Source organism: Pinus tabuliformis, chromosome 4_1 (assembly GCF_031772625.1).
Source record: "Pinus tabuliformis cultivar Carrire ecotype Pingquan chromosome 4_1, CPIR1, whole genome shotgun sequence".
Taxonomy (NCBI): domain Eukaryota; kingdom Viridiplantae; phylum Streptophyta; class Pinopsida; order Pinales; family Pinaceae; genus Pinus; species Pinus tabuliformis.
In genome coordinates, this window is record NC_142303.1 from 440,989,677 (window position 1) to 441,061,765 (window position 72,089).

General features: G+C 34.9%; 1 protein-coding gene and 1 long non-coding RNA gene across 2 annotated transcripts; one reads left to right on the forward strand and one right to left on the reverse strand.

Moving 5' to 3' along the window:
- Positions 1-34,580: 34,580 nt before the first annotated feature.
- On the forward strand, positions 34,581-35,075 carry LOC149176224 (ethylene-responsive transcription factor ERF018-like). Its single transcript, XM_089421385.1, has one exon. It carries the CDS (start codon positions 34,581-34,583, stop codon positions 35,073-35,075), a length of 495 nt encoding a protein of 164 aa, XP_089277511.1.
- Positions 35,076-47,451: 12,376 nt separating this feature from the next.
- LOC149176225 (uncharacterized) lies at positions 47,452-48,390 on the reverse strand. Its single transcript, XR_016258630.1, has 4 exons — positions 48,248-48,390; positions 48,064-48,137; positions 47,712-47,952; positions 47,452-47,605 (listed from the first exon to the last, which is right to left on the reverse strand). It is a non-coding gene; the product is annotated as an uncharacterized LOC149176225 (long non-coding RNA).
- Positions 48,391-72,089: the final 23,699 nt, after the last annotated feature.

The following is a 72,089-nucleotide window of genomic DNA, read 5'->3' on the forward strand; positions in this document are numbered from 1 at the left end:
TCATATAATATAACTATATAATAACATTGGAGTTGTCTGTACTGAGATTTTTTGGACTTTCCCAAGTCGGAATCTCACAGAAAAATTTGAGGTGAAATCTTGATTTGTGTTATTTAAATTGGTTTTTTCACTATATATATGGATTAAGCACCATGAAAAACCCTAGAGCACTTTGATTGTGCATGGATTACCTACAAAGCCTGTAATTTCAATAAATTCCTAGTAAATTTTAGAGAAATTAGACCAAAAAAAAAAAAAAACCACCAAATTTTTTTTGAAAAATCTAAATAAAAAAAACTCTAATAACATTTTCGATGTTAAAATATAAAACATCTATACAATAAATTTAATTAAAAAAAAAATATGGGAAAAAAAATTGGAAACATCTATACAACGTTTCTCTGTGAACTGCGCTCTTTTTATCTAGAAGAAAGCAACACAGTGTGGATGTTCATCGTTGTCTATCTTTAATGAAACGTGCTATATTGTCAGCTCCATATTTTCTGTCATTAAGTTTTATTTTGGTTAATTATTTTAATAATTGTTTTATTTATAGTTTGATTAGGCTTAACGGTTAAGAGCATGTTTTTTTTCTTAAAAGGTTATTTGTTCAAAACTAGAGAGATAGAGTACTACATAAAAACAGATCTTTTGTCCTACAAACAAAAAAGCCTCATACACCAATTTAATGTCACAAGTGACTGTTTTTTTTAAATGCCCAATAACATAACCAAAATTTCACACAAAAAAAACTACCCAGTTTATTCCAAATTGGCATGTACAGTTAATATGTATCCCATATGCATTAATTTTGCAAAAACTCTCTTTCCAAGTAATTTATTTCCTGTAGATAAAATGTTTTTACACAGTTTTCACTCTAAAAATTATGTAAGTTTGTGAATTCCAAAGGAATGCCCAGCATATTTATCTTTATCTTCATTCACAGCATGTTAATGAAGGTGACTGGGAAGGCTCCCGCAGAAACATTTAAATAATACAATCAGAGTTTTATAATTTTTAAATTTATATTTATTTTAAAATATATTGAAACCATTTTAATATAATTACATGTAAATCATTAAAGTTATCTATATTTAACCATAATTTATACTCATTAATTATAATAAGTTATAATTTAATTTCCTCCGCCATATTTAATAATGATTAAATATGGTGAACAATCATTAAATAGAGTAAAACTTGTCCAGCATATTAAATACTAGCAATTGTCCCAAAAGGTTGAAAGAGAGGCCGATAGATTTATGAAGTTGGAATTGTTGAATTTTTATAAAAGGTCGGGCCACCTTCTCAACTGCTATTGATATTGTACAGTTTATTAAATATGAAATAGAGTAAAAGATATAGGAGACAGAACAGACTGGGAATGTAAGTTCTTTATATTGGAAGTGAAAAAGAGAACAAAGCAGCATGTGAAAGCAGAAATACTTAAAGAAAACCACAAGACTTTCTATTCATTCACATGTATTTAAAAATGCTAACATGACTGAAACAAAAAAGAAGAGAATTTGAAAATTTCATGTAAATGTATTCTAATTTAAAAACAAACAACTAACCACTCTATAAATGTCATTGCAGAAGCCCATCTAAGGTATACATATTCTTATATAACATATTTGAAAACAAAAACAAAGACAACTTAATGTGAGTAGCATAACATATGGCATTCCATGAACAATAGAAACCACACTCAAAAGGCCAAATCTATGTAAACTGAGTTTTTATTTAAATTGTAGGTACAGAAACACTTATGACACTCCATAACTATGCATCATGTCTGGTGGAACATACTAGACTTATTACAATTGAATACTTCTAAATATTTTACTTGGTATTGTGTGTTTATCACAAGCAATTATACAGGAGATAGTTACATGCTTTGCAATGTATTTTTTAAAATTTTACATATGGTCTACACATAGAGACATGTTTGGTAGGTAATAACTAAACATATATACAATGAAAGTATTCTTTGGCTTCTAAACATATGTAAAATAAGAGCATTCTATTACATATAGATGTAATTGACAATGAGCAGTTATATATGCATGATGGGGCATGGCATCGACAACAGAGTTGTTCCTGCAATTGACGCTGCATTTTCCTGTGTGTGTCACTTTCATGGATGTGAATTATTATCTTGAGTATTTTTTTTACCTTCTTTAACAATTCAATGGTTGGACGCAAATGGTAAAGAGGCAATGTTTGTTGGGGCAGTATGATGAATTTCTTGGCAATACTCATACAACAATCATAGTTAGCCTGTATTCGTACTTGTTTCCATCCAAAAAGAAAACATTGTAAGTGACAATGGATGTGTTTGACGAAAGCATGTTTTTTAAAGCGCTGAAGTAAAATAAATAAATTTTTAAAGAAATTTCTAAATTGCAGTGAAGGCTAGACCTTGTTGTTCTTGGCGAGAAATATTTTGTTTGAATATTTGAAATAAAATAAATGATTTCAAACTAACATAAAGTCATATTGCCTTCACCACTATTTTTTCACACTTTAAAACCCTTTCGCCAAAACCCCCACGCAAAATCATCATACAAGGAACAACTCGGACAGGAAAAGCCCATTTGATTAAATGTCTGCACCATGCATTTGTGGAAAACTCACCAGCAAACAAAAACCCTTTGTTGTTACTTGCACCAACAGGCGTTGCAGCTTTCAACATAAATGCCCTCACAATTCATTCCGCCCTTCGTATCCCTATCCAAACAATGCATCCTTGGGTGGTGAGGGCAATATGAACTGATGCACTTTGAATGGCTCCGAGAATTGCAGGGGACATAGTATCTCCTGTGTGAAGTTTCTCATGAGAATTTGTAAGGTGATGGTAGATGAAGCTCAGTGCTGGCCAAAAACAGCAACAACAACTGTGAAGGAAAAAGCAGTGAAAATATCTTCCACAATGAAAATATCTTCGACAGTGAAAATATCTTCAAGAGACAAAAGAATTGGAAAAAGCAGTAATGCAACTCAAAGGGCCAGGTTCAATGCACAACAGAACTGGAGGTGAAAAGAAGGCAACTCATATATTTGGAAAAAGCAGTGAACTTCAAATCAACAGTTGAAACTGTCAAACTTGATCAAACTGTTCAGGTTAAAAGTGTTGACCATTGTTAATGCACAGGAAGACCTATCAACCTAAATATAATAAATAAATATTTTATTTTATTATTTATTTATTTTAAAGAATAAAGCCTAAAGGATGTCTTTAATAAAATTTTCAAAAAAGACGTACTAAAAATAATTTGAAAAAAAAAAATTCTACATCTAAATTCTAATAAATATTCTAAGCCTAAATTCAGATAAATGTATCTCAATTAATTATAAATATTTTCTAAACCCAACCTTGCTTGAGCAATACATTTTATATTGACCAATGAAAATGATATTGCAGATGCCATCGATAAGGTAATTATCCCCAAAAAAATTCTCAGAATTAAGTAAATATATATTAATAGATTATAAATATTTCCTATGCCCATCAGTTTGAGCAATACCTTTTCCATGGACCAATGAAAATTGTATTGCCTATGTCATCGCATACGGTAATTATCATCTCCATGAGATTAGGGTCACATGGATTTTGTAATGGAAGATTTGTTGTACGTGACTCGGGGCGATACATATTTAAGGTTATAGGCTATTAGTGCCGTTGGGTTGTATAGGTTCATCATTAAATTTAAACAAATATATAATCCAAAGTATATATCGCCATACCACATTAATGAGCCTAAAATATTTTAGAAAGTGTCACAGTCGAAGCTCACATGCAGCAAATAGATTTAAAACGTCACATGTGTTTTTTACTCTTTCATCATGACCTCAACCTTTGAAGGCAAAGAAAGTAAAACGTTACACACATTTACTAGAAAGTAAAACGCGACGCGTCGATTAAAATGTTTAATGTGATTTTTTTGAAAAATTCTTTATATAATTACTACATGTGAAAATGGTGGCTTGGAAAAAACAAAGCGCACAAATAAACCGATATTTTAAAAATAAATGAACTTATTTTTAATATGGCTTTATCAAATAACTAAAACAAAGCAGAGGTGTAAAATCCTTGAGGATATTTCTGTTCACTGTAAGGGGTGCAATAAAACACGCGATAAATTTCGCACCGCTTCCTGACGTGGAAATTGTGATCTGATAAAGTCTTTCCTCAACGATTGTTTGAAAAATTGACACCTCTGCCGTCGAGATGAGGAAGTGTCTAACCAGCTATACATAGGGTATTCAATGCGTCGGGAGATGTACGGGACATAGTCCGTTAACACGCGAATTCGGAAACTCGCCACTAAATAAAAAAGGACAATTCGCGTGTTGGTGGACTATATCTTGTGCATCTCCCGGCGCATTGAATACCCTATATATGGCTGGTTAGACGCTGCCGTCGAGATGACAAATAAAGAATGGCAGATGGCAGATCCGACCGATGCCCGCCAGATGCAATGTATTCTAGAAGTCGCCAGACTGTTTTTTATTGTTGTTAACTTTCGCTAAACCCGACCGATGCCCGTCGCATGCTATGTATTCTGGAACTCGCCAGGCTTTCTTTTAACGTTAGCCAAATCCTGCAGACTTTTCGTACAGATACAAGGCATTCTTGTCTAGCCCTGCTTTGACCAGAAAAAGTTGAGAAGCGCTCTATGCCTATTTATTTCTAAGTAAATTTTTGCTATCGTCTCCACTCCGATACCCATATCAGGCAATCGTAGCAGGCAGGAAGGAAAAGCTATTCTTCGCTGCAGCCTAATCATCATCCTCCTCTTGTCTCTGCATCACAGTTGTGGTCCGTGTTCGAATCCCCGGGCCACCTCTCAATCATGTCTGACACTCAGAAAACGCAGCTATGAGCTCGAGGCTCTGGTGGACTCCGACGGCGTACGGGAGCCGAAACGCTTCGAAGGTGAAGAAACAGGCCGATTTCTTGATCTACTGCAACTAGACCAAACATTAGCAGAGGAAGCAGAGGACTCCGCTCCCAGTGAAGAGCTCGTAAGCGAAATCATGAGAAGCGTGGAGGAAGAGATTGTTGCCACGTGTTCCACCGCTTATCTCGCCTCCAACATTGCGGATACTTCGGCGGCCTTGATGTAATCTGATAATGAGGGTTTTAGCATTGATGTAACATTATCGGGTGGTGAGGGCAATATGAACTGATGCACTTTGAATGGCTCCGAGGATCGCACGGGACAGAGTATTGACGATGAATGGCTCCGAGGATCGCACGGGACAGAGTATTGACGATGGTAGGGGACAGAGTATCTCGTGTGTGAAGTTTCTCATGAGAATTTATAAGGTGATGATAGATGAAGCTCAGTGCTGGTCAAAAACAGCAACAACAATTGTTAAGGAAAAAGCAGTGAAAATATCTTCCACAGTGAAAATATCTTCAAGAGACAATAAAATTGGAAAAAGCAGTAATGCAACTCAAAGGGTCAGGTTCAATGCACAGTAGAACTGGAGGTGAAAAGAAGGCAACTCATATATTTGGAAAAAGCAGTGAACTTCAAATCAACGATTGAAACTGTCAAACTTAATCAAAGGGTTCAGGTTAAAAGTGTTGACAATTGTTGATGCATAAGAAGGCCTATCGGCCTAAATATTTAATTACAATCAAATAGAACCACATTTAACTATACTTATATCTTAATAGAATTATTAAATCAGAGTAAAAGCATTTATAATAATTATCTGCCCATGGTTAATATTAATATGATGTTAATTGCATCGAGAGGCATATTCGGAAAATGCATGTTTCCATTCATTTTACACATGGACTTACATATGTCTCTTCTTAAAATAACTATATTTTTATATATAAAATTATTTTTTATTTTAATATTTTTATTGTTTAATTCTAAATTGACATATGGTGCATCATCTATATATATATTATGTGGGTTAGAATTATTATATTTTGATATTTATATTAAATAACAAAATTTTACGGCAACTTTACGTGAAGAGACCAAGTAATCGAAAACCATAAAAAAAAAAAACTATTTAATAATTGTGTTATTTTTAAAATATTTAAGTGTGAAGTTTTAATAGGATATTTGAATCTCCATATCACTAATGTATTCCAATTTCATACATACATGGAAAGAGAATATTATATATATATATATATATATGAATGAATGTTTTTTTAAATAAAATAATTTAAAAATAATTTTATATTAATGTGATAAATAGTTAAAGAAAAGATAATTGAAATAAAAAAAAAAAAAAAAAAAAAAAATTAATTACTTTTTAAAAATGTAATTTATTGAATTTTTAATATGAAATTATAATATAATATTTAAAAAAGATTAGTGACAAAAATAATTTAATTGTGTGCCATAAATAAAATATTTCAATATCCGTGTTGAATAAAATATTTTAATGTCAATTACTTATATTAGTTACAGCAATTGAAAATCAAATATTCCAATACATATGTTCTGTTAAATATTTCAACATCAACTAAGTATATTGAAAATAAGAAATAAAATAAAAAATAAAAAAAAGTATTATGGTCAAAACATTTTCAGTGATATTTTTGGTCAATTTCATCTAAAACCTTGCAGAGGTTTGGAATTGCAACTTTAAATTATGTTGTTAAAAAATGGAAGAAAACAAATATATTCTGAAACTTATCAGCTCTCAAGTGAGGAAGTTGTGCACCTATGGACTGCCTCACCCAGAATTCTCTACTCATTAATCATTAACATCAAGAATATGTAAGTTTGCATAAGAATAGGAGAGTTACAACTAACTCCTAGAAAAGTCTGCCTAGAGTCCCTCCAAACTTCCAGACCCAAACAATAGTGTAATTCTCTGAGGTCTTTCATTTCCAACACTTGCGACATCTGCACTTTGATTTCTATAATCAATTCATCAACATTTACTGTGATAATTAAATCATCTACCTATAAATAAATCAAAACAATTTCCCCTTTTCATCAAACACAATATACAGATTTGGGTGTTTTTGCTCCTCTTCAAACTATTCTACAAGAAAAATGAGTCAAAATTCTCATACCATGACTTGGGTGCCTGTTTCAAACCATATAATTCCTTTTTTAATTTCCATACTAAATGCTTCTGCGATTGTTTGATAAACCCTTCAAATTGTTTTAAATAAACCTCTTCTTTCAATTCTCCATTTAAAATGAAAACTTGATATCTAGTTGGTGTAGACTCCAATGATACTTTGTAGCTAAAGCTATCAACATTCTAAAAGTGTTCAACTTAGCCACTGGAGCAAAGGTTTCCTCGTAATAAATTCCTTCTCTTTGTGAGTAACCTTTAGCTACCAACCTAGCTTTGTATTTTTCTACACTACCATCTGATTTAAATTTAGGTTTATATAACCACTTGCAACCTATATGTTCTTTCCCTTCTGAAAATTCAACTAAATCCAAGGTTGTGTTTTTAAGTATTGATTCGTATTCTTCTTCCATGGATGCCCTCCATTCATCATATTGAATTGCTTCTTTATAATTTTAGGGCTCAACAACATTTAACATACTAGTTATAATATCCTGATCTCTATATATTGTTGGTAATTGAGTCTACCTACCTGATCTCCTTAGTGGTGGACTTGCCTCGAATCTATCTTGCTCATTCCTTGATGGGCTTGGCTTGCTGACTATACCTATGTCACTTGATTCTTCTTTTTGTAGCTGTTGCACATGGTTGTCTTTGATTTCCTCACTGTTATCCTCCATCAACAAAGCAATGTGCCACTCCTCATTGTCTTTCTCTTTATTTCCTTCATCAACCTGCTCATGAGATATCACATCTCTACTTGAAAACACCTTGTGAGTAGATGGATTAAATAGCTTGTATGTTGTAAACTCAGAACAATACCCTACAAATATTCATTTGATGGCCTTAGAATCCAATTTCTTCCTATCCTCCTTTGGAACATGAGAAAAAGCTTTTGAACCAAATACTCTTAGATGACTAACTACATGCTTAAAACCATATAATGCCTCGAATGGAGTTCAAGATCAAGACACTTCATTTTGACTCCTATTCTTTAAATAAGCTACAGTGTTTATAACCTCTGCCCAAAATCCATTAGAAAGGTTCTTAACTTTCAACATGTGCGTACACACTCCACTAAAGTGTTGTTCTTAATCTCTACCACCCCGTTCTGCTATGGAGTGCGGGATACTGTAAACTGTTGAATTATTCTATGGCTCCTGCAATATTTGACGATGTTTCCCATCTTGTATTCTCCCCCTTGATCTGAGTAGAGAATTTTGATGCCTTTCCCTTTTTGTTTTTCAATCATACTTCGAAAATCTTTAAAATATTCAAATGTATGACTTTTCTTTCTGAGAAAATATACCCATGTATATATTGTGCAATCATCAACAAATAATAAAATATAATATGCTCCTCCTAATGATCTTGTCTACATTGGTCCACATATAGCAGGGTGCACAAATTCTAGGATATCTCTCTTTCTTATCTTTAAACTTGAGGGAAATTCATCCCTGTGCATCTTCCCAAGTGCACATCCTTTACAGTCAATATGTGCGTTTTTTAAAACAAGGAGTCCATTCACCATACCTTGCTTTTGTAGAAGCACTAAATCAGGAAGATTGATGTGTCCAAATATTTGGTGTCAAATATTCTCTACTATCATTGTTGTTGAAGTCCAAGTGTGGTGTTGTATGCTTGTGACATTCAACTTGTACAGGCCTGCAACTGGAATTCGAGATGCAAGCAGTTTTTGTTTATCCAACAAATTCTTAAAGACACAATAGGTTTTAAAAAACTACACCTTCAAGTTTTGATCTACAATCATTGAAACAAATATTAAATTCTATTTAATTCTTGGTACATACATCACATTCTGGATTTTCCTGATCTTTCCATGAGGAAAAATCACAGGAATCTCTCCATGTCCTTTGATCTAGTAGGCTCTTTCATCACCAAGGTAGATATTAGCACCACCGTTGGTTTCTTTAAAACTTTTGATCTAGTTCTTGTTACCTATACTGTGAGTGAAAGCTCCTCAATTCACAAACCAAGTTTCTACTTCATCATTTTCAGCAAAGAAAAAAGAATCAGAAACAAACAATCTGAGGTCCCAATTTCGATCTTCATCAGCGAAGTGTTGTTCATGCTTCTCTTGTCTATGTCAAGTTTCATCAAGCTTCTTCTTATGACAATTCCTAGGAATATGACCATCTTTACTGCAATAAAAACAATTGGTTCTTGAATAATTTATGGTCGAAGACATACCTTGAGGTGGCTTTCTCTATGGCGTATCTCTACCTTTCTGTCCTACACTTGTTGTCCCTATGAAAGGATTTTTCTTCGCCATTAATGCAAGATCTAAAGTCCGGGGTTTCAGAGCCATCCGCCTCGCTTCCTCTTATATCAAGATCCCTGTCAATTCTTCGAAATTGGGGGCTTTCTCCCTTGCATTTAGTCCTGTAATAAACATATGATAATCATCATTCATACAATTCATGGCAACCATGACGAGATCAATGTTTGATATTGTCTCGGCTATATCGGCTATCTTATTTCTCAGCTCCTTGATCCGCGAGATAAATGCAATGAGTGATTCACTCTCCTCCATTTTGATCGAGAGAACCTCGCTCTTCAGGAATAATAAGCGATTTGTATTCTTTATCTCATACAAATCCTTGAGAGTTGTCCAAATACCATTTGTTGATTTACACTCTCTCATGTGAGGGATAATGCAATTTTTCATTGATAATTTCAATAGCACTTCCGCTTTGTTCTCCCTCTTCTCCCAATTCTAAATTGTTGTATTTGTTATGTCTCCTACTAGAGTTGGCTTCAATTCATCCCCATTTATGATCGCCCATGCACTTTGCCCCTCAAGAATAGTCTACAATTTAAATTTCCAGTTTGAATAATTGGACCCATCGAGCTTATTGCTCTCATTCAAGTATGCCTGTGCCATCTGATTATTCACTGTGATAGGTCGATCTATAGACCTGTCTAAAAAAAACTTCAACCTCCAGCAATTGATTTTTTCAAATGAAAAAAAAACGGGTGATATTTCAACGATCTTGGGCAAAAAAGCATCAAGACATCATCAAGAGCGATTCTACCAGGCATGCAAGAATACTTATAGATAAAATTTCAAATAATGTTGTTTTCTTCAATATCAAAAAACTCTTAATCATGTAGCATATCAAAAAATGCAGCAACGGCAGTGACTACTTATGTAGCACCAAAACTTAATAAATCTCCAAAAGAAACCTGACCACCCACTGAGATGGGCTTCAGATACACCATGTCAGAGGACGCAGAAGCACTAGAAAAACAAACCTTCAAACTTACATTCTCAGCATCACATGATTTACAATTATTCATGACATGGTTCTAATACGTATACCACAATCTCCACAGCGACATGCACGATTTCCACGATCTCCACGTTGGTGAGCCACAACTAGCAACCGGCATGCTAGTCCACCATAGCCTGCTACGCACACTGATCTAATGCTAGAGTCTACACGTTGATGTGTGCAGGTTGGACCCTAGCTCAAATGAGCATACTACAGGATGCTCCGCACGCCGAGGAGAAGACTCCTACTACCAACTCCACAATGGGCAGACTCACCACCAACAGTCATCGCACACACCACAGTCGATCCCATGATTCCAATAAGGTTGGCGTGCCTCTCCTTTGCTCCTACCAAGCGGGTAACCAAGTTTCAGATGGCACACAATCTAAGATACCTTTCCACGATCCAAAATCCAATAGCTTGCCACGATTTCAGACTCCTACCAAAAATCATGCCGGCCTCCTCCACGATCTTCCTCCGGCCCTCGCTCAACTCATCTCCACCGCGGAAGTAATGATGTCTTCAGATAGTAATCTGCCAACTATTTCACGCATGTCACTGCCACGATCTCAAATACCTACTAGGCGTTCGCCAAATCACCACTGCAACAAGAAATCAGAACGTAGATCGCCAACTCACCACTGCAGCATGCAATTAGCCACAATTGGTGTAAGGAAAGGCCGAACAGTGTGTAAACTAGGTTGCGATATGTGTTATACCTCAGATTAATCTCAGTTGAGCAATGCGTAAAAAATAGATCAGATGCACATAGCTCCATCTTCACCTTAGAGAAAAAATCATTTTTCATGCTTTTCCTCAACACGTCGCCTCCTCGCCAGGCCTCCTTCGTACGAGCTACCAGGGGCCATAATTCTACCACCTAGGCACTCACACAGTCACCAAATCTCACAAACTCTGGAACCATGTTACCAAATGGATGAAAACAAATATATTCTGAAACTTAGAAACTCTCAGGTGAGAAAGCTACACCTAGAGACTACCTCACACAAAATGCTCTACTCATTAATAATTAACATCAAGAATATATAAGTTTACATATGAATATGAGAGTTAGAACTATCCCCTAGAAAGTAGGAACTAATCCTAAACTAGGACACACGCACAACTAGTGAACAAACTCTCTCCAATAATACATATTCTCTGTTAATTTCAACAACTAAGTAGTCTACAAAATCCAAGTGTCCAAGAGGATTCTCAAGTTGTTGAATCCATTTATGCATTCAAAAACAGAATTTAAATAAAGAAAAACTACAATGCCATGTTAAAATGAAGGAGACATGTAATTCCTTCCATACAATATATATATATATATATATATATCACCCCAACTCTGTCAAGTACCCCATGGGATCAAACCACTTGAAGCGCAAGCCCTTAGTAAAACTTCAGGAAATGTTTCCACCTCGTGAGATTTGTTTCATATTCACACCTCCTATATTCGAGGTTAATATGGATCTACATTGGTGTTAAATAATATTGGTGTGGTGAGGATGAGTAACATCCACTAAATCAAAGGTAACAAAATTACTTTTGTTTCTTTGTAATTGTTTTTTATACTTGAAAATATTGAAGAGAAGTATTTATAAATCAACATAATTTTGATGTATGTGGGAACACATGATATTTTAAAATAAATTATTTTTCATATTAAACCTTATGGCTATCTTTTTTTTTCCCTAAGGAGAAATCCTAATTGTATTTAACAAAAAAAATTACATGTTGTATATTCTCGTCGCTTGTGCTCAGGAAAAATCGTAAGATAAAAATAGTAAAATCAACTTCAGTCTAAGTAAAAATACTTAGTTACCCTTTTCTTCCTTTATTTTATTCCATTTTCCACCAACCTCCTAAATTAGGGGTTGCATTTACAATTGCTAGCTGGTTTTGTCCTCCTATCATTTCATTTTCCTTACATGAGTCTAAGCTCTCAGATACATTAGTTCATTTATAACCTCCCATCTCCTTTTATATGAGGATCATCTCATTCTATAGTACTGGGATTAAAGTGCTACCTTCTTCTGAACCTTTCGAACTTCGTACCATTATTCCTTCTTGTATTTCTTGTGGATTCTAATTTTCCTCAGTTATGGGATTACCCATTCCCCTTCATCCTCTTCTTTTGAGACGGTGTTGCTCTCAAAATTGTCATTCCTTGGGATTTTTTCCTTGTTTCTTTTTCCTTCTTGATTCTTTCTTTGCCTGAGGGCATGAATTTTGTAAATGACATATTTTTAGACAAATTTGACATCTAAATGTTGTATTCTCAAAATCTAAAATCTAGGTCCAACATTTTTTGTCATGTAAAAAATAAATGTAATCATGTAAGCCTTTACTAAGCTCTATCTCCACACAAATTATGGCGAAGGTAAATATTGATTCTTTAGTTATCTGTGTGTCTATCTTTATGTACCTTCCAAGATCATTTCCAGTTCCTTCTAGTACTTTATGATGCTAAAATGAAAAGGCGGATTATGAAATCTTACCCACGCCATCATTTTGGAAACCACGATTGTATTGACATTGATTTATGAGAACCATAGGGTTATAAAAATACCTGGAGATCCCTAGAACGAAGGACACTCTCTGAAGACAAATTCCTTATCCTTCAATGTTTCAAATTTTACACTGAAAAAACCCCTAGAATATAAATGAATATCATAATTAACTATCCAAGTGGTAAAAATCCACTGAAATAGATGCATTATTTTTTACCGAAAGCAATTAAATTTTCATATAATTTCTTGGGATTAGAAGCTTGTACTAATATACCATTTACCTCTGAAAGATCTACTACCATTTCTACGATTTGATTCAGTTGGTCCACCATGTGGGGGCCTGGAACGTTGAGATTCTAATCGTATTTGATTGGAGCATCCATCTTCCCTTGGAGGACATCTTTGAAAAATGTGAATTTGTTAGGTTTATTTGGGTTTAGATTGGAAGACCCACCCCTCATTATCAAGCTCAATGAAATTGTGGAATCCTTTCCCACTCTGTAATCTTCTAGCGAATACTGATCTTGCCGCACCTAAACCTCATATACAAGTACCTAAAAAAGTTGATGATATGCCCATATGGGTCTGGATAGTATACTTTAGATTTTTAACAAGACAATATTCCCAGATCTAGTAAAAGAAGGATTTTCCATATAGGCTTTTCATAAAAATCTAAAAATTTTCCTTCCTCTATTGTCTCATCTTGGGATCTTCCAGATCTGATGTTTTTACAATTGGATCTATAATTCGCAGATCTAGATCTAGGCATTGGGATCTCCTTTCTACTTGGTTTACCTCCATATCTAGGCCAACATCGCAGATCTAAGGTTGAGGGACCGTTTTATGCCTACATCCTCCATTTTGTGCAGATCATTAGAGTCAAGGCTATCTAGGACACCCAAGACTAGCTAAATACCATTACTAGATGCTTCATAGTTCTTCAAATCTAGTCCCTTGATAAACACATAAGTAGGATGGTGAACGACATGTAACTTAGAGATGGTCTAGAACGTAAGTAGATATGGTGCAGTGCACAACATATCTACCTAATCGTGATCCCCATGAGACTTTAGATCGATCTAAGATTCATATTTAGCACTAGAGACAAAAACTAGGCTGAAAAAATGCTTCTACAATGATGTCGCCATCATCTGCCATTTTCAGCGAGGAAACGGTGGGCTCCAACACCAATATAGGTTCCAAAAGTTGTAATGGAGTTATTGGATATAAAATAGACCTTGTGGAGTGAGAAGTCAAACTTCTTAGGTCCGCCCCATGGATCTATTACAGACAGAATTAGCCATCCGTGGATCGTAACAACATGAGTATCAGTAGATAAAAAAACCCTCGATGTCATCAATCCTCCCACTTCTCAAAATTAAATTCAACCCTCTTGCTATCACAAACATGAAAATTTGTTTCTATCTATGATATTTTAGGAATTGTCTAGTTCCCTTTTTCACAATGGAGTAAAAATTTCTTCAATCCATGACATTTTAGCAACTATATATTCCATTTTCTACTTCAGGTTCATAAAATCTTGCCCTGATTTTATAAATGTTCATTTCTTGTTTGTGATAGTGAAAATAGAGAGATACTTATCATGTTTAAGATTAGGATTGATCACCTCCTTATAGTATCTTAGTTTTCTTTCATCCTCTAATTCTTTATTTCATCATAATTTCTTCTTAAATTTATATAATGATATTTTTAATATTATATTTAATTTGTAGAGTGACATCTTCCATTATACCCCAATAATGTAGCTAAAACATGACATATTTATGACAACATTTCTTAAGTCATTGTCTACTTTGGATCAAGTTGGAAGCAATCTTAAGAAGTTTGTTTTGTTTCATGTTGTTTATATTGTTCTTGCACATCATGTAACTAAAAATAGTATTTCTCTATAATGGGGAAGAATCAAATTTATGAGTAGGATTGAATGAGGTATATTTCATTATATATTTATAAAACACTTTCTAATTCTTGTATATTTCTCCATGATTCTTTAGACATGGTCCATTCCCAAACTTCACAACCATATATGATGATAGGAGTTATGAGAGACTCAACTAGAAGGGTTTCCTCTTATCCCATAGCCAAAGGTCCAATGATTTATAATTAATTTCAAGCCCATAATAAGATCTCCCCCATCCATTTATCCCTTACTCAATTCAATAATTCCAATTGAGCTTATGATGAAGGCGAATTCCAATATATTTGTTTGAATTCACTTCCTTCATGCTATTATTATGAGTGTTAATAATTATGCCTATGCTTTAAAAAACCATTTACAAGTTTTTGTTTCTTGTTGAGGTCATAGTGATTCCTCACCATAAGAGAAATATTGTCAGTTTAAGTAAGGCAGATGATGATGATGATACTAGATAGAGATGGGACATCACAACTTGCTTCATCCAAAAAGCTCTCTAACTTGTCAATGTATGCAGCTAAAAAGATAAGGGACAAGAGACAACATTTTTTAGCTCCTTTCTAACGAATAGTTTCTTTCGAACAACCTTCAATTTTCCTAAAATAATTTAAATAGTGTTCTAGTAAAATCTTATCCTTATCATGGTATCTCTTACCTCAATTGTAACCCTTAGCTCTTCTATATTATTCAAGAAGATTAATCCTATTCATTATGTCAACATATTTTCTAAATTAATTGAACCTACATAGGATAATGGCTTCATTATTGTCACTCTTTCCCATATTAGTCCTAAGCATAATGAGGTGGTTGTTGACGATTAAGATTGGCCAAATTTCAATTGTGACACTTGACAGAAAATTAACCCCTAGTTTCCACCTGCCCAATCATTTTTATAGAGGTGGGACTCCTCTTTCACAAGGAATTACCAAATTGACAAAATTTAAGAAAAAAAAGAAAAAGTAAGGGCTCGAGATATTGTGAATCCTTAGATATTCACAATAATATATTATATATAAAATGAACATAAATAGAGATACCAATCATGAATTTCTATCACAATTGTAAGTAAATAATCACATATTTCGATAGTCGAAAATAATTATGGGGTGTAGTTATAGATAAATTTAAAAGATAATTTCATTCAAACTCATTGGGATGAAAAGAGTTGTGTTAGAAAGTAGGAAAATAATGGAGCGAGGTTGAATCAAAATTTTGAGAATTTTAAAACTTTCTTTCACAAATTAAAGAATTCTAAAACACTGGTAAACACTTTAGTTACCATTCATATCAGCACAAGAAACACATATTAAATAGATAGATTGTTCAGTTACTTTTTCAATTACTTTCACAAAGGCAAGCTTCAAATTTCTTTTGCAAAGTTATCTGGATCTAACCCAAAGGAAGATAATAATCCCTAATTTATCAACTATCACTAATAGGAGATATTACCCCTGAGTTTATTATCTACCACTGAAAGGAGCTATTACCCCAAATTTATCAACTTCTGCTAAAAGGACGTCCAACCCCTAATTTTTTACCAACCACAACTGGAAGGATTTATAACCCTAATTCCCAAGTTACCACTTTATTGACCTGCAAATGACACCAAAGCAAACATATGAATCACCTTCTTTTCTCGGACATGTTGTAGGATAAACTATCCCTCCAAATAGTCATGTAAAGTCTACAAAACTAGCCTTTCCTCCTTTGTTGATTGCACTTGTATTATCACAAATCACTGGTATTAGATGATTGTACATCAACTTCACATTTTGTGAAGTATACTTCATCCATTATAGCCGAGTGAAACACTATAAATTCTACTCCAATAATAAAATGATAAGTTTAAGCTTGCTTCTTACATAACCATGAAACAAGACATTCACCAAGAAAGAAAGCACCATCACCAATCCTTTTATGATCATCTGTAATACCTACCTAATCATAATTAGTAAAAACATTTAGTGAAAAAAATTACCTCTGGCGTACCAAAGTGCATAGTTTGTTGTATATCTTAGATATATGAGAATCCTCTTTTCTATCACTCTGCCTAGAGTTTGCTTGAAATCTTCCAACAATACCAACTTATTTCTTAATGTATAGTCTAGAGTTTGTCAAGTATAAGAGGTTACCGATAATAAATCTATATAAATCCTAATGCACCTCTTGTGATTCATTTGTCTCACTGAGTTTGCAACTTGTAACCATTGGAGTGCTTATCGAAGAACATTTCTCCATATTGAATTTCTTAAAAATTTCCCTAAGATACATGCTCTATGGGATAAAAATTCCTTTTGAACATTTTGCAATATGTAAATTAAGGAAATAGGAAATTTATCCAAGCATGAACATCTCAAATTCGACCTTCTTATCAGTTACAAAATAACAAGTTAGATGTTTTCAATCACTTGCAAAAATAATATCATCAATGTAGACAACTGATACCAATAATTTTCCATCATTATATTTCACATAAAAATTACTATTATCTACCCCTCTTTTAAAACCACACTTCAACGAATAACTATCCAACTTGGAATACCAAGCCCTCGGGGCTTTCTTGAGACCATACAAGCCATTTTCAACCTGCAAACATAATCAAGTTTACCTGATAATTGAAAACCATCAATATTCTCAATGTAGACTTCTTCTTGCAGTTCTCCATTTCAAAAAGAACATTTAACATCCATGTGATGTATCTTAAAGTTCTTAAAACCAGCGTAAGCGATGAGAATTCAAATTTCTTCTAATTGGGCAATAGGACCATTTAAAGTCTCATCAAAGTCCACACCTTAACTTCTTGCATAACCTTTGCAAACTCATATAGCTTTGTTTCTTACCACTTCACCGTGTTCATTCAATTTATTGCTAAAGACCCACTTCATGCCAATAACATTTGGAGTAGTCTATGCAGGCGGCGAAATGGCCCAGAAATGGATGTCGTTCGCAAAAAATTCCAACTCCAACCACCGTGTCTGGTGACTTGAAAAAGAGTCAGCCACTGGTTGTCATATGACACACTGCGAGTTTCGTATGACAAGGACCATCTTCCGGATGACCATAACATAACCATCCATGGAATGCATTCCAGCAAATTTGAAATTTATTTGGCGCCCTTCGCAAATACTCAGTTATGATATTCGGTGGGCGCTCCAAAGCAGCCGCTCATCCCTGCTTTTCACAACTCAGGAAGCACCAAAGCAGACGCTCTCTTTTGGAGCATCTATATTTCCTTTTACCAGTGGCCAATGCTTCATTTTTTGCTCTCCGGGATAGACATGGCCTCCCTTACATTCAAAGCCAATTCCGCCATGAAACCTGCAACCAGACGCAACTTCGACGCCAAAATACTCCCCATATTTGGAGATCCCATGCTTCCCCTACCGCCATAAATGAAAATGGAAGACCATCTAAAAGATGTTTCGGCTCCGGTGCGATGTCCTGCCGAAGCTAAATTTGGAGGACTGGAAAGTTGAGATTGAGCACATGCAGACAATGGAAGCTAAAGTTGGAAACCATTAACGAGTTCAGGCCGAAGCTTAAAGACCTGATGCAGTCAAATATTAAACAATTTCACTAGCATCAATATTCGTGCACAGATCCGAGCAGGCCAGCCCGAGAGGGAAGCCCAGACGCGGTCATCCAGCTTTCAGATTCAGAGGACGCGCTCCGTTTTGGGTGCCGAATTGCAAAGGTGCCACAGACCACTGATGAGGATTGAACTCGCCCCGGTATTCTCTGTTATTTTTGTTGGGATCTCGATGTGTATCTCGGCTAAGTGGCGGCATTATTTCTGTCAATATGTCGAATGTAATGTTCAGGTGTCAACTGTAATGGTTCAGGTGTCAATCGTCTTTGTCCAGATGTCTGTTTGTCTTTGTCCGGGTCAGTCCATGGCCCTGGTGTCTTGGTGTCGTTTCAGTCAATTTATGTTATGTAACTGTGTCGGCAATGGTCAAGCTACAATTCCAATTTTGAATCTTTTCAATTTTGGAACTGATAACAGGGCAAGGCAAGGGCTGACAGGCAAATTTTCTTAGCCTTGCCCATTGTACTCTATTTTGTATCTATGTTTTGTACGATAATAGAATTAATCATATTCAGAAAAAAAATATATATATATTCATGCACAGATCAACTGGAGCTATTCAATATTTGATGCAGGGCTACCTACACTACATTATTAAATTTTGTTTATTTTGGTTCTGTAATTTGCATAGGTGTGTTGTGCATCTAGGAAAGAATGATCTTTTTTTACATGAACTATCCAAAATTTAGTCCATTTACATGATGATGCTGAATGTATTTTTTGAACATTTTACATAGTTCATGCACATTATTCTTTTTGTTTGAAACTTATTTCACAAATAGTGTTCTTTTAATGAGATTGACGTTGAAGTGACTTAAATGAAAAACATGGTATGTGTATTTCAATTTCTAGTTTGTTGACTTTTATTGTTTAATTTAGTTGCAACAATATCTACATTTACTATTTTCATGTGAGAGTAATTATGAATATAATTTGCAGAAGTTAGATAAAAATGGTAAAAATTAGTATTAAAAGTCATGTGAAGGGTAGTTTAAAAATAAAAACGTTATAATTTTTTTTGTGATGGGAAGGGTGATGGCTCAAATTTAATCTCTCACCCCACTTGAAGTGTCTTATCCCTTGTATTTGCATTATTTCCATTTTAAAGGAAAAAGAGCACAACATTTTCACTTTTTAATTGTGTTTTTTTGGCACATCTTATACTCATAATAATGATAATGATATGTGATTGCATTTTTTTTCTATATTTTTCATATTTTGTCAATTTCATATATTTAAAAAAACCTTAGTTAATAAATTTAATATTTAAATTTAAAAATCAATACATTTATGGCAACATATGTAAATGTATCTCTATAAACTAAAATTTAAACAAGTTAATAAACATACATAATTTTTCATATTTTTTCAATTTCATATATTTAAAAAAACCTTAGTTAATAAATTTAATATTTAAATTTAAAAATCAATATATTTATGGCATCATATACAAATTTATCTTATAAACTAAACTTTAAACAAGTTAATAAATTTACATCGTTTTTCTTAACATGAGAGAAGAGTGCTAAAATCAGGTCATTTAATAAATAAAATATGTAAGTTTTGAATACAATTATTTTGCATAAAGTGTTGAAATAAAGTTAATATGTGTTACTAGAATTTTTTCAAAACAACCCAAAAGGGAAAAATAAAATTACAATCCTTTGAAGCTACAAATAAAATTAGAATCCTTTGAAGCTAAAAATAAAATTAAAATCCTTTGAAGCTTTATACATATTAAAAATAAAATAAAAAATAAACAGGTTAAATATTTGACTTTTGTGAAGTTTTATACATAGAAAGTAGTTGTGCAACAAACCATGTGATATTAAAGAATTTGCTAAATATACAAAAATAAACGAGGAGTATTACTATTTCTTGCTATACACGTTATTGTTAGAAAAGAGTTCACTAAATATGCAATAAAACGGAGTATTAAAACTAATACCTCAAATTACTACATTGTTTTTTGCTTTATTATTACAAAAGAATTCGCTAAATATACAATAACATGAAGTATTAAACCAATACTTCAAACTATGACATTGTTTCTTGCCAAGCACATAATTATTAGAACAGAATTCGTTAGATATGCCAGAACAAAACTGTGACCAATCAAATCCGTTCATACACACAATTAATTCATTTCGAATGCATTTAGATGGTTGCAGAGTATGTGTGGCCTATCCTATCAGAGCTATATTATGTATTAAAAAACAAAAGTAGTTTATTGAATTTAGAAAAAAAATAGTTCATTTTTCCTAGATGCACAACACACTTATACAAATTGAAGATTGAGAATAAACTAAATTTAATAATGTAGTGTAGGTAGCCCTGCATCAAATATTGAAAAGTTCCAGTGGGTCTGTACTTGAATATTACGTCAAATATTGAATAGTTCCCACTCGTCTGTAATTGAATATTGCGTCAAATATTGAATAGTTCCAGCTGGTCTGTATTTGAAAATTGATGCTAGCGAAATTGTTCAAATATTTGACTGCATGAGATCTCTAAGCTTCCGCCTGAACTTGATAATGGTCTCTAACTTTAGATTCCATTATCTAAATGCGCTCAGTCTCAACTGTGCAGTGCTCCAAATTTAGCTTTGGGAAGACACATTCCACCGGAGCTGAAACATCTTCCAGATGGTCTTCCATTTTCATTTCTGGCGACAGGGGAAGAATGAGATCTCCAAATATGGAGAGTATTTTGGCGTCGGAGGTTTCATGGTGGAAATGGCTTTGAATGCAAAGGAGGCCATGCCTGTCCTAGAGAGCACAGAATGAAGCATTCGCCACTGACAGAAGGAAATAGAGATGCCCCAAATAAGAGCGACCACTTTGGTGTTGCCTGTGTTGTGAAAGGTGGGGATGAGTTATGTACTTGTTAGAGTCGGTCTTTACATCCCTCCGTCAGAGATCATTTCTCTTTTTGCATTTCATTTTTAGGTGTCTCGCTCGATTCACTCAGTGGCATTCTGCTAAGAGCATGCCATAAATCTGACGGAAAGGTCTTGTCATTCATTACTCCTCATGCCTTATGCATGCTAGCTCAGGTCTGTTCATCAAAATCAAGTTTTAAAGTCACTTACAGTCCTGTTTCAGTTTTTAGATCACAAGAGTAATTTCAGTCATTAGGTCTAGGATTAGTCAATTTGGTCTTCAACAATGTCTAATAATGCCATCAAACTCATGAGGGAGGTTCTTAATAAGTTGTTATTTCAAAGATTTTCATCATCATATGGATGGATTATGACTTTTCAGGGAGGTTCTTAATAAGTTGTTATTTCAAAGATTTTCATCATCATATGGATGGATTATGACTTTTCTTCAAAACTCTGTTTTGAAGAAAATTCAACATTTCGTTTTTTTAATAATTTTCAAAAAAATTCAGTTGTTGAATTCTTCAGGCGCAACCCTAGTCTCTTTTGCCAAATTCCATGTCAACTATCCCTGCAAAAAATTGCCAAGAATTTCATTATTTCAGTCAAAAAATCATAAAGGAAATTTAAAAACAGAGTTGTATTAAAATGGAAAAAGTGCTAATGCCAAAACATTACGAAGATGGGTCTTGGAGAGTCAAAAATCAAATCCATGCCTTTATAAAGATATTTTCATGAAGATCAATGTCATTTGCTTGCCAAGACCAAAAAGAAGCCACTCAAAGCAAATTGGTTGAGTTAGTGTGCGATTTGGGTGAAGTTGGAGGAAACTTGGCCGGTGCGGCGCATAGAGTAGGCGGCGCGGCGCATTGGGACGGTGCAGCGCATTGGGTATGCGGCGCGACGCATACACCTGAAAGCCCGAATTTGCTTGAAATTTCTCCAAATTGCCCATAACTTGCGTGGATTTGCCAGGTAGGGTCGTTATCTTGGTATTTCATCCAATTTTGTGATAAGTTATGGTGGTTTATGGATGATAACGATTGAAACAAAAATCTTAAACCCTACCTCCAAAGTACCTCAAAAGGAAAATTGTTGTGGGTTTCAAAATCAGTGTTTTGCTACCAAAGTCACTCCTCCTTCCCATTCCTCCCTTGTTTTTATCATTCCCTAATTTCCTACCCCCCTAAGCTCATTAATTCCTTCTCCTAAATGCTCTGTCCCAAATTCTCCAATCTCACACCTCAAACCCTACACAACAATTCCTAACCCTATACATCAAATCCTACATCAAATCCCTCAAAACCCTCCTACATTTCCCTAATCCCTATAGTCCCAATAGTCCCTAATCCCTTACTACTTTCCCTCTTCCTAACAGTCCCTTGTTTCATTTGTTTCCCCTTGGTGGCAGAATTTGAACACATCACTAAAAGAGCAGTTCAGCACAATTTTCCTACACTAGCATCTTTTTCTCCAAGGCAGTTTGAAAAACAGCAGTCATGGCATCTGAGAATTCATCGGATTATGAAATGGAAACCCAAAGTGACTCCCCCATGGAGGAACATGCACCCCGGAGGCCTCATAGAGGAGGTAGACATATCAGAGAAGAACCAGTCACCCTCACTGAATTACAGGCCTGCCCTCTTGCCATGTTTTGTTTCTAGCATCAGTCATGCTATGAGTTTTGTCAAAAGGTGGCTAGTGTTCAATTTCATCATGAGTTGGCTCGTCTATTTGTGCTACATTTACATGGAGATCAAGCTACCTTAGCCAGTGTCACCTTCACATTTACACCAGAATCTGTCTCACTAGCAACCGGCATACCAAACATTGGTGAACCATGGACCAAGAGGAAGAAGATTGACCGGCAGCATTATGAGCCATACATTAAAACCGGTTTCTTGAGGCAGAGCAAGAGAGTGTTTCCATTCCGATATCTGAAAGATGAATATGCTCCACTAATGAAATTGATCATGAAGTATTTCAGCTGTGAGGGACGGTTCTCTCGTTTATATGCTTATCACATCAGGTTGCTCATGCATTTCACCAGGGTACGAATGATGAACATTTCGTATTTCGTTTGCCGGAACATAGAGAGGATGACCACCCTTGTGCAACACAAAACCCCTCAGCAGCAACTTAACAGTGTTTATCATTTTGCTCTTATTAAGATTTTGGTGGTTCATCAGCTTGGATTACAGGGCATCACTTGGGATGATTTCATCTCTCGTGACTTCTTCAGAGCTTCACAGGGATTATCAGAGGTTAAGCATGAGACAGGTGGACCTTCTCATCAGTATGAGCGCCATGAGACCGCTAGTGTGCAGGTATTCATCACATATCAGAGAGGCACTAGACATTTGTTTGCAGCAGTGAAGCGAGTGTTATCTCCACCCGGGGTGGAAGGGGCCTCGCTTCCTCCATCAGCATCACAGGTACAGGACAAAGGCAAGAGGCCAATGCAGGATGAGGGGCCCTCAGGTGAGCAAGAGATCGACTTCATTCTCGTTCATGATGATGATACAGATACGGGCCCACAAAGTGCCAAACTTAGGGAGATCATCCAGGAGCAACAAACAGAGATCCAAGCCTTATCCCTTGACTTGGAGAGAGCTAAGTGGACCATCAGAGGAACAAATAGCTTGAAGATCAGCAAGCAATCATGGAGTTACAAAACATCCGCGAGAATCGCCAAGCTGCACAAAGGAGAATAATTGAGCTCATGTCATTGGAGAAAGAGGTTAATGAGGATCGGGAGTCTAATCTCGAAAGAATCAACATCCACTTGGAGAGATTGTTGGACAAGGCCGATAAGAACCATGCATTACTGAGACACATGGCTTTCCACTACATGGCACGGAACAAGGTCTGCAAGGCACGAATCAGGAATTTAAAGGCAAAACTAAAGAAGGCAATAAGGAAGAAAAAGAGGAAAAGGGAGCTTGATCATCTTCAGATATTGGCCGAAGCCTCTTTAACCCCACATGACACTGAATGAAGGAGCTCCAGCCCAAATTTCAAAAAGTTTGGGGCATTTTGACAAATTTTGGCACAAAAAACAGGGTTTTTCTCCCTATGAGCCACGCCACGTGGCACGCGCTTTTGCTAGGGAGCTCCAAATTGCAAAAGGTTTACATTTTTGGATTTTCCATGAAAAATCATGGTTGCTTGTGCATGGCCAAGAAATTTGGGCAAGTTTTGAGTCCCAAGGAGGTCAAAAACACTCAAAAAGTGACCTCACTGCCCCTATTTTGACACACATGAAGCAGTCTTGGGATATTGAAGTTTTGGAGGGGAAAATGGGCACCAAATTCAGAAATTCCACTTGGATTGGAAAGTAGACAGGTAGGGCTTTCCAACAAGCACACTTGGGTTCAATTTGGACTTCAGAAAGTGCCTAAAAATCAGCTCCAAAATGGCGCGACGGATACAGATTTTGCCGCGGTGCATAGAGAATTTTGGCTTGTTTTACACTGTTCAGCGCAACAATTCGCCCAGTTTTGACCAGTTTTGCTTCTTGAAGTTATTCTTGACTTTTCATGATGTAATTTGACAACCATGATGTAATATTGGCACATTTTTACTTGTTCTAGAGGATTCATTCACTAAAAGGTGAAATGTGAGTAAATGAATCAGTTTCCTTCCATATAGGGGTAAATTGTTTGACTACCTAGATTTCAGTTCCTTGTTTAGAATTAGTTCAAACAGCTCCTAGAATGATGAGCTCGACCCCTAAAGGCAAGGGAATAGGTTTGGTTTGTCTATATTATGTAATTTCTAAGTCATTTTCCAAGTTGGACACTTGGGATTGCTTGGCACTCTATTGTACATTTCATTTCTGCAATTTTGGCAAAGGAAAGACCAGGGTTTTGCAGCACTTGTTGGGATCATTGTGGCTCTGTGTTAGGATGGCGTTCTTCTCCATGTATTTGTAAGTTCATGAATGTTTATGTATGCCATTTCCCTTCTCTTGCTTCTGAAATTAAACTGATGAGTACTTAAGGAGGAATTCATAAATTGCTATGCTCTGCCTTTGATTTTTGTTTAGTTTTATATGTTTTCTTCAGTTTGCAGAGGATCCTTGATATAATCTTGCCCTCTTCAGCTTCTCAACAATCCTTTCTATCCATTCATTCAATTTAAGGCATCCTAACCATTGCTTTTCTCGCCCCAACTTGAACTTTGCAAGAACTAACCCTCATCCCCGGACCCAAAATTTGCCTCTCCCATTTTTCCAAAAAAACCCCCAAAAAACCCAAAACAAATCCTTGTACTTAATACCTAGCCTAAAATCAGTTGTTAAATCAGTCATCTCAAGCCCTATCAATTATCTTTTGCTGAGATTGACCCGAAGAGAGCCCTCTCCTGTCCTCGTAGGGCTAGCTACGAGGCTGAGCGTGGTTTGATGTGGACCTAGAACCTTGTCTTTTCAGCCTGAGGCAAATCTAGGATCTAACAGTGCTGACATGGCTAAGCACATCCAAAATATCATCGCTGAGTATTTACGGAGGGCGCCAAATAAATTTCAAATTTCAAATTTGCTGGAATGCATTCCATGGATGGCTATGTGACGGTCATCTCGCAGATGGTCCCTGACAGTCTATCATACAACAACCAACTGCTAACTCTTTTTCAAGTCACCAAACTCAATGGCCAGAGTTGGAATTTTTTCCGAACGGCATCCATTTCCGGGAAATTTCGCCCCCCTACTTAGACTACTCCATAACATTCTTATCTCTTGGTCCTGGAACAAGCTCTTATGTCTAGTTTTCTCAATATGGTCAACCTCTTCGTTCATGTACTTCAACCAATTTGCATCTTTTTTATCCTGAGAAAAATCATTTTGTTCCACTACAAATAGCAAAGCTACATTTGGTTGAGCATGGGGATTTACTAGCCTTCTTGTCTAAATACTTGTATTCAAGTCATCAACAATTTAGTCCGTTGGGTGATGTTTTTGCACATACCTTGTAGGATATTTGCATTGTGAAATAAAGGGTTCTTTGATGTCTTCATTTATAATTGGCTCATCTGAAAAATAATTAAATGAAAATAAAATAATATTAGAGAGGCAAAACATGGAGGAAAAGGCTTTTAAGCCTGAATGTATGTATTCACAAAGAATGATGATACAATATAAATACATCAAGCTATGTCTCAAAACAATTAGTCTATCTTGGACATGCAATCTCTTGGTTGACTAAATATCTCAACCACACACTAATATAGGAGGCTAAGTAGTTGGAGAGAATCTCTAAACCAATTAGACCTCAACAAACTCCCAAGTATTAGGAACAAACTCATTCTAGAATTAATGAGCACATCAAAGGAAAGTAGGAATTATATTTTCCAAGTTTCATAATTTTATTATTTTGGAATTATTGATTGTGAGCATGAGGCTATCATTCCCCCCCTCAATTATATGTCTAGAGTAAGAACTTGGTACCATCTCTGAGTCTTCATTTTGAAACTGCTGATCTGAGCCTCAATGAAAAACGGCTTGAAAAACCGCCAAAATTAGTTGCTGAAAACTCCAATATGAAGAGAGTAAACCAAGAGAAGTGAATCAATTGCAAGTCTAACACCTCCCTGAAAATTCTTGACAACTCAATCTAATGCCAAGGTATAATGAAAAAGGATCTACTTATCCTTTGCTGGGTCCAATGACCATCAAACTAAAGAAAAATGCCCACATTTTCTCTCAATCAACATCCCAATCGCTTGTCCACTGAAAAATTTTGATCCCCCCTAGAAAATTGTGGTGTTGTCGAAAATTTCAGTCTGACTACCATCATCATCAATTCAATTTCAATTTCATCATCATTTCTCCCCTTTGTCAATTGAAAGGATATACCATAACTATATGCATTTGTTTTGAACTCCCCCACCCCAGATGTAGGAGAGTTTCTCTTTTTAATTTTGTTCAATTCTTCAGGCAACTTTATCTTTACCTCTCTCCTGAGTATATTGTGGGACTTATGCAACTTCTTTACTTCTAGATTCCATCTCCAAGGGTTTATCCATGCGTAATTAACTTTCATTTTAGTCTTCTTCTGTATTCGACATTTCTCTAATAGATGATTTGTCTTCCCACAATGAATACAAAGATGGAGGTCATAACATTTACTCTCCATATGGCCATTTCTCTTACAATGGTTACATTTAACAAGGTTATGGGTATTTTCTAGAAAACTTGCACTTACAAACTGAATTGGTTTTGAGAAACATGGAACATAAAAATTATTTTCTTTCTTGTTTCCCAAGTCATGTCGATCTTTTTTTAATAAACTTTCTTCCCAAGGTCTAATCACCCTCTTGGAAAGACCATTTTCTTGTTATTATTCATACCTACTACTACTGTTGATATTCTATTCTTGGTTCATTAAGTCATTTGTATCACACTGAGCATCAATCATCTCTATTAACAATTCATCTTTATCGCATGTTGCATCAAACTTTTCAGTTAGATCTTTCGTACAACTAGTTGCATCACTTTAATTTAGTAGCACAACTTGCTAGATGAGATCATCTATGTCACAACTTTCATCAACCTAGTGGACTAGATCATTTGTGTCACAACTTTCATCAATAAGCTAAATGAGGTCATTTGTTTCACAAATTTCATTTTTTTTTTGTATGAAGTCTTTTGTGTCACAGACTGCATCTATCTTTTTTGTACATCTTGCATCAAGTAGATCTTATTTTTGCCTCAACTTTATCTAGAGTGAATTAATGAGTTGTTCTTTCATATCTAGTTCATTTTGAAGATCTTTTGTTGCTTCTAATGTGCTATTCATTTGATTAATTAAGTTTTCATTTTTCTTTAACTTCCACTCAAGCACTTCAATTTTGTTGTACAATTCTTGATTGCACTCTTGCAATTATTTAATTTCTACCTCTGCAATTTGAAGACATTTTCCTCCTTTACCCATTTTTGGTCTTTAACACACTCTCTTTTACCCGCTTGCTTGATTATCACACTCGCTTGAACTTAGATGTGTTCTTTGCCTACCGAAAGTCCACCCAAGTTAGTGATTTTTACAATGTAATGTAATGAGGAGATGAATTCTTATTTTACTTTTAACGAACTCAACCACCTACCAATTTTTACTTAATAATTCAATCAAGGCTTGGGTGTTGGGTTCAACTGAGGATGCACCCTTTTTGTTACAACACAAAATTTTCTTAAGATTGGACTCGAATTTGGACTCAACTTAAACTATTCATAACTTGGACTCAACTAAGAAAATGACTTTTCAAACCCATATAATTACAACCATATCACTACAAAATCAAAACCATTTTATATCCCAAACAAACTTGAAAGCCTTCCTTCACATGAATTTTAACCAAATAACTAAGAAATTTGGAATCATTTAATATTACAATCTTTAAATTAGCATGTCGAGACATAAAAGTTAATTTTGCAACTCGATAGTGACCAAAATTACTATGCTTCTTAATAAAGAAGCATATGCATCCATACTTCAAGATGTTCCACCATTTAACTTCAATCCATTCTTTATCATCCAACATTAAAAATTTCCATTCATTCTATCAATGTGTTTTATCGACTTATATGAATTTACTTTTTGACTTTCTTGAAATGATCCACGTGATCCTTTTTTAAAAATGAGTTGAAAAAATAATACAACAAATGATTTGCATAAATGAGTGCAAAGGAAATTCGTCGAGCAAATAAACTTAGACTTACACAAATCTCCAACACAAGGCACACATTCCTCTAGTTTGGTTCCACGCATAGTCCTCGAGATGGGTTCCACAATATTGGTTCACACGCTGGTTGATGTCCACAAGGATCTCCAGGTAGGTGCTTCCTTAGGTGGTTTCACGCAAACTCCTCATAGTGTTTATGCTAAACCATCATGTTTCTTATTACATCGTAGAAGTGTTGAAGTCATTTGGGGCCGCTAAGGGTTGTAAGGGTGGTATCTCATTTCCAATCTACACACCTATCTTGATTCCGAAGTCGATGGTAGTTAGAACCATGTGAATGCTACATGTGGTACCTGGGAAATGAGATTTTCGAGAACTATGGCAAGTGCATGGAATTGGCGTTGAGATAATTGATCAATGCAATGGTCATGAGTTTTGTAGCAGCTGTCTATCCCATCGCAAGGATCTTCGTCATGGAATCTAGTGTAAATAACTCTGCAGTATCACCCATAACTTAGAATCGGGGCATTTGTACACAATTTCGACACACAATGATAGCTACATTCAGTCACTGAATATTTACAACTCTAATTGTCATTGTGTTGTAGCAGCTACAACCACCCTCCAAAATTTTTCCTTAGCCTCATTTTGGAGCCTCCCTTCCAACCTTCACAACACTTTGTCTTGCTTCATCAAATACTCAAGCTTCAATGTTTTCCTTGCATAAACGCAACCTGTCGATCACAGTCGATCCATTCATCTCACAAGTTGTTCACCCGGACTTGGTCTAGCTACAAGCTGAGTAGCTTACCCTTGAAAATTACACATTTCTGGAGGGTAGCCAGCCTTCCCTCCATAAATTTCCCAATCCTCTGTGGTAACCTGTTGGGCTCCACGATTGCGCAATCCTACCAGCCAACACTCCCAACAGCATTTGCGCAAATTTCCCCAGCGAGGCTGCTCAACCTAGGATTTGCTCAAATGTGGACACCACTCAGATGCTCTGCCTAGAAATTGTGCAATCCTTCTAGGTAGTCAGCCTAGATCCCAGCCAAGAATGCGCATTTTTCCAATGCAATTGAGAAATTGCATGCATGAACAGTCCAGTTGACCAGTTCCTCCCAGGACTGAGGAAACTTAACTTGCATCCATACATGACTTCCTCTTACCGAAATAGCAAGATACAACATTCAAAGGAATCCCTTGTCTCAAGGATCTATGTTTAGCAATTGGAGGTTACATGTAAGGATCCATTGAGAAACCTCCCACCAAGTGTCGCTTCCCCTATATTTTTGGCATGCGTGTCACAACTTCGATGTTATCAAAACTCATCAACGAGAAGCTAAAAAGCTCATTCCTCACATCAACCTTGTAGCTCTAACATCCCACATCACATCTAGGAGTAGTCAGCACATTTAGCTCAACTGTTTTGGGGTAAGCCCGCTTCCCATGCCTTGTGTTGTATTTTTGTCACTTTTTGTGTTTTCGCTTGTGGGAGTATTGTTTGCTTGATTTCCTTGAACGCTAGTTGTCGTTTACATGTATACTAGCTTCTCCTAGCTCTGTTTCAGTTTTCATTGCTATCTCACTGTTGTCCCATGCATGAAATGGTTTTGCACGAATATTCGCCCAACGAACTGCCTCAACTACATCCCTGTTGATATGTTTTTTGAATCTTTCATTCATGTTTTGCATGCACTATCAATCACTTCTACTATCACTTAGTATCGCCATGAATTTACTGTCTTAGTTGCTTTTAGTTGCCCAGTGGCGAGTCGAGCCAACCTTGGCCAAACTCTGCCTTCACCAAGGCTCCATTGCGCAATCTGGGGAAGGAAGGCTCACCTTCCTCTCCAAATTTGTGCATTCCTGCCCAGAACTGGCCTTTAGGACTGTTTTGCACATTTCTGGCGAACAATCGCTGCTTGGCCCAAGAAATTGCGCAAATTTGTCCCTAGGTCAGCAGTCCTTCCCATCTAGAATTGCACACTGTGCAATCCCAGCAGTCAACAGCAAGAGTAGACTGTGCATTGTGTAGTTCCAACATTCAATCAGTCTCCCAGCAACCCAGACTATAGCTTGTGTAGTCTTGGCAGTCGATCTCCTAACCCCCCCAGTCGAAATTGTGCAACCTTCATGATCAGTCACACATGTTTGTTGCAAATCAGTTCTCAAAGTTCATTTTGGTTTTCAACTGACAAATTGCTTGCCATGAGTGTTTCCATGTCCCCAGGTATTGCAGGTGCTCCTCTGCCTCTTAGCAGTGTAGGTACAATGGTTTCGAAGAGAGCAGAGTCAAAGACACCGTTTAAAGCACACCTGGAGATACAGTCGATCAAGTGTCTATGAGCTTGCCTACTCACGAAGACATTAAATTGTTCGTAGACAAGGAGATCAAGCAAAAGCATCACAATGAGCAGCAACATGAACAACAACTACAGCCAGCATACCGAATGCAGCGAACACAGTAAATGCAATGAATGCAAGAGGAAGGTTAACAACACAGGGGTGGAACAAAGCTGCAAGATCAAGATGATGAAAGAAACTTTGGAGAATCACACTATGAGGTGACGGTGCTACATGATGATCGCGCGAAGATAGGGAATGGAACAAAGAAGGAGTTGCATGTATTGAAGCAGCAACTCAAGGAAGAACATGAACCTACACAGACGAACAAGTGAGTTGCAACAGGAACAAGAACATTAGTGGGTGCAACATGCACTCATGGACGAAACTGTGCCCATACAAGGTAAGGATCCATCCCTGCAGTTGGCAAGGAGTAGACATGGTGAGCAGTGTTGTTGATCGCATGCAAGGGATTCAATAGCACGCATGCTATTGTGGGCACACATGCAATCCAACCCATTTAGCACACTCACCAAGGCGAAGATAAGAAGCAGGTCCAACTGGAGCTGAACATGTACTTCAGCAACTTGATGTGCATGACCACCAATACACACTTGAAGATCAACATAGACACTATGAATCAATGTGTTGCCAGTTCAGCCGCAACCGAAAAGACCATGCACATGATAGTAGACGAGTTGGATGAAGGGTCTAGAGTGGTTTACAATGCTTTTTTATCTAAACACTGATGGCACCACCTCTTGTATTTCTTTGTTAAGTATCTAGGGAAGATTTTAAATATTACAACATTTTGAGCTTTTATGTAATTACAAGACCTGAATTTTCTAATTGATTAAGTTATTGTCTTAAGATGGCTTCCATGACAAGAATATAGTAGCATGATTTCTTATAATATAACTCCACGGGTTCTTCTCCAAGAGAATTCCTGTGTGGTGTACTTCAAGTTTTCTTTTCTTATTAATGTTCTTTCAAAAAACTGGGCTGGGTTTCCTTGAAAGTAACCAGATCCTTCCCTTTCTTAAAACGATGTGGAGGATATACCCAACATTTCTTTACTAACAATGGTTAGCATAAACTTGCTTGTTTCAATGTAAATAGTTAGGTTCTCTATGCAAATATTCTCGTGTTTAATATTACAATATTTACTTGTATTTTCTTGTGGGTTTTCTAGTTTGCATTCCGAGTTTAATCTCCTTCATAAAACACAACAACAAATAATCTTTTTGAAAGAAATCATTGTACTCATATTCATCTGCCTTTATTTCTCCCCATTTAATACAAACAATGCATATATTTCTTGTTCGCTTTCCTTCAATTATTAGGGCTATAGGTCTATACATTAATTCTCTGATATAGACATTTAACTAGAACCAACATTCATTCCTTACTAATTGTAAACAGAAAACAACAATTGTACATAAAGTAAATCAAGAATTGCATCGTTTGCTTATCTTTTTTATGTTCTGTGTACTTAGTGCATTCAGAAAGTTTCACCTCCCAACCGTGAAACAGGTATCACGTCCTGTTCCTCCCGAGCATTTCCTTGGCCATAGTCCCTTTTTACTCTGAAGGTATCATGTACCTAGGTCTCAGGATTCTTAATCCAGCCGAGTACTATACCTTCGAGGATCAGTGCTTTGGTATAAGGTTCCACTGACTTATTGTTTAGCTCTAGAACCCAAGTTAGGGGATTGATCGAGGTGGATATTGGTGGCCACCCTCCAATTCCACTTGGACCATCACCATTGTTTCTTTCAATTTTTCGGTTTCCTTAATTGTAGCATAGTTTACTATTTTTGGCAGTTTTTCGGGTCATGAACTTCCGGAGCCGTTTTGAGGCCCTAAATGATGTTTTTTTGGAAAAATTCTTAAGTTCTATATTGATTTGAGAATTTGAGCTAGGTTTGTAGATACTCATTTTTAGACAAAAAATCTTCTACTAAGCACAATAACTCACTACTCTCTCTAACATTGAAGGTATCTCTTTGTTTTGGAAATTTAGGCCATTGTATATGGGACATGGCACAGTTAAATTGTTAGGGGGGAAAAATCCAATACACCCACATGTGATATGTATTGTCAAAAGTGTTGGATCATGTTTGAAATTTCAAAATTATTTAGTGTCAAGTCAAAATTTGATGATAGTCATTTTAATGATAGTAATTTGTTTTCTGTGATTATGATTTAAATTTTATATTGATTTTTGAATAAGAGAGAAATAAGTTTATAAATAGTTATTTAAAAAAAAAAAATTACTAATCACACTAATTCGGTACTCCCTCTCTCTCTCACACTGAAAAACTTGTTTATAAAAAATATGTCAACCATATTCAAATAAACCCGCTACAATTTTTCTGTGTTCCTTTTTGTGTCTATAACAATGTCATGTCCAACGGATGAACAAAAATAAACTGGTGACCAGAAATAAATGCTACAACAAAACAAATTATCTAAGTTGATTCTCTTTAAACACCTCATTAAATTTGTGAAGGTCAACTTAAACATTTACACCGGTCCAATTTAAGGCTGCAAAAGATAAATTACAGGCCTCACACGTGATAATATTAGTACCATAAGCAGAAAATAACTGGGTTACAAAGGTATCTTGAAAATTGATTACGTCAGACTTACCCCATATAATGGGCTACATGGATCTAGCTGTCATCCTTGCATCCTCTACTGGAACGCAGCAACCTTATCCTGAAATGAAATGGTTCGAGTGATCATACCTGCATGATTGAACCGAGGGTTTTCTTCTCGGAAAAAGGGTTCCCAACGGAAGAGTAATCACTTCAAATTTAATCTGTATCCCCTATAATTTTGTCCCTAAAAATGAGTAAACTATAATCTCCATTGAGCTTCCCGGATCCTTCTGGCCAGAAATCATGCAAAGCCTTTCCGGCCAGAAAGTGCCCATGCTAGAGATCGTTCACAATTGAATAAAAACACAGACCATTTCAGCCCGTAAAAACACCGACCATTTCAGCTTCTTGAACTACTGAGACACTGCTGACCTCAGATAGAGATGTATATATATGTAGAGACATATTTCAATCCCCACACACAACAGCCCTGTATTTCATCAGTTTCCTTCATCAATCCCAACCTCTGTGCGCTTCCTGCGTCGCAAAATATGGAGTATGGTTCCCCACAGGAACATGGCCCTGCGAATGCTCTACCAAATGAATGCTCTACCAAACGAAGATGTCAGACAAACATCTCGGCAGTTTAAGGGAATCTGACTACGAGAATGGGGAAGTGGACTTCTGAAATTCGGATGCCGAAATCGAGAGAGAAGATATATCTGGGTTCCTATAATACCCCCGAGCAGGCAGCCCGGGCCTTCGACGCCGCAATGTATTGCCTCAGAGGGCCGAACACCAAATTCAACTTCCCTGATTCTGTGCCCGCCATTCCGTCCTCGGCCACTCTTTCCCCTCAGCAAATTAGGGTTGTTGCCGCCAAATATGCCTTGAACGAACTCCCTTCGACTTCGTCCTCTCTCCACCATGGCATTGGCAATAATAGTGAAGTGGAGCCATCGCAGTCATCTACGGTAACCGAAATGGGGTTGTCGAGCGACGAGCAGCAGAAATCGGAGGAGTTTGCCTTTTGGCAATCTCTGTTTGCGAGATCAGACCCCGATGGGTTCCTAAATTTGGAAAAAAATCCCGTCGGTGCACGAGGAGATGCCCTTGGGGCTAATTCCGACTTCTCAGGAGGAGGAGGTCGACATCTCGATTGATGTGGCAGGCGGCAGGCCTGTGGAACTTCGAAGACGTATGACTGTCGCTGGGACCTCGAATAACTCGAGAGTCGAAACAATCGCACTTTTTGCTCTTTGGTCGGAGTATTTCAAGGGATTATTTGGTCGGAGTAAACCTGTTTTTCTTTTCAACTGTCTTATGATCTTAAATTCTCGCACGTTTTGCTATATTCAATTTATTATCACTGAATTGAAAGGATTCTTTCGTTTAGTGTTTGTAGGTCAAGAAGCGGAAAGGATTGTTGTCATCCTCCTTATTTTGCGAGTTATGATATGATGTAACTTGGGAGTATATCTTGCAAGGTTGTTTATGTAACGAGATTACCTTTTAAATAAATCTATATTTTATTAAGATATATATCAATATTAATTCTTATTAAAATATTTTATTAATAATTTATATTGAATATTTTTTTATATACAATCTTAAAATGTTTTATTTTAATATTTTTTCTTATATATAAAGTTGATATCGACAATAGAGATCTTCAAATAATTTATTTAAATTTCTTGTTAAAATATTTTTAAAACGTATAAGATTTAAACATTTTATTCTCACAATTTTTTTATTTCTATTTATATTTTTATTATAGCCAAATTTATTTTTCTATTCAGCACATTATTTTTTATTCTAGTCATATTAAATTGTAAAATGGGCCTTTACACTGAATAAATACATAAAATATTTCCTCTCACTTATCATTTTAGAAGACATAAATTCAATTTATCTTTTCCAAATTAAAAAGCATTCATAAACAATTTTTTCTCCTCTACATGGCAATTTTTTAAAAAACATATGGTTCTTTATTTCTTCCCATTACCATAATATTAACAAAAAGTATTTATTATAAAAAATTGAGGTTATGGATCGAGTCCTTTATTTTATATTTTATCCTAGATCATTTAGGAGAAGCAAATGTGTGGCTAGTGGCTATTGAATTTTTCTATGTTGAAATACGTTATCTTTTACGATATAATATATTATATATCATTTAATTTTTTGGGGAATATTTATTCAATTTTATTACAAAAGTTACTTACTATAAAAATTTGAGGTTATGAGTTTTATCCTATAGCAATTAGAAGTGAATGTGTGGCTAGTGAATTCTTTTACATTGAAATACATTATCTTTTTCAATATAATATGTTATATCATTTAGTTTTTTTTTTGGGAATGTTTATTCAAATTTTATTCAATTGGCATAGATGTTAAATGCATTAAGTAAGATAATTCTATGGGCTTATGTGCGAAAGAAGAAACTATAAAAATTGGATAAGAATTTGTGGTTTAAGCATTATTTACATTTTGTTTTTTTGGCATTTTTATATTAGACTTTTTGTTATTATTCTCTTCTGTTGGGATCTATTGGAACCATTGTTAATTTTTATAGACATGAACCATCTTTGTACCCATGCGTTGATTCTTTTGTGTGCTTCAATTTTTTTTTGTTCTAGTGCATGAATGTCTTTAATTTTGTGTTGTTTTTCACATGGGTTATCTTTCCATTTTGGACCGAAGCATCGCTTATGCTTGGTTTGGAGGGTTCAGCATGGTTTCTTCTTCTTTTTCTTTCGAGGGGTAGGAATCAAAAGGATGCCATCCTTTTGTTTTGCAAGTCTGCCCCTTTTTCATTTTTGGGATCTTTGTTGCCTACGAGCATGTGTTCTATAAGTGTCTATTTCGTCATATATTCGACATTTGAATGGGTTTTTTAATAATCCAAAATTTGGGTCAACATAACGTTTTTATGTTTCAGCTTTAGGCATTCATGCAAACCTTTGGGGAAGGTAAAGAGGTGTTTCCCTATTCTTTTGAGGTCCATCCTTTTGAATGACCCTAGGGTGTTCCCAATTTCCTCTAGAACCTTGTATTGCAAGAAAGGAAGGGGGAGATTTGGCAGCATCACCCATACAGACATAGTTGAGACCACCATTCTTGTGGCATCAAAATCTGGGACCCAAGGGGTGATGAAGAGCCCAAATCTTCCCCAAAACCAAGAACCATCATTCAATACTTTCTCCATATCTTCCTGAATAGTGAATTGAACAATAAAGAAACCATTGGAGCATAGGCAAATATCACAGTTGGGGGTCCATGTTGAAAAGTTGCACTGGTGTAAAGTACCAATTTTAGGCTAGAATTTGTTGAATCTAGAGATCACAACCCTAGATTGTGTTGTAGAAAGTGTAACTAGGTTTGGTATTCATAATAACTTGTAATTATGATTTTATGTAAAGAAGAAACAAATGTATTTATTGTATTCCTTTCATCATGGGTTTCATGAGCAAGAAGTGTTATTCCTAGTTCAAAGACTTCTTGATGTCTTTAAGTTGTTCATAATAGATAAGATTCATTTTCATATTTATAAAGTCATGTTATACTTGGAAGAATTCCTCTAAGAAGACAAGCACAGTGATCCTCATGTCGGCCTCAACATATGCATAAAGAGTGACATGTCAGCTTCAATATCATATATATATATATATATATATATATATATATATATATATATATATATATATATTGCACGTCGTCTCATAATTGGAGAATTTCACTAACTCATGTCGGCTCAAATATATGGATCAACTACTATATATAGGCATATATACCCTCACTATGAGGACACCACATTAGCTTTCATTCCTCTGTAGTTTCGGGTGATATTACATGAATATTTTAGAATGTATCTCAAAACATGAGATCGGGTATTGTCACAGAAGTTCAATGATTTCCTCAGAAGCTTGGATCATAGGAATCGATGGTTTCCACAACAAATAATTGTCACAGCAACTCAATGTTATACCATAGTATAGTGTTGAATTCTTCGGATGATTATATGACAGTCATACTTATTCATGCAATTATGATGATATATAGTGTCAATGCTAAAGGATTGTGCTATATGATGAACCTCGGTGGAGTCATGAAGATAGTGTCTAGTGCTACATGGTGCTACATGATGCAACACAATGACGATGAAAGGGATGATTGTGTCTTGGTCTAAGAGAGGAAATATAGGTCAAAGGTTTGTCATGGTCTTTGTACTCATTTGGTGAAGAATCTATAAGAAGAGGTTTGCAGGTTTTCCCCACAAGAGGAGGAGTTTTTAACACTAGCTTGGAGCCTAACTATTGTGTCACTGATGTTATTGTTTTGATAGTTGTTTGATGTATTGAACACTCTAATAATGATAAACAAAGATAATAAGTAAATATATAATACAAGCAGTTATCATGTAAGAGAATTTGATTTAATCTTTGCCCTACCCAATTCTCAACATGGTATCAGAGCTATGGTTACATTCAAACTAAGGGCTTCTAAGTTATGGTTATAGTGACACTCAATAATTGGTTTACAATCATGAATGGAGATAAAATCATATATATATATATAAATGAATCACAGTTCGATGGTACACAATCTTTAATGAAAAAATGTCTTGAATAGGCTTACGAGAAGAATCTCAGACCTAGACTACAGTACCTCAAACTAAGATTAAGGCTATGGGACTATAATTTTGGTAGGGTATTACAACAATACAATTTAGGATAAGTACTATAGTGAGACTGGTTTGAATCCATATATGAAGTTCTCGGTGTTATGTTGTTGGGCAAAAAACGATCTCGGTGCCACAATAGAAGATCACATAAGTAATCTCAGTCAAAAGATGAAATCTCAATGCTAGATCACATTGTTCAAAACTCGGGTACATGGTAGAAGTGTCAGTGCCTCTTATAGTGTCGATCTATGTCATACCATAGTCCTCTCAATAATCTCACAATGGCATGATCTCAACATACCAGTGATAGCCACAACCTTGGGTTGAATCCTTTCTATGAAGAGTACAATCTTGACAACCTAGATTCCCATAGCTTAATGATACATACTTGATGGCATATAGAAGCGGAACATCTACAACATAGTGCTCAAAAATAGGTCTCACTATACCAACATCATAGTTTTTATGGATAATGCTCGATCCAGAATGAAGGTGACTGTTGATACAATCATAGTAATACTAAGTGATAGGTCTCGATACTATGAGGTGATAATAATAGTAAGTGACCTTGATGTTCTATGGTTCTACACGATGCTGCAACTTCAATAGAGTGCAACAAGGTTTCATAGTCCACTTGTGTGATTTTGTTAATCATAAGGATCAAATGTATAAGTCAAAGTATCTTGAAGGCAAGAAGAAAAAATTCCTATCATTTCAATGAGTATCTCATTCGAAGGAAACATCAATGCATCTGCTTCAACCACTTTCAACATTATCAAGGTGAATATTTCATCTTCACGTTCCAAGTAAGTATCTTTCATTCTAATAATGAATTTTGGTCAAATGACTTCGTTTTGCAAGGAAATCGATAAGATGGTTGGGTGATTGAAGGTCCTTGCATGGAATAAGGAGTATTGTCATAGTCCTCTTAGATAAGTCAAGTCATTGAACATAACAATGAAAAAGGTCTCCTTTGAATTCATGGGAAGGAACTCCTAAGATCCTCTCACATAAACAATATTGGAGACATAAAAAGTGTTGAAGGATCAAATGAAAGGATTCAGACAATTTGTCGAAAGAAAAGAAGAACATAGTTAAGACTCAATGCTATGAACATTATAGGAAATATTGTCATTAGCTTCAAAAGGAAAATAACAAGAAGGATAGAGAAGAAGTCCATTTCACCAAAGAAGTGGAGGAAGCTAAAAGAAGGAAGTCTAAGGAAGACAAAACATTAGAAGCAAGAGCTCATGACATCACCATAGGGAAACATGAAGGACGAATGGAACAAAATCTCTGGTAGTCAACTTTGAAGAATATAGCTCTTGGTGACCTCATTGAAAGATAAAATGAAGAAGTCACCTAGGACAAGTCTCATCATACATTAGTAAAAAAGGAAACATCTATTGAATGAGGATATGTGAGATCCTCAAGATTATCTAATGTAATCCACATCAGATGATTCCCAGATCTAGAGTGGGACCAAGTGTTTCATCAAGAACTCCAACTTGTGGAATTCATGGGATTATGGTATGATGACATAAGAGATGAAGGAGATCAAGGGGTTGAATATTTTGTCAATCAAGGAAGCTGTTGAAAGAAGCCTAGATGACATAAAAGTAAATGAGGTATGTATACTTATATGTTATTTTATAGTGTCATGTTGTATGGTTTCATGTAACTGGAATCAATGCTCTATCCTAAGAAGCATGATAAAAGGAAAGGTGTCTCCTCTTTCGAAAGGATGTCAGAAGACATGGTTCACACTAGATGAAATGAACATAACATGTCCTCATATGAAGTATGAGGTGGTTGACTACAATTAAGGAACTCTGATTGGAATCTCTTTGGAAAGAAACTTGTGAAGAAAGGAAGGAAGAGATCGTGAGACATGCAACCATGGTAAACACAATCAACATCCAGAAGGACAAGGAATATTTGAATAGGAAATCTCCCAGACATATATGAAGGCTTTGACAGAAATATGAAAAATATTGAGACCCTTGACAATGAATATCTTTGGGATATGTGTAAACATGTATGTAGGGTGCTGATACAAATTGGAAGACGTCATGATGAAATACCATCGCAAAGGTAATTTTTATTTAAGTATTCATTTCTTATTTTGAATAATATCTGTATGAGCTTATGCAGGGCTGCCATAATTAAGTATATGTCTTCCACGATTGATGACCATATAGCAGAACAAAAGACCATTGAAGAAATATGGTATGAAGATAGTAGCATGACATAAAGCTAGACTAGATGAGAGCACTGGTGGATCACTCTTCAAAAGAATGATGAAAGTGATGGATGATATGTTCCTCATGAAGAAGTCCTGAAAGAAGAAGAATTCACGACAAACAAGAAATGCATGACATCAAAGGAAGAAAGATACTCCGAGCAGTTGGATGTTCCATGAAGCTACTGCAAGTCCATATTTAAGAGGGAGCTTAGATTGGGTAACTTCTGATTAAGAAGGAGTGACAATTGTGTTTTTATGTTTCATGTGCCATGCACTAGACTAGGACTAACAACCATAAGTCTTAATGAAGGCCATGAAGAGAAATGTAGACACATGATGGATGTATCTTGCCTAATTGAGAGGGAGAGGTAGGCGCATCATTTTGGTCTTCAACTGAGAAGACATAACGGAGGATTGGGGTAACCATCTAGCATCCTATACTCTTGGAGAATGTGATCGAAAATTCTGGAAAGAGTACTCGAGGACCGATATTCTTTGAGGGCTAGAAACCCAAGACAAGAATAGTCCTGGAAGGTCATACTATGTGAACACTCGGGTGGAGTATGTACCCTAGTGACAATGATGATGGTGTCTATAGTCATTGTTCTCACCAAAATTGTAGCTCAAGATCTCACTGGGAGATCAGAGTTATTATTCAAGGCCGTGCATTGTGAAAAATGATGGATTGATATGATGCTAGAAATAGATGAGTTACCAATCCAAATCTTCTTATGATATCTATTCAAAGTGATTGTGTGTGTGACCTGGTATCATTATGAATACCTTTGTAGTTAAGAGGGAGTGTTGTAAAAAGTGTAACTAGGTTCGGTCTTTATAATAACTTGTAATTATGATTTTATGTACAGAAGAAACAAATGTATTTATTGTATTCCTTGCATGATGGGTTTCATGAGCAAGAAGTGCTATTCATAGGTCAAATACTTCTTCTTGATGTCTTTAGTATTTTTCATAATAGATAAGAGTCATTGTCATATTTATAAAGTCATGTTACACGTGGAAGAAGTCCTCTCAGAACACAAGTGCATTCATCCTCATGTCGGCGTCAAAATATGCATAAAGAAGTGACATGTTGGTCTCAATATATATATATATATATATATATATATATATATATATATATTTCGCACATCGTCTCATAATTGGAGATACAACATTTCACTAACTCATATCACCTCAAATATATGAGTCAACTACTATATATATAGGCATATATACCCTCACTGCCATGGCACCATAGTAGCTTGCATTCCTCTGTAGTTTAAGGTCATATTACACGAATATTTCAGGCTGTATCTCAGAACATGAGCTCAAGTATTGTCACAGAAGTTCAATGGCTTCCTCAGAAGCTCGGATCACAAGAATCGATGGTTTCCACAACAAATGATTATCACATTAGCTCATGGTTATACCATAGTATAGTGTTGCATTCTTCATATGATTATATGACAGACATACTTATTGGTGCACTTATGATGATACTCATATACTATGTCAATGCTAGAGGATGATGCTTATTACTATATGATGAATCTGGGTGAAGTCATGAAGACACTGTCTAGTGCTACATGGTGCTACGACACAGCATGGTGATGATGAAAAGGATGATTGTGTCTTGGTATAAGAGAGGCAATATAGGTCAAATTTTTTTCATGTTCTTTGTACTCATTTGGTGAAGAATCTATAAGAAGTCGTTTACGGGCTTTCCACTCAAGAGGAGGGATTTTTAGCCCTAGCTTGGAGCCTAACTATTGTGTCATTGATGTTATTGTTTTTATAGTTGTTTGATGTATTGAACGATGTAATAATGATCAACAAAGATAATATGTGAAGAGATAACACAAGCAGTTACCATGTAAGAGATTTTGAAATAATATTTTCCCTACACAATTCTCAACATATTGGAGAGTAGAAAATAGGTGGTTTACCTCTAATAACTTTACCTCCATGGTAGGAACTTGTTTCATTTGTTTTATAATGTAAGATTTGTTGTTGTACTAAGGAACATCCACTAGATTGGAGCCTTTCTCTTGCACCACATCCTTGTAGGAAAACTGAGCCTCATTCCCCAAACCCAAAATCTGTCTTTCCATTTGAGCCAACAAAACATCATTACATTCAATCAAACTCTTCTGCATACATACCTAGCCTAAAATCAACCATCGCTAGCCCTATTGACTATATTTTTCTAAGATTGACCAGGAGAGAGCCCTCTCCCGACCTAGTAGGGCTAGCTACCAGGTTAAGCATGGTTTGATGTTACCCTAGATCCTACCTTTCTCAGCCTGAGGTAAATTTAGGCTCTAACAGATAAGACCAAAATAAATATTCCCAAAAATAGACTCCTAAAAATACCTAAGAGGCAATAAATAAGATAATAAGATGAGAGAGAAAGATACATTAAATTACTTACTAAAGAAAAGCATTGAGTATGGGTGGAATATAGCACCACGGGTGAGAAAGGTATACTTTAAAGAAAAAGGAAAAAAACACATTTTTCAAAAAAAGAAAAGAAAAAATCCTAGGCAAGTGGGTGGGTGAGAAAGATAGACTTTAAAGAAAAAGGAAGAATCACCATTTTCAAAAAGAAAAGAAAAAAATACTAGGCAAGTGAGTTGGCAAAACCAGAGAGCAGAACACCGCTAAGAAAAATCTGCTATTATTATGTAAATTGATTAAATACATTATTATGGAATCAAAAGGAGTTGTCGATTCCACTAACAAGCACATCTCAACACAGGGGATAACTAAAGGAAGCATTTCATGGTCAGGTGGAAAGCGTGAATTCCGAAGTGTATACCATTGACTCATACGATTAGGAAATTTGTGTGTATAGGAAATATGATTTCATTTAATTTTGGTATGGAATTGTGTGTAAAAGGGAAGTTGACAAAAGGTATCAATTAATCGTAATGATTGCATACAAACTAGAAACTATATATACATATATGCTTTTGTCTAGATCTGAGTAGAGACTAATTTAATAAATTGTTATATAATTCAAGTTATTGGTTTAGTTATTCGATAATAATTTATTTATTGATTTATTGATTTTTATTTGTTTATTTTCCAAGTACGAAAAAAGAATTATATATTATCATATTGGATCATATACAAAACATAGACATCTTCCATCCTAATTAGCATAGTACCATCAGGGAGAGCATGCATGCTTCCCAATCTGAATTAGAAGGGGATCAAAAGAAGTATTTCATCTAGCAATATGGCCAATGTGGATAGACGAAGTTGTACCATATTACCACCCATATCTTTTATATCCAATCACCAACATGATGTCTATGTGGCCAACAGATTCAGAAGAAAGAAAAAGATACACAAAATTAAATTATAAAAAGATAAACACAAGAATTACCCAAGGAATGGAAATTCCCCAACATCTAGAACATTGTCTTCCAAAATTATATCAATCGACTCATACGATTAGGAAATTTGTGTGTATAGGAAATATGATTTCATTTAATTCTAGTATGGAATTGTGTGTAAAAAGGAAGTTGACAAAAAGGTGTTAATTAATCGTAATGATTGCGTACAAACTAAAAACTATATATACATATTTGCTTTAGTCTAGATGGGTAAAGACTAATTTAATAAATTGTTATATAATTCAAGTTATCGGTTAAGTTATTCTACAATAATTTATTTATTTATTTTTATTTATTTATTATCCAAGTGCAAAAAAACATTATATATTATCATATTGGATCATATACAAAACATAGATATACTCCATCCTAATTAACATAGTACCATCTGGGAGAGCATGCATGCTTCCCAATCTGAATTAGAAGGGGATCAAAAGAAGTATTTTATCCAACAATATGGCCAATGTGGATAGACAAAGTTGTACCATATTACCACCCATATCTTTTATATCCAATCACCAACATGATGTCTATGTGGCTAGCCAGCAAATTCAAAAGAAAGAAAAAGATACACAAAATTAAATCAAAAAAAGATAAACACAAGAATTACCCAGGGAATGGAAATTCCCCAACATCTAGAACATTGTCTTCTAAAATTATATCAATGTGCATATCACCCAGATTTCCTTGAAGTCCCTTCTTTGAAAGTTCATCAACTAATTGATTATGTTCTCTGCCTATATGCTTAATTGTAGAGTCGTTGAAATGAGTCCAAAGATTATCAATTATCCATAACCAACCAAAGAGCGATGGTTGATTGATATTCGCACATCCATTTACATGATAAGTGATAATCTTAGAATCCCCAAATATATGAATGTCAGTTATATTGAGGAAGTTTGTGAACCATAATAGACCCCATAAGGCCATTGGTTCTGCCCTAGTATTTGTACCGCTCCTCGCATTCCACTGAATCTTGTATTCCAATTCTTTTGATATGGCTATCCAAAAGCCACAACCACAATTGTTCATTTGCGTCACACCATCAAAGAAACCAAATGGATACTCCCGCTGAGGATTAGGATGCTTGAATTGTTTTTCATTATTATTAATATCATGTAAAGGAAACATGGAGTGACATGATATAATGCTCTAAAAAGCCAGCATGAAATCTTCAATGGAATTCTCAAAAATATGCTTGTTCCGCCATTTCCATATAGCCCAAAATAAAAGAGAGGGAATGATCCTCCATGAAATCTTCTGCTTACTCCAACATTCCATGCAATCCACAATATTGTCAAAATGTTTACGAGGAAAACCAAAGTGAAGGGCCAGTTTATCCCATACCTAAATCGTTAGGTGGCATTTGAGAAACATATGACAGTTGTTTTCTTTGTCCATTTTGCAAATTGAGCAGATACTGGGCCCACACCACTGTCACTTTTGCAGGTTTTCCCAAGTGAGATTTTTGTTCTGATAGGCTAGCAAGGAAAATAGGATTATTTTGATAGGAATATTGGTCTTCCAATAAGCGTATAATACAAGATTTTCCTCATGCTGAGCCTCCCTATCGCAAAAGGTATAATATATATCACCAACCATGATATTTCCCACTGCATATACCCAGTGGTTTAATGCCGACAGAAATCCTTTTCCATTCGAGCACCGTTGGCCCATCGAATCTCATCCCTTGAGCAGTTTTCTAGAGAGGATAAAGACCCCACCAAGAGGATATACCTTGATTCCAGGAATAAATACTACACCCATTCAAACACCGAATGAATGCCTTGGATATGTTGCATTCCATGCCAGAACCCAGATTATGATCAACGTCTATGAGGATCCTATGACCCGACCCCCTAAACCAAGCTAGATGATGTAAAAAAAAATAGCAATCTTTTGGAAACTAAACCATATTGCCAAGCTCATCAGGGTAACTATACATTCTTTCTAATACCAATACATTCTCATACCAATATAGAATGTCATGATCCTTTAGGTATTTGTATTTAAACACATTACTCCAAAAACCAGACCCAAATATACTCCTCCATAATGATTCAATTATTGGTTAAGTTATTCGTTTATGATTATGTTATATGTCGAACCTTTGATATTAAATATTTTGTGAAAGATTATGATGAGCAAAGTTAGAATTATAAAGAGCGTGAAAAAGATATAATCATAGTTAAGATAAAAGTCAAGGGAGTAGGCAATTTAACCAATTGGCCATCTACTCGGTAGAAAATTAGAGGTGATTATCAGATTTGGATTTCCAAATCGTGCAGTAACGTCTTAGTTTCCTGATAAATAAATTCTGCAATATAAGATGGCCAATACGGTATGACATACGATTCCAACGATTAAAATTGTTAATAGTGAGAATTTTACTTATAATTAATTGGGCTCACTATTAGATTGATGTATAAACCGCAAACTATACCAAACTCCATATAGCTTTCAAGGATTACTTAAAAATTGTACCATGTTAAACGTAAAAAAGAAAAAAGACGCCTGAGAAATAAACCGTTGCAGAGAAATAGACAATAAATGAAACTGGAGAATTAATTTGCGTCAGCAAATCGTCAATCTAACCGAAGGTTACAGAAATGCCCCAGGCACATTGTGACCACAATATGAGAAAATAAAATCAAATTTACAGACTAGGGTTGCAAATGGAAGTCAATCCATATATACATGTATATATAATATCGCATTGACTTAAGAAGATTTGATTTCTAATTTCTATAACAGTTATGTGCTATGCTGTCTAAACAAATTTTAGAAGAAAAAAAAACCATAGTTATTCAATTAAATAAAAATACATAGCCGATTTAACCACAAAAACAAAGAGAATGATTACCAACTTTGTTTCTACCCTAGGAAGTATGCAAAGGTTAAATTACCAAGCGTGAATTGTAGGAAGAAAAACATAGTTTCCATAGCCAAACTGTTAAAACGAAAATACACTAAGTATATAATCCATGGAAATAAGTAATAACGAGAGGATTGAATAAAATGAAAAACGGAGCTCTTTTCAGAGGTTTCTAGAAAATTACTGGAGGACCCAATTCGAAAATTGCATTCCAAATATATACATTTCAATTCATATATGTTGAGCAACTGACAGGCCAGAGGCCTAAGAAAACAAGGGCTACACCATTGCATGATAAGCCCTGGAACTTAATCGTACTCAAAAAATATCGAGTATTTGGGTTCAAATTGTAACTGTAATGACAAATAGTCAAGGAAAGTAGAAACCATCTACCTGTTGCAGAATGATGGTCGTTAGGGACAAGGGAAAAAGACTCCTATTCCAAACTCTCCATGAGGGAATCTGAGCGAGAGAAAGAAGGGGTTTACCTGTTACAGGGTAGAAATAGAAAAAAAACAAAACAAAAACCATTATATTCTTATAAAACCTTAAAAACGTAAGGATATTTACAACCATCAGAATGGTGAAGTTTACCTGTCAGGAGCAAAGCTGATAGATTCTCCCACAATGGGTAAGTAATAAAACGCTCCAGAAGGGGTCAACTCTGAAATAGACACAACTGTCGGCCGAACTGAGCGACAACTCAACATTCAGAAAAAAAGGGGGTTTCCAGCTCAAATTACTGCCCTTGATGCCTGTAGGGAGGAGTGCGTTCCCGACAATCTCACTCCTATTCCGCACTGGTAAAGGACGACCCCAGGAGGCACCGTAAGACCTGGAATCAAAGAATCCAAGAAAGTTAAACTAACAATGTTTAAATTAGAATCATTGTACAAAAGAATTAGTTAACCCTTCTCTTAGCGATTATTACCAAAAGTGTACTTACATTTCGTCCAGAGGAGGTTTATGGGTATCGGATTCCAGCGTTATGACCTCCCTGTTAGCTTCACACCCCTTTACCTGGAATAGTAAGAAGAAAAAGGAGGTGTATAACTAAGAAAACGAAAAAAAATAGATGAAAACGCAAAGGCGCAGAGTGTAAGGGCTTCAAGTTTGATTTAATCCCTTACCAGGCGTTAGTGGAAACTTCACAGTCAAGAGAATTTTTGCTTGCCATAGAACTCTGGTGCAAGGTCCAGCTGCAACAAGGAGAGATAGTATTGACATGTCACTCTTCGAAACCATTCAGAGACCAAATGAGGCAGGAAGGGAGGCAAAACGATAGGTTAGGGTTATGGATCTTAGGGAAACATTCTGATGCGTCCACCTTGCCATAGTAATAATTACCATGTGAATATCACGTGACCATTAAAACTTGGAAGAATTGGGATGGCCACACTGTTCAAGAAGTGGTACAACTAGTAATCCACGATGGGCTAAATCAAAGAGCCATGCCAAAACAAAACATATAAAATGAAAGGTGGGAAAGGATCTCTTCTAGAGGTTCCGACCTTTAGCTTAAAAGTTCAAGCATGTAAAATATATCGATTATACATATAGTCAACAGAGGGTGACCACTATCAAAAGCAATGAAATTTTATATAAATACCTTTAATATGATCATAGCGAATAGGGAATATTGTTTAATTTCAAAGTCAAGTCAATAGGGAGAGGAACAATTGGGGCAATTCTCATAGTAGTGTTAGGAAATCAAAATAAAAGAGTTAAATTTGCAAAGAAGAGATATACTTGATAAATTATTCTTTGCTTATTCTCTAAAAAGGAATAGATAGGTTTTGGAGTTATGTTTTAAGAGAATTGAATAATAGAAAAACAAAAGTGTCAACTTTGGGAGTGCTTATGTAGATTTGTACAAAAAACAAATTGAAGGGTCGGGGTTTGTGACAACATAATATTAATTTTATTATCACGATGAATATATTTGTATGGTGAAGTTATGATAGCCAAAGTCTAATATAAGCAAATAAATGCAATGATGAAATGTGTTCATGAGTGAGAAGGATAGATAATAATAAAAAATTAATTCTTGTTACCATAATTTATAAATAAATAAATAAATAGAAGAGATGTGTTACAAATAACTTAAAAAATATAAAAAATAATAATTAAAAATAAAAATAAAAAATTTGTATTTTTAGTGATATCAAAGTGGTTCGCACTTCAAAAGATTTTATTTGTCTTTGAACACAACATCCAAAATTAAGATAGATTTATAGTAATTAATAACTAAATTATAAAGAATATAAATCTATTTTATACTTAATAACCTATATATCATATATTTCATTAAATGTAATTTTTTTATCTTTTTTTAAAGCGTTTCTTTTTTTTATTGCTATATCATATAATATAACTATATAATAACATTGGAGTTGTCTGTACTCAGATTTTTTGGACTTTCCCAAGTCGGAATCTCGCAGAAAAATTTGAGGTGAAATCTTGATTTGTGTTATTTAAATTAGTTTTTTCACTATATATATGGATTAAGCACCATGGAAAACACTAGGACACTTTGATTGTGCATAGATTACCTACCAAACCTCTAATTTCAATAAATTCTTAGTAAATTTTAGAGAAATTAAACAAACAAACAAAACCACGAATTTTTTTTTTGAAAAATCTAAATAAAAACAACTCGAAAACATTTTCATGTTAAAATATAAAACATCTATACAATAAATTTAATTAAAAAAAAAATTTCTTAAAAAAAATTGGCTTATCAATTTTTCCATGAGTTGTCACAACACACTTTGATAAAGGCTTTGTCACTCGGGACATGAAAGGAAAGTGACTTCGTTCAAATGTTATTTCATAATCCCACGATGAGCGAAAAGTTGTAATGGGTTACCCACCGTCACTGTGATTTCAAAATCAAAGTTCGTTAGTGCAAACAACGTGTCTCTTTTTATCTAGAAGAAAGCAGGACAGTGTGGACGTTCATCGTTGTCTATTTTTAATGAAACGCCCTATATTGTCAGCTCAACATTTTTTTTGTCATTAAGTTTTATTTGGGTTAATTATTTTAATTGTTGTTTTATTTATAGTTTGAGTAGGCTTAATAGTTAAGAGCATTAAGTTTTATTTGGGTTAATTATTTTAATTGTTGTTTTATTTATAGTTTGAGTAGGCTTAATGGTTAAGAGCATGTGTTTTTTCTTAAGAGGTGATATGTTCAAAACTAAAGGGGTAGAGTATGTATGCCTTAGTAGACTTAACAATCAAATATTTGTGAGGAGATGGATCCCTTGTCCCACAAACAAAATGGTCTCATACACCAATTTAGTATCTGACTTGACCAACAATCAATCAACAATCAATCGGCTACATAGAAACAGATCTCACCAGTTTAATATCACAAGTGACTTTTTTTTAAATACCAAAAAGAACTCCACAGTAAATTCCAAATTGGCATGTACAGTTAATGTGTATCCCATATGCATTAATTTTGCAAAAACTCTCTTTCCAAGTAATTTATTTCCTCTAGATAAAATATTTTTACACAGTTTTCACTCTAAAAATTATGTAAGTTTGTGAATTCGAAAGGAATGCCCAGCATATTTATCTTTATCTTCATTCACAGCATGTTAATTCGAAAGGAATGCCCAGCAGATTTATCTTTATCTTCATTCACTGCATGTTAATGAAGGTGACTGGGAAAGTAAAGGCTCACGCAGAAACATTTAAATAATACAATCAGAGTTTTATAATTTTTAAATTTATATTTATTTTAAAATATATTCAAACCATTTTAATATAATTACATGTAAATCATTAAAGTTATCTATATTTAACCATAATTTATACTCATTAATTATAATAAGTTATAATTTAATCTTCTCCCCCATATTTAATAATGATTAAATATGTTGAACAATCATTAAATAGAGTAAAGATTATCCAGCATATTAAATAATATCTAATTACAATATTTAACTATACTTATATTTTAATAGAATTATTAAATCAGAGTAAAAGCATTTATAATAATTATCTACTATTAATATGATGTTATATGATGTTATTTGCATCTAGAGGCATATCCGGAAAATGCATTTTTCCATTCATTTTACACATGGACTTACATATGTCTCTTCTTAAAATAACTATATTTTTATATATAAAATTATTTTTTATTTTAATATTTTTAGTGTTTAATTTTAAATTGACATATGGTCCATCATCTATATATATGTGGGTTAGAATTATTATATTTTGATATTTATATTAAATAACAAAAATTTATGACAACTTTACGTGAAGAGACCAAGTAATTGAAAACAATAAATAAAATTATTTAATACTTGTGTTATTTTTAAAATATTTTAGTGTGAAGTTTTAATAGGATATTTGAATCTCCATATCACTAATGTATTCCAATTTCATATATATATATATGAAAGAGAATATTATAAATATATGCTTTTTTAAATAAAATAATTTTATATTAATGTGATACATAGTTAAAGAAAAGGTAATTGAAATCAAAAAAATTAATTACTTTTTAAAAGTGTAATTTATTGAATTTTTAATATGAAATTATAATGTAATATTTAAAAAATATTAGTGACAAAAAGAATTTAATTGTGTGCCATAAATAAAATATTTCAATGCATAAAATATTTTAATGTCAATTACCTATATTAGTTAAAGAAATTGAAAATCAAATATTCCAATACATATGTTTTGTTAAATATTTCAATATCAACTAAGTATATTGGAAATAAAAACTAAAATAAAAAAATAAAAAATAAAAAGTATTATGGTCAAAACATTTTCAGTAATATTTTTAGTCAATTTCATCTAAAACCTTGGAGAGGTTTGGAATTGCAACTTTAAACTATGTTGTTAAAAAATGGAAGAAAACAAATATATTCTAAAACTTAGCAGCTCTCAAGTGAGAAAGTTGTGAACCTATAGATTGCCTCACCCAGAATGCTCTACTCATTAATCATTAACATCAAGAATATATAAGTTTGCAAAAGAATAGGAGAGTTACAACTAACTCCTAGAAAGTAGGAACTAATTCTAAACTAGGACAGACATACACCTAATGAACAAACACTCTCCAATAATACATATTTTCATTAATTTCAACACTCCCCCTTAATGGAGAAAGGGTTCACTAGTACTCCTCACATCTCTCTAAATAATTCAAATTTTATTCTTCCAAGGGGCCTGGTAAAAATGTTTATTGCATTATCACAAGTATTACAATATTCAATATAAATTTCTTTTTACTGAACCTTCTCTCTAACAAAATGAAACTAAGTATCGACAAGTTTCGTGTTTTTGTGAAACACAGGATTTTTCGTGAGCTTGGTGGAGCTTTAGTTGTCACGTCAAATTATTGTTGCATATTTTCGTTCTTCTCAGGCATCATGGAGAAGTATCCTCAACCAAATAGCCTCACATGTGGTTGCGCACATTACATGATACTCTAATTCTATAAAAGATAAGGAAACAATACTTTGCTTCTTGTTGCTCCAAGCAATTACCCTGTATCCAATGTTGAAAGAATAACTAGTTATGGATCTTCTGTCATCCATGTTTCCTTCCCAGTCTGAATCTGAAAAACCTTTCAAATTAACATCAGAAGAATCAGTGTACCTAATACCAAAATAAATGGTTCCTTGAAGGTATCTCAAGGCACCTTTTGTTGCTACCCAGTGGTTCCCAAGAGCTTTTGACATGAACTGACTTAACACACTGACCGAGAATGCTAAGTCTGGTCTAATTGTAGTCAAATAAATCAGACTCCCAACTAGTCATCTATACAATGTGGCATCCAACTCTTTGGAGTCATCCTCCATCCGAAATTTAAGATTCTGCTATAAAGCCCCTGAGGTAGCTTTCACTGCTCCATTCTGAACTTTTTCAATAAACCTCTAACATAATTCCCTTGAGTGAGAAAAGTCTGCCTAGAGTCCCTCCAAACTTCCAGACCCAAACAATAGTGTAATTCTCTGAGGTCTTTCATTTCCAACACTTGTGACATCTGCACTTTGATTTCTATAATCAATTCATCAACATTTACTGTGATAATTAAATCATCTACCTATAAATAAATCAAAACAATTTTCCCCTTTTCATCAAACACAATTTCATTTCCAACACTTGCGACATCTGCACTTTGATTTCTATAATCAATTCATCAACATTTACTGTGATAATTAAATCATCTACCTATAAATAAATCAAAACAATTTTCCCCTTTTCATCAAACACAATATACAGATTTGGGTGTTTTTGCTGCTCTTAAAACTATTCTACAAGAAAAATGAGTCAAAGTTTTCATACCATGGCCTGGGTGCCTGTTTCAAACCATATAATTCCTTTTTTAATTTCCATACTAAATGCTCCTGCCCTTGTTTGATAAACCCTTCAGGTTGTTTTAAATAAACCTCTTCTTTCAATTCTCCATTTAAAAATGAAAACTTGATATCTAGTTGGTGTAGACTCCGATGATACTTTGTAGCTAAAGCTATCAACATTCTAAAAGTGTTCAAATTAGCTACTGGAGCAAAGGTTTCCTCATAATAAATTCCTTCTCTTTGTGAGTAACCTTTACCTACCAACCTAGCTTTGTATTTTTCTACACTACCATCTGATTTAAATTTAGGTTTATATAACCACTTGCAACCTATACATTCTTTCCCTTCTGACAATTCAACTAAATCCAAGTTTGTGTTTTTAAGTATTGACTCGTATTCTTCTTCCATGGATGCCCTCCATTCATCATATTGAATTTCTTCTTTATAATTTTAGGGCTCAGCAAATTTTACATACTAGTTATAAGATCATGATCTCTATATATTGTTGGTAATTAAGTCTACCTACCTGATCTCCTTAGTGGTGGACTTGCCTCAAATCTATCTTGCTCATTCCTTGATGGGCTTGGTTTGTTGACTGTACCCGTGTCACTTGATTCTTCTTTTTGTAGCTGTTGCACATGGTTGTCTTTGCTTTCCTCACTGCTATCCTCCATCAACAAAGCAATGTGCCACTCCTCATTGCCTTTGTCTTTATTTCCTTTATCAACCTACTCATGAAATATCACATCTCTACTCGCAAACACCTTGTGAGTAGATGGATTAAATAGCTTGTATGCTTTAAACTCAGAACAATACCCTACAAATATTCATTTGATGGCCTTAGAATCCAATTTCTTCCTAACCTGCTTTGGAACATGAGAAAAAGCTTTCGAACCAAATACTCTTAGATGACTAACTACATGCTTAAAACCATATAATGCCTCGAATGAAGTTTAAGATTAAGACACTTCGTTTTGACTCCTATTCTTTAAATAAGGTACAATGTTTATAGCCTCTGCCCAAAATCCATTAGATAGGTTCTTAACTTTCAACATGTTGCGTACACACTCCACTAAAGTGTTGTTCTTCATCTCTGCCACCCCGTTTTGCTATGGAGTGTCGGGTACTATAAACTGTTGAATTATTCCATGGCTCCTGCAATATTTGACGATGTTTCCCAGCTTGTATTCTCCCCCTTGATCTGAGTAGAGAATTTTGATGCCTTTCCCTTTTTGTTTTTCAATCATACTTCGAAAATCTTTAAAATATTCAAATGTATGACTTTTCTTTCTGAGAAAATATACCCATGTATATCTTGTGCAATCATCAACAAATAATAAAAAATAATATGCTCCTCCTAATGATCTTGTCTGCATTGGTCCACATATAGCAGGGTGCACAAATTCTAGGATATCTCTCTTTCTTCTACTTAAACTTGAGGGAAATTCATCGATGTGCATCTTCCCAAGTTCACATCCTTTACAGTCAATATGTGCATTTTTTAAAACACGGAGTCCATTCACCATACCTTGCTTTTGTAGAAGCACTAAATCAAGAAGATTGATGTGTCCAAATATTTGATGTCAAATATTCTCTACTATCATTGTTGTTGAAGTCAAAGTGTGGTGTTGTACACTTGTGACATTCAACTTGTACAGGCCTCCAACTCAAATTCCAAATGCAAGCAGTTTTTGTTTATCCAACAAATTATTAATGACACAATAGGTTTTAAAGAACTCCACCTTCAAGTTCTGATCTACAATCATTGAAACAAATATTAAATTCTTTTTAATTCTTGGTACATACATCACATTCTGGATTTTCCTGATCTTTCCATCAGGAAAAATCACAGGAATCTCTCCATGTCCTTTGATCTGGTAGGCTCTTTCATCACCAAGGTAGATATTAGCACCACCGTTGGTTTCTTTAAAACTTTCGAACCAGTGCCTGTTACCTGTAATGTGAGTGAAAGCTCCGCAATCCACAAACCAAGTTTCTGCTTCATCATTTTCAGAAGAGAAAGAAGAATCAGAAACAAACAACCTGAGGTCCTGATTCCGATCTTCATCAGTAAAGTGCCTTTCATGCTTCTTTTGTCTATGTCAAGTTTCATCAAGCTTCTTCTTATGACAATTCCTAGGAATATGACCATCTTTACCGCAATAAAAACACTTGGTTCTTGAATAATTTATTGTCGAAGACATACCTTGAGGTGGCTTTCTCTATGGCGTACCTCTACCTTTCTATCCTACACTTGTTGTCCCTGTGAAAGGATTTTCCTTCGCCATTAATGCAGGATCTAAAGTCTGGGGTTTCAGAGCCATCCGCCTCACTTCCTCTTATATAAAGATCCCTATCAATTCTTCGAAATTGGGGCTTTCTCCCTTGCATTCAGCCCTGTAATAAACATATGATAATCATCATTCATACAATCCATGGTAACCATGATGAGATCAATGTTTGATATTGTCTCCGCTATATCGGCTATCTTATTTCTCAGCTCCTTGATCCGACAGATAAATGCAATGAGTGATTCACTCTCCTCCATTTTGATGGAGAGAACCTCGCTCTTCAGGAATAATAAGTGATTTGTATTCTTTATCTCATACAAATCCTTGAGAGTTGTCCAAATACCATTTGTTGATCTACACTCTCTCATGTGAGGGATAATGCAATTTTTCATTGATAATTTCAATAGCACTTCCGTTTTGTTCTCCCTCTTCTCCCAATTCTAAATTGCTGTGTTTGTTCTGTCTCTTACTAGAGTTGGCTTCAATTCATCCCCATTTACAATTGCCCATGCACTTTTCCCCTCAAGAATAGTCTACAATTTAAATTTCCAGTTTGAATAATTGGACCCATCGAGCTTATTGCTCTCATTCAAGTATGCTTATGCCATCTGATTATTCACTATGATAGGTCGATCTATAGACCTGTCTAAAAAAAACTTCAACCTCTGGCAATTGATTCTTTCAAATGAAAAAAAAAACGGGTGATATTTCAACGATCTTGGGCAAAAAAGCATCAAGACATCATCAAGAGCGATTCTACCAGGCATGCAAGAATACTTATAGATTAAATTTCAAATAATGTTTTTTTCTTCAATGTCAAAAAACTCTTAATCATGTAGCATATCAAAAAATGCAGCAATGGCAGTGACTACTTATGTAGCACCAAAACTTAATAAATCTCAAAAAGAAACCTGACCACCCACTGAGATGGGCTTCAGATACACCATGTCAGAGGACACAGAAGCACTAGAAAAACAGACCTTCGAACTTACATTCTCAGCATCACACGATTTACAGTTATTCATGACATGGATCTGATACGTATACCACAATCTCCACGGTAGTATGCACGATTTCCACGATCTCCACGTTGGTGAGCCACAACTAGCAACCGACATGCTGGTCCACCATAGCCTGCTACGCACACTGATCTAATGCTAGAGTCTACACGTTGATCTGTGCAGGTTGGACCCTAGCTCAAACAAGCATACTACAGGATGCTCCGCACGCCGAGGAGAAGACTCCTACTACCAAATCCACAATGGGCAGACTCACCACCAACAATCATCGCACACACCACAGTCGATCCCACGATTCCAATAAGGTTGGCGTGCCTCTCCTATGCTCCTACCAGGCAGGTAACCATTTCAGATGGCACACAATCTCAGATACCTTTCCACGATCCAAAATCCAATACCTTGCCATGATTTCAGTCTCCTACCAAAAATAACGTCGGCCTCCTACACGATCTTCCTCCGGCCCTCGCTCAACTCAGCTCCACCGCGGAAGTAATGATGTCTCAGATAGTAATATGCCAACTATTTCACACATGTCACTGCCACGATCTCAAATACCTACTGGGCGTTCGCCAAATCACCACTGCAGTAAGAAATCAGAACGTAGATCGCCAACTCACCACTGCAGCGCGCAATCAGACGACAGATCACCAACTCACCACTACAATGCACAATCGGAGCTCAAAGTCGAACTTTTTGGGTGCATTAGCCACAATTGGTGTAAGGAAAGGTCGAACAGTGTGTAAACTAGGTTGCAATATGTGTTGTACCTCAAACTAATCTCAGTTGAGCAATGTGTAAAAAATAGATCAGATGCACATAGCTCCATCTTCACCTTAGAGAAAAAATCATTTTTCATGCTTTTCCTTAGCACGTCGCCTCCTCGCCAGGCCTCCTTCTTACGAGCTACCAGGGGCCATAATTTTACCACTTAGGCACTCACACAGTCACCAATCTCACCAACTATGGTACCATGTTACCAAATGGAAGAAAACAAATATATTCTGAAACTTAGAAACTCTCAGGTGGGAAAGTTACACCTGGAGACTACCTCACGCAGAACGCTCTACTCATTAATAATTAACATCAAGAATATATAAGTTTACATATGAATATGAGAGTTAGAACTATCTCCTAGAAAGTAGGAACTAATCCTAAACTAGGACACACACACAACTAGTGAACAAACTCTCTCCAATAATACATATTCTTTGTTAATTTCAACAACTATGTAGTCTACAAAATCCAAGTGTCCAAGAGGATTCTCAAGTTGTTGAATCCATTTATGCATTCAAAAACAAAATTTAAATAAAGAAAAACTACAATGCCATGTTATATGCGAGAACATCTTGCTTAAAATGAAGGAGATATGTAATTCCTTCCATACAATATATATATATATATATATATATATATATATATATATATATATATATATATATATATATATATATATATATATATATATCTATATATATATATATACATATTTATATACATATATGTATATATGCATATTTACATATATACATATATGTATATATATACATATATATACTAGTGCATGTCCATCACCCCAAGTCTGTCAAGTACCCCATGGGATCAAACCACTTGAAGTGCAAGCCCTTAGTAAAACTTCAGGAAATGTTTCCACCTCGTGAGATTTGTTTCATATTCACACCTCCTATATTCAAGGTTAATATGGATCTACATTGGTGTTAAATAATATTAGTGTGGTGAGGATGAGTAACATCCACTAAATCAAAGGTAACAAAATTACTTCCATTTCTTTGTAATTGTTTTCTATACTTGAAAATATTGAAGAGAAGTATTTATAAATCAACATAATTTTGATGTATGTGGGAACACATGATATTTTAAAGTAAATTATTTTTCATATCAAACCTTTTGGCTATCTTTTTTTTCCCTGAGGAAAAATCCTAATTTTATTTAACAAAAAAAATTACATGTTGTATATTCTCGTTGCTTGTGCTCAGGAAAAATAGTAAGATAAAATAGTAAAATCAACTTCAGGTTAAGTAAAAATACTTAGTTACCCTTTTCTTCCTTTACTTTTTTTCCATTTTCCACCAACCTCCTAAATTAGGGGTCGCATTTACAATTGCTAGCTGGTTTTGTCCTCCTATCATTTAATTTTCCTCACCTGAGTCTAAGCTCTTAGATACATGAGTTCATTTATAACCTCCCATCTCCTATTCTATGAGGATCATCTCATTCTATAGTACTGGGATTAAAGTGCTTCCTTCTTCTGAACCTTTCGAACTTCGTACCATTATTCCTTCTTTTATTTCTTGTGGATTTTGATTTTCCTCAGTTATGGGATTACCCATTCCCCTTCATCCTCTTCTTTTGAGACGTGTTGCTCTCAAAATTGTCATTCCTTGGGATTTTTTCCTTGTTTCCTTTTCCTTCTTGATTCTTTCTTTGCCCGAGGGCATGAATTTTGTAAATGACATGTTTGCAGAAAAATTTGGCATCTAAATTTTGTATTCTCAAAATCTAAAATCTAGGTCCAACATTTTTTGTCATGTAAAAAATAAATGTGATCATGTAAGCCTTTACTAAGCTCTACCTCCACACAAATTATGGCGAAAGTAAATATTGATTCTTTAGTTATCTGTGTGTCTATCTTTATGTACCTTCCAAGATCATTTCCAATTCCTTCTAGTACTTTATGATGCTAAAAATGAAGAGGCCGATTATGAAATCTTACCCACGCCATCATTTTGGAAACCACGATTGTATTGACATTGATTTATGAGAACCATAGGGTTATAAAAATACCTGGAGATCCCTAGAACAAAGGACCCTCTCTGAAGACAAATTCCTTATCCTTCAATGTTTCAAATTTTACAATGAAAAACCCCTAGAATATAAATGAATATCATAATTAACTATCCAAGTGGTAAAAATCCACTCAAATAGATGCATTGTTTTTTACCGAAAGTAATTAAATTTTCATATAATTTCTTGGGATTGGAAGCTTGTACTAATATCATTTACCTCTGAAATATCTACCACCATTTCTAGGATTTGATTCAGTTGGTCCACAATGTGGGGGTCTGGAACATTGAGATTCTAATTATATTTGATTGGAGCATACAAATTCCCTTGGAGGACATCTTTGAATAATTTGAATTTGTTAGGTTTATTTCGGTTTAAATTGGAAGACCCACCCCTCATTATCAAGCTCAATGAAATTGTGGAATCCTTTCCCACTCTGTAATCTTCTAGCAAATACTGATCTTGCTGCACCTTAGCCTCATATACCAGTACCTAAAAAAGTTGATGGTATGCCCATATGGGTCTGGATAGTATACTTTAGATTTTTAACAAGACCATATTCCCAGATCTAGTAAAAGAAGGATTTTCCATATAGGCTTTTCATAAAAATCTAAAAATTTTCCTTCCTCTATTGTCTCATCTTGGGATCTTCCAGATCTGATGTTTTCATAGTTAGATCTATAATTGGCAGATCTAGATCTAGGCATTGGGATCTCCTTTCTACTTGGTTTACCTCCATATCTAGGCCAACATAGCAGATCTAAGGTTGAGGGACCGTTTTATGCCTACATCCTCCATTTTGTGCAGATCATTAGAGTCAAGGCTATCAGGAACACTCAAGACTAGCTAAATACCATTACTAGATGCTTCATAGTTCTTCAGATTTACTTCCTTCATAAACACATAAGTAGGATGGTGAACGACATGTAACTTATAGATGGTCTAGAACGCAAGTATATATGGTGCAGTCCACAACATATCTACCTAATCGTGATCCCCATGAGCCTTTAGATTGATCTAAGATTCATATTTAGCACTAGAGACAAAAACTAGGCTGAAAAATACTTCTACAATGATGTTGCCATCATCTGCGATTTTCAGCGAGGAAACGGTGGGCTCCAATACCAATATAGGTTCCAAAAGTTGTAATGGAGTCATTGGATATAAAATCGACCTTGTGGAGTGAGAAGTCAGACTTCTTAGGTCCACCCCATGGATCTATTACAGATAGATCTAGCCATCTATGGATCGTAACAACATGAGTATCAGTAGACGAAAAAACCATCGATGTCATCAATCCTCCCACTTCTCAAAATGAAATTCAACCCTCTTTCTATCACAAAGATGAAAATTGTTTCTATCTATGATATTTTAGGAATTGTCTTGTTCCATTTTTCACAATGGAGTAAAAATTTCTTCAATCCATGACATTTTAGCAACTATCATATTCCATTTTCTACTTCGGGTTCATAAAATGTTGCCCTTTTTTTCAAAATGTTCATTTCTTGTTTGTGATAGTGAAAATAGAGAGATACTTTTGATGTTTAAGATTAGGATTGATCACCTCCTTATAGTATCTTAGTTTTCTTTCATCCTCTAATTCTTTATTTCATCATAATTTCTTCTTAAATTTATATAATGATATTTTTAATATTATATTTAATTTGCAGAGTGACATCTTCCATTATACCCCAATAATGTAGCTAAAACATGACATATTTATGACAACATTTCTTAAGTCATTGTCTACTTTGGATCAAGTTGGAAGCAATCTTAAGAAGTTTATTTTGTTTCATGTTGTTTATATTGTTCTTGCACATCAGGTAACTAAAAATATTATTTCTCTATAATGGGGAAGAATAAAATTTATGAGTAGGATTGAATGAGGTATATTTCATTTTATTTTTAGATTATAGTTATAAAACACTTTCTAATTATTATATATTTCTCCATGATTCTTTAGACATGGTCCATTCCCAAACTTCACAACCATATATGATGATAGGAGTTATGAGAGACTCAACTAGAAGGGTTTCCTCTTATCCCATAGCCAAAGGTCCAATGATTTATAATTAATTTCAAGCCCATAATAAGATTTCCCCCATCCATTTATCCCTTACTCAATTCAATAATTCCAATTGAGCTTATGATGAAGGCGAATTCCAATATATTTGTTTGAATTCACTTCCTTCATGTTATTATTATGAGTGTTAATAATTATCCCTATGCTATTAAAAAACCATTTACAAGTTTTTGTTTCTTGTTGAGGTCATAGTGATTCCTCACCATAAGAGAAATATTGTCAGTTTAAGTAAGGCAGATGATGATGATACTAGATAGAGATGGGACATCACAACTTGCTTCATCCAAAAAGCTCTCTAACTTGTCAATGTATGCAGCAAAAAAGATAAGGGACAAGAGACAACCTTTTTTAGCTCCTTTATTACGAATAGTTTCTTTCAAACAGCCTTCAATGTTCCTAAAATAATTTAAATAGTGTTCTAGTAAATTCTTATCCTTATCATGGTATCTCTTACCTCAATTGTAACTCTTAGCTCTTCTATCTTATTCAAGAAGATTAATCCTATTCATTATGTCAACATATTCTCTAAATTCAATGAACCTACATAGGATATTGGCTTCATTATTGTCACTCTTCCCCATATTAGTCCTAAGCATAATGAGGTGGTTCTTGATGATTAAGATTGGCCAAATTTCAATTGTGACACTTGACGGAAAATTAACCCCTAGTTCCCACTTGCCCAATCATTTTTATAGAGGTGGGAGTCCTCTTTCACAAGGAATTACCAAATTGACAAAATTTTAAAAAAAGAAAAAGTAAGGGCTTGAGATATTGTGAATCCTTAGATATTCACAATAATATATTATATATAAAATGAACATAAATAGAGATACCAATCATGAATTTCTATCACAATTGTAAGTAAATAATCACATATTTGGATAGATGAAAATAATTATGGGGTGTATTTATAGATAAATTTAAAAGATAATTTCATTCAAACTCATTGGGATGAAAAGAGTTGTGTTAGAAAGCAGGAAAATAATGGAGCGAGGTTGAATCAAAATTTTGAGAATTTTAAAACTTTCTTTCACAAATTAAAGAATTCTAAAACACTAGTAAACACTTTAGTTACTATTCGTATAAGCATAAAGAGAATCAACACAAGAAGCACATATTAAATAGATAGATTGTTCAATTATTTTTTCAATTACTTTCACAAAGGCAAGATTCAAATTTCTTTTGCAAAGTTATCTGGATCTAACCCAAAGGAAGATAATAATCCCTAATTTATCAACTACCACTAATAGGAGATATTACCCCTGAGTTTATCAGCTACCACTGAAACGAGCTATTACCCCAAATTTATCAACTTTTGCTAAAAGGAGGTCCAACCCCTAATTTTTTACCAGCCGCTACTGGAAGGATTTATAACCCTAATTCCCAAGTTACCACTTTATTGACCTGCAAATGACACCAACACAAACATATGAATCAACTTCTTTTCTCGGCCATGTTGTAGGATAAACTATCCCTCCAAATAGTCATGTAAAGTCTACAAAACTAGCCTTTCCTCCTTTACTGAAGTGACTCCTAACATGTGGTGAAACAGAAGGTCTCCTCTTCCCTTACACGAGTTTCTTCTTCACTTATTTGATGCCCTTGTATTGCACCCTTAGATGATAAAATGATCCTTAACTCACCTCATTTTTGTACACTAAAGGAGGGCTCCAAAAAATTACATAAGTGTGGCCTCCATCATGCCTTTTGGCACTTCACCAACTAAAGCCTACATGACTTGAGTGTCAAAAAAAACCCCACAACACTAAAAAAACATATCTCATAAAGGATAACTTAGATTTCGATAATTCTCAATCCATTGGATTATTCTCATCATCTTTTATCATCTTAATCCATCACGTGTCTAAAATATCCATCTTTATGGCCCAAACAACAATTGGTTCAAAACCCAAACCTTGGGTTTCAAGCCCACAATGCCCTATTGTGGCACTCCAACCTCTAAAACATGAACCTTAGGGCTTGAAGTACGTCCCAAGATATCAAAATCAACACTTCTTCTTAGAGAGGGAGGTACTTCCAAGACTAGGAAGTAACTGATCACCATCATCACTACTCACAACACTCACCCAACTCCTGGCGCTTACAACTGCAACAAACCTTGTGGCGTGAATTATGCCTCTCTAGGAATATCATTGTCACTGGAAGAATCCTATCTTCTTCTTCTCCTGAAATGAATTCCACTCTCTCGATGATTCCTTCTTCATAATTATAGGAGCATCCTTGCTCCCCACTGACCACATGCTCTTCTTGGGCAAAAAAGTATCCCTCTGAACCAGCAAGCTCTCTCTAGAAATTGACTCCCTCAGAGCCTCTAGAACTTGAAATTTCTTCTCTGGAACTGGTACCTACTCCTCTGAAGCCTGCACTTGCAATTTCTTCTTTGGAACCTATACCTGGTCCTCTTGCTTCTTCTTCTCATGATCCATATGCCTACCCATCAGCCTGTATAGACAATTCTCTTTAACTGCAATCACAATACTCACAGAGTTAGAACCTCTGGGCTTGATTCTTTCCTTCCCATCCTGGAATAATACCTCATACCACTTCTTCTCGATCATCAAGACATATATCACGCTATATCTAAGTTCTAGTACAAACAGTACATCCTAGACCCTCATTACTCATCTTGAAACCATCTTTATTGGCACAACTCTGGATCCTTGGATCTCCTTCTTACTATTGTCGCCTAACACCCTGTGCAACTTTGAGTCCCACTCAGCTAGAGTCTCGAATACCTCCTACGACATTGTTGTATGTTTCAACGCACCATTATCCATGTACCATGCATCCTCATCAACGGTATCATGCGAGAAAAGAGAGATCATAGCAAATTCCTCCTCCTCCAACCTCTTGGTGAAAGCATATATCTCAACACAAGTGGCAACATCGACAATCTACTTCCATTTTTTCTTCTCTTCATCTCCCATGTTCTTCTTCATCAAAAATCTCAACGAAAAATGACCCATCTCACCACAGTTGAAGCACTTTACTTCACTCAAGTCCTTCTTTTTCTTACCCTTAATTGATGTTGCAAGTGCCATGTCATCATCTAAAGCCTTCTTCTTTGGATGGAGATCTTCATCTTGCAACTCTTCCTGAATGAAGTCATCCCATAGCCTATTCTAGTCAGGCAACTTCTCTCTTACAACAATCCCCTTGATGAAGGGCTTACATTCCTCAGTGAACCATTTCAAATAAAACCTTACCATGTTAGAATATGAAATAGTCACACCGATGGAAGCAATCTCATCTTTGACCTGAGACAACATTGTCAGATACGACACACTCCTTCACCATATATCATCTTGGTGGACTTCAACTTATCCTCCAATACCAGTACCTGGTTCTCCTTCTTAATTAAGAACAAATTCTGAAGAGCCATCCACATCTCATGTGCAATGTTCTTCCCAGACAAATGAGGTATTAAGGGGTGCTTCACACAATCTATGATGATTAATGTCGCCCCTGTATCGAATTCCTCGTACACTTCCATCTCCTTAAGGTTGGTTGGCTTCTTGATCTCTTTCTCGACAAACTCCTAGATCGTGTTGACTTGCAATACCAATGTGATCCTTTCCTACAAAATACTATAGGTGGATAACCCTTCCAACCCATCCTCATACTGGAGACCAACCTTCAACTTCAACATTATAGTGATCCCTTCACCTACAATGTGACCAACACCCTCTTAAGGCGTACTTCCTTGTGCACTATTTTATTCATTGTCTCCAAAAGTAGGTCAAGCACGCTATGATACCATGTTTATTTTCCACAACCTTGGTGTATAAGATAGAATCTTAAATCTCTGATGCTACCAACCAAGGGTCTCAGAAAATCTACTTTGCACAGGAGAATAATATAATGTAGTAAATCAATCACGTGCACTATAGGAATAATAACAACAATATATGTAACCCAACTTCGTTATATTATCGACATATAATACAACAATTTAGGGCTCTCGTGCAAGGGATAATGACCATCAAATATCCATAAGTACAAGAATACAAGATACAATGGAAATATTTATACAATCATAGCATCGATGTCATATCTCATATTGTTTGTCTTTTGCTTTCATTCCACTCTCTAAATTCCCCTTAGTCCATCAAGGAACAACACATAGAAACTCCAAGAGGGATACCTTCTATCACTGTTGTAATTTATCTCTACTATAATGAACTTTGGCTCATCAATCTTCTCCTCTAGGTTGGTTAATGCTTGAGCTATATAATCTGCCTTTCCTAGTGGTCACTTTAGTCCATCAAAGTGCCACATAGGCCCTCAATTCTTCACCCAACACATAGTTTTCAATGTCCTTCTTGTCCACCTTTTTAGGGGTTACTTTTGACTTCTACACGCTACCCTCCATTATTCCAAATATGCCCCATAATTCATTATAGATTATGCTCCTAGGTTAGGGCTTCTAACCACCCAAGTTAGCCCTTCCACTTAGATTCTACAGGATGCAAGCAAATCTCATCCAAACTGGTCAATACTTGACCCAACACAAGGAAATTGGCTGCAAACATATCGTAAGTCTGATGTTCGAACTGCTATAACACTGTGATCTAGTTAGGGTATAACTATGGTCCATGTCAACCCTTCTAAATTGGCTCACAGGCCCTTCTTCAACTACGAATTTGTTGGGTGTGGAGCCTGATTATCTTCTGTATTCAAAGGTATCGCCGCATTGGACCCCAGATTGAAATGGAGCGGCAACGCCGCACGTAAAATATTCGCTACAGGGGTGGTCCAGGGGAGGCTACGACCTTTTGGGAGCCCCCCCTGGTGGGGGGTTTCGGGAGCAGCACCCCTGAAGCTAAGAATAGATGTAAAATTGCCTTGTAAAAGTATAGTAATTTCTAGTCAATTTGGGTCGTTCATTAGGCGGAGATCTGACGGTAGAAGTTATGTTTAATATAGGGTTTTTTTCCCTAGAAGGCAACCCCTAACTATATATGAGGGAATTTTATTGCATCTATGGACATCTGTATTCTGAGTGAGGAAGAGAGAGGAGATTGAGAGAGAAGAGGGAGTTACAGTGGATCTGCTGTAGGTTGTATCCCTTCAGTTTGCTGGATAATATAATAAAAGAAGGACTGGCTGTTTCTCCGTGGATGTAGCCCAAACTGGGTGAACCATGTATATCTATGTCTCTCTTGTTTTATGTGTTTTCTGTGTTTATATTTCTGCAATATTTTATGTGTTCCAATGCTCTGTAATATATAATTTCCTAACAGAATTTCCCTTACAAGGATTCTTTGCTTATATGATGTTATTCTAGGCATAAAATAACCCCAAACATACTTATGACACCCTTGTTCTAGGTTGTTAAGGCCTGCGGTCTACCAACAACAACCTCCAAAGCCTACGACTTAGACAAAATAGAGGACACACATTTCAAATGACACCAAAAAATAACTCTGAATCACCTTCCTTTCATACAGTAAAGGAGGGATCCAACGAATTGCATAAGTGTGGGCTCCAAATGTGCCTTTTTTCACTTCACCATGTTATGAAACCAGCTTAAGAAAATATAGAAAAGATAGATCAACGCCTTAGAATTCAGCCTCTTCGAGGGGGCAACCTCCTTTACATTACATAAATGAACAATTTTTCGATGATACAAATGAAAAGGCCTCCTTTCTATATATAGGAGTCTAAGGGGTCATAACATAATCACAGCCGACATAACAATAATAACGTAAGGGCACAATAATAATAATAGTGGGCTTCTATGGGGCGCAATAGTAACAATATGGGCACTACATGGGTACATCAATATAATAAGTGGGTTGTACTAATAACAATAAGGGGTTACACTAGTAGTATAGGGGCCTAACATGCCCTTCTCCTTCAAAAAGCGTTGTTCTCAACGCTTGAGTAGTTCTTGATGCTTCTGTATAAAATTCTTGTCCTCCCATGTGGAATCTTCAGCAGGTAAGTTCTTCCACTTGATGAGATACTCTGAAATTGATCGATTTCGTAGATGTCGGGTTCTTGTTTCTGTGACTGCTCCAGGTTCCAATATGATTTTTCCTTCCTCTTCAATTTCTGGCAATATTGTTTGAATTGGGATCTTTTGCAACTTTTGAATAAGTGGCCATAATTCTTCGTCCTTCTTCCATTCATCCCTTTCTTCATTTATCCAATCTGGTTGGATAATAGAAATAGTACAAAACAATGCTTCCACATCCTCATCCTTGAAGAGTCTTCCCATTCGGTAAGGTCGCCATTTTTTAAGTGCATGTAGTATTGCCAACATTTCCTTCTCATAAATAGCTTGCTTGAGATGTAGCAGTAAAAATACCCAATCACCTACATCAAAACAGTTTTCACTACGATGTTGATCTACCTGTTGTTTTGTTTGATTTTGCACCGAAGTGGCGTTATCCTTTAAAAGTTGGAGAACTTGTTGTTGATGCTCGATGTGATCTTTCACTGCTTGAACCTTTTTCTTCTTGATATGTCCTTCTACCTCTTGAGTTTGAGGAGTGGCAATTTCTTCCAATCCTTTACAAGATATGATTGGATTTATTTCTTCTTTCTCGATGTGATCTTTCACTTCTTGCACCTTTTCTTCTTGATATGTCCTTCTATCTTGAGAGTTTGAGGAGTGGTAATTATTGCCAATGCTTTACAAGATATGGTCTGATTCATTTCTTCCTGCTCTGGGGTGGGGTCCTGGTGTATATTCTCTTCTTTTGATGTTTCTTGATCCTTTTCTTCCTCCTCTTCATATTCTATGTAAAATAATTTCTTCTCAGCACACTTATGACCTTTAGTGCATTTGCTATCACAATTGTAACAAAGCCCCTTTTCTCTTTTTTCTTCCAATTGTTGTGGTGTAACCCTTGTAGGTTGTGGAAGGCTAGGAGAAACAACACTTCCATCATTATAGTTGTAAGGGGTATGATTCCTGGTTTCCATAATTTTTCTTTCGACTATGTCACAAAGCCCTTTTACTATTTCCAATTGTTGTGGTGTTGCTCTAAAGAAGGTGTTTCTCTTTGTATCTTCATAATGTGCTACCATTTCCTCCGTGAAAATTGACCACGTAACAAGTTGTTTACGATAACAAAGCCCTTCATACCATAAAAATTAATCCGGTTCTAAATATGAATATGTAATACATACCTTTTGTAACAGTGGTACACCATGTAGATCAAAATATTGCTCCATCTGAAGTATCCAATTTACCGGATCCTTGCCATCAAACTTCCTCATCTTGTTTTTTCTTGATTTTAGGAGCTCAATCTTGAAACGACTGTAACTATGTACTTTCAGATCTTTCAATTCTAAAATTGTGACCTATAGTAGCCCTCTATGTCCTCTTTCCAATGCCACCAGTCTGACCCCAATTGGATTCTCCAATGAAGAGTTATGCCAAATCTCCCACAATGACCTGATTATAGACTAGTTCAGTAGAGCAAACTTGTACGACGTTCCACGAGTCACTATTTCGACCTTTGGATCTGAAAAATGCATACAAGAAACTAAAGTCCGTCCTCTTTCTATACCTTCTTATGAAATTTCAATCCGATCCCCAGAGAGAAAGTTATGACGATTTTACCCAGGTCACCTGTTTGGAATGTAATTCAGAAGTCTGCAAGGAGTGGGGGAGGTGCTATACTACACCTTTCAGCATCTCATTATTACAAAATACAAATGGGATTGGGCAGAGGCACTAACAATTTTGCTGAGCTTATCACAACAAAATATACCATACAATTTGCACTAGAAAAACAATGAAGAAACTTACAACTATTTGGAGATTCAAAAACTGTATGCAATTGGATAAATAAAAATGCAAATTGTAATGCATATTCTCTGAGACATATCATGGAAGAAGTCCATAGACTTATCAATTTGTTTGACACATTTATTTGTCATCACATATACAAGGAGCGGAACACAGTTGCCGATTTTCTATCCAAGGAAGCAGCGCACAGGCCTATAGGAACGTGGAGGATACTGGAGTAGAAGGATGGAACCTTCCATCAATACTATCATCGACCATTTATAGACATACCAGATTAACTAGTTGAGGAGGGGCTTGAAAATATTTTTTGTTTATATAATTTTATATATATGCACAATGACAAAAGACTCATATATGGCAATTTTGATACTCTCTGCGTAGAGTAAGTACTTATCTTATATTGCAATCTCAGTAACAGAACAATGTCTCCCTGTGTGGAGTACACCTCTTTTTTTGATTACTCAAACTTGATGGGCTTTATGCCCCACATACAACATATGCTTTTGCATCTACAAAATGTAATTTTCTTTGCTTAATGAAAATTACAACTTTTTCCAAAGGGAAAAAAAAATATATAAAACCCCTTGAAACACATCCACTCTCAAAATATCTACATTATATTGACTCCAATTTTCACAATTTTAAGAACCCTTTATGAAGAAACATGGTAACATATTGTACAATAAGGTAAAATCTATGTGAATGTATCATATAGATTATGATGTAGCTATTGACCTTCTGTATGAGGATATTACCTTTTCGCAACAACATTATTACTTTCATTTTATTTTCATGCCATTCAAAAGAAAATACTAAGTATCATGTATTGAACAATTATTAACTCCATAGGCATGTTGTTGGCATGCTACTCTAGTGTGTTGAGAAATCTCAACTTAAATACCTCTTTTGGCAATTTGATGGTAGAAAGCATTTGCATTTCCACATTCAGGGGATTCACTACTATAGCCACAATACACAACCCCTAAATTTGTCAAAACTTTCTATTTTTTTTTAAAGAAGTAAATGGAAATTTTCAGCCATACCCTTGAAACGCATGGGATCATCTTTTCCTTCCACCAATGGGTGATTTCGTAAATCGTAAGAACAACCGGGCGAAGTTGGTACGTAGTATGACATCTCGTTAAAAATAACATAGTTGTAAGACTAAGTCAAAAAGATTATAAAATATAAAAATAACATAACAAGATAATTCATCTTATGCACATGCATAGCTTTTATGGACAATTTTTTTTCCCTCGTTGATTTGAATTGATTTATTTGGTTTCCATTTCAAAATTTTTTGAAATATGAATAGTCATTTATCGTGTTATACCATTTCATTTTCAATTAGGTGCTTTTGTGATCGAGTCAAGTTTCAGCAGACGAACAAGGCAGTCAGTTGTATAGTAATTGTTTTGATATTAAATTATAGTTGTATAGTAATTGTTTTGATATTAAATTATAGTTGTATAGTAATTGTTTTGATATTAAAATATAGTTATTATATGGGTTAAAAGTATGATATATAGCTTTTTATTTTAGTTAAAAAGGTTTGGATTTTAATTAGTTTTGAAATTTCAGATTAAATTTTATAAAGTTTATTAAAATTTTGAAAAATTAAATATTTTGAAAATGAAAAATAAATTTTGAAATTTTTATTTTCTGATTTAAATTTTGAAATTTTTTAAATTTAAATTTCTATTTTATTGGTTCATTTACATGAAATGACTAATTTCATGGTGTTTAAAATTGAATTGTTTAAAATATTTATTTAAAAAAAAAAAAAAAATCATGTATGTGGCCAAGTGTCATAACACTTAATAAATAATACACTTATCAAATCTAAATATTTATGAAAATGAATTATGTATAAAATACAGAACCAAGTGTCATAACATTTAATAAAAAGTACACCTATCAAATCTAAATATTTATGTTTAGTAATTTATTTTTACATCTTACTTTTTTAATATTTATTTTTACTATATATTTTACTAATAAAAATGTACAAAACAATAAATATAGTCATTCATATTATATTATATTATTTTTTTTGAGAGTTTTTAATTAATAATTGGATAATGAATTTAATATAAAATAAATAACCACATATTTTTAGTTACAATATTCATTTAAGTTAATTTATTTGCATAAATTATTTAGATTTATTTTTAAATGTAATTTATTTATTTAGATAATACGTAATTTATTTATTTTTTATGTTTTTTATATGAAAAATGTTGATGTTGCATTTCAAAATGTATATATTTTTAATTTTTAATATTATTTTTTACATAACAATAATTTAATTTTAAGAGATATAAATATCATATTATAAGTAAGGCTATTTTAAATTATAGTTTATGGTTACTATGTAGCATATTTTATATATACATGCTTTTAGAGGGTTTTAATTCTATGAACATTTAAATTAATCTAAATTAGCTATCAATTACTTTTTACAAAAGAAGTAGGTATTATGCAGCACAATAATAATAATAATTTAATTTTAAGATATATAAATATGATATTATATGTAAAGCTATTTTAAATTTGGGTTTATGATTACTATATAACATACTTTATATATACATGGTTTTGGAGGTTTTTAACTCTATAAATATTTAAATTAATCTAAATTAGCTATCAATTAATTTTT

Bases quoted from the DNA above. Each gene is read 5' to 3' on its own strand.
- LOC149176224 (XM_089421385.1), top strand. From the start codon at position 34,581: ATGGGGAAGTGGACTTCTGAAATTCGGATGCCGAAATCGAGAGAGAAG.